The 72,089-nt window shown below is 36.7% G+C and overlaps 1 protein-coding gene across 1 annotated transcript; it reads left to right on the forward strand.

The window, feature by feature from the left end:
- Positions 1–22,232: 22,232 nt before the first annotated feature.
- On the forward strand, positions 22,233–40,191 carry LOC131052067 (uncharacterized). The gene is made up of 3 exons (XM_057986647.2): positions 22,233–22,392; positions 22,617–23,073; positions 39,455–40,191. The coding sequence occupies exons 2-3, from the start codon at positions 22,651–22,653 to the stop codon at positions 39,995–39,997; spliced, it is 966 nt and encodes a 321-aa protein (XP_057842630.1). The 5' UTR covers positions 22,233–22,392; positions 22,617–22,650; the 3' UTR covers positions 39,998–40,191.
- Positions 40,192–72,089: the final 31,898 nt, after the last annotated feature.

Here is a 72,089-nt window from a genome sequence, read left to right on the forward strand (position 1 = left end):
CAATCACACTTGGGGGCAGTTTTCCTCCTTCATATCCTATTGCCCTTCATTATCCTATCATACCATGTCATTACCCTTCCTTGTCCTATCATCCCTCATGTCCATTTTCCCTTTCCACCTTTGATCTGTTGGGAAAAATGGTGTCTCAACCTTGCATTTATGTGAGGTTACTATTTATAGTAAGTTTTCATTTGAGCACGAAATGGTGCGAAACTCTCCCTAAAGCTTCTGGTTGGCTAGATAAGCATTCCGGTAAAGTTGCGTCGCAAGGTCACAACTAGTTTTGAAGATATTAAAGTTTTCGTCTTGGAGGGGTGCAATAAAATGTTTAAACTTAATTTTGGGGACTTTAGAGGCTCCGAAACGCCCTGAAAAGTTGCCGTAACCGGCGAAGCGGGTTACGAGGTGATAGAGCACTTCGCGAGCTTTCCGGCGCTTCAAACGGTTCGTCAATCGGACACCCGGTTCTCAAGTTATGGCCTCCGGAAGTTTGTACTCCTGAAATAGGAAAAATAATTTGTATCGGATACATAAATGAGCTGTAAAAGGGAGCGACACGTGTTGATGTGTGCTTTAACATGTCATAGGGCATCTAGAAGGGAGATAAGGTCGGCTACACCTTATTGGGTGGTTTTAGCCCATGGTTTTGTAATACCGTTTGACGGTTTCCTGTATTGTATCTCCTATTTATGAGGTGTGTGAGATAGAGGTTGTGTGTAAGAGTCTTATGGCTATTGAGTTGCCTCTGAATCTCTGATTAGTGGTACTCCTGCGAAGAGCTTGCTCTGCAAGTATGTTGTAATCTGTTTTTGATTGCTGAATAAAATATTGAGCTGCTTTTGGAGGGTGGGGTTTTTCTCCCGAAAGGGTTTTCCCCACGTAAATCATTGTGTTGTGGTATGAATGTTATTATATCTATTTCTATTTTCTATAACTGTTGTAATGATCTGAAAAGTTTTGCATTACCCTCCTCTCAAGGTTAGTGTAGGAAGTTGTTTCCGCTACTTAACTTCCTTACAAGTGGTATCAGAGCCTGATCACCTTTGGTTTCAATTGTGGGCAGTTGGGTTTTTTGAACTAATCCATATTTGAGTGGGAGCTTGTGCAGAAGACACTTTGTGATCCTGTTGCAGGAATATTCAGATGGCGAGTTCGTCAGGGAGAATAGAGGTGGAGAAATTTAATGGAAGTAATTTTGAGATGTGGAAGCTGAAGATGGAAGATCTGCTAATAGATCGAGATCTTTGGGATGCTATTGATGCGAATGTCCAAAGGCCCTCAGATCCTACTGCGGCAGCTTAGTATGATGTTATGGACCGAAAAGCCAAGGGTCTAATCAGACTGTGCCTGGCAGACTCTGTTCTAATCAATGTCCATGAAGAAAACTCTGCAAAGAAGCTATGGACTAAGCTTGGTGAGATGTATCAAGTGAAATCTTTATTAAATCAAATTTTCTTAAGAAAGAAATTGTATTCCTTGAAGATGGAAGAGGGTGGACGAATTGCAGACCACCTGGAAGCATTCAATATGATTGTGGCTCAATTAGTATCCGTCGGTGTTAAGATGGACGAGGAGGAAAAATGTCAGATTTTGCTTTGCTCTTTGCCTGATTCGTGGGATTCTCTTGTTATGGCTATCGGTAGTACTTCTGTTGTTTTGAAATCTGAAGATGTGGTGGGTGCCCTACTCGGTGAAGAGATGCGAAGGAAGGTATCCATCAGTTCAAAGGAAGCCCTAACTGTTCGTGGAAGACCTAAGGAGAAAGGCAAGAAGAATGAGAAGCGTGGCAAGTCCAAATCCAAAGGGAGATCAAAATCTCCTGGAAAGTCCAAAGTCATTTGCTGGAATTGCGGTAAACCGGGTCACATCCGTAAGGACTGCAAAGAAGAAAAGAAGAAGAAAAAGAAAAAGTTCGATTCTGATTCTGAGTCCGACAAGGAAGATGGTGATGCCTTTATTGCGGCTTTGGCGACTCATGCAGGTAATGATGCCTGGCTAATTGACTCAGGTGCATCTTTTCATATGACTTCCAATAGAGATTGGTTTTCTGAATATGAAGGATTTAATGGAGGTAAGGTGTACTTGGGTGATGATTCACATCTAGACATTGTTGGTCGAGGTAAAGTTAGAATCAGGTTTTCTGATGGTAGAATAAAAAGGATTAATGGTGTGTTGCATATCCCTAGATTAAAATGAAACTTGTTATCTGTGAGCAAACTGATAGATGCAGGTGTGCAGGTAGTCTTTTCTGAAGCAGGATGTAAGATGATTAAGGGTGCTATGGTAGTTGCTAGAGGTGTCAGGTTTGGCACTTTGTATAAGCTTGAAGCATACACTGTTGAGTGTAATAGCACTTCTGTAAAAAGTAAATCTGCGGATACTTCACTGGAAGATTTGAAGGTTTCACCTTCAGCAGATGGAAATGGTTTTTGGGTACCTAAGGGTGCTTTTTCGTCTGAAGCAAAGTTACCTGCAGAGAAGACTATGTTATGGCACCAGAGACTTGGCCACATTGGAGAAAAGGGTCTAAGGACCTTGAAAAATAAAAACCTTGTTGAAGGTTTGAATGAATGTAACCTTGACTTTGATTTCTGTGAGCATTGCATTTATGGAAAACAAAACCGCGTTCAGTTTTACTCGAGTTCTCATAAAACTTGTGGTGTTTTGGATCTTATCCATTCTGATGTGTTTGGTCCAGTAGATGTCTCTTCGATTGGAAAATCCACATATTATGTTTCATTTATTGATGATTTTAGTAGAAGGACATGGGTTTATTTTCTAAAGAGTAAATCTGAAGTTTTTAGTCGTTTTAAAGAATTTAAAGCAATGGTTGAGTTGCAGACTGGAAAGAAAATAAAATGTTTGAGAACTGATAATGGCGGTGAGTTTTGCTCTAATGATTTTGATAGATTCTGTAAAGACTGTGGAATTAACAGGCAGAAGACAACTCCGTATTCTCCACAGTAGAATGGAGTTGCAGAAAGAATGAATAGGACACTGATGGAGAAGGCTAGGAGTATGTTGAGTGGTGCTGGTCTCGAACAAAAGTTTTGGGCTGAAGCTGTTGCCACTGCTTGCTACCTGATTAACAGGTCTCCTACATCAGCTCTTGTTGATAAAATGCCTATGGAAGCATGGTCAGGTCACAAGCCTTCATTGAGACATCTTAGAGTTTTTGGTTGCGAGGCATATGCACATGTGCCAAAGGAGAAGCGAACAAAGTTGGAGAACAAGGCTGTGAAATGTATCTTCATCAGGTATAGTTATGGTGTGAAAGGATACAAGCTTTGGGACCCTGTTGCACAAAAGGTAATTCACAGTAGAAGTGTTATTTTTAGAGAAATTAAGTCTCCTTCTGTTACATTGCAGCCAGAACAGACTAAAAAAGAAGATGTGATTCAACTTCCTTCTACACCTGAAAGAGTTGAATCGAGACCCCTAGATGTAATTTATGAACTTCTTGCACAATCACACTTGGGGGCAGTTTTCCTCCTTCATATCCTATTGCCCTTCATTATCCTATCATACCATGTCATTACCCTTCCTTGTCCTATCATCCCTCATGTCCATTTTCCCTTTCCACCTTTGATCTGTTGGGAAAAATGGTGTCTCAACCTTGCATTTATGTGAGGTTACTATTTATAGTAAGTTTTCATTTGAGCACGAAATGGTGCGAAACTCTCCCTAAAGCTTCTGGTTGGCTAGATAAGCATTCCGGTAAAGTTGCGTCGCAAGGTCACAGCTAGTTTTGAAGATATTAAAGTTTTCGTCTTGGAGGGGTGCAATAAAATGTTTAAACTTAATTTTGGGGACTTTAGAGGCTCTGAAACGCCCTGAAAAGTTGCCGCAACCGGTGAAGCGGGTTACGAGGTGATAGAGCACTTCGCGAGCTTTCCGGCGCTTCAAACGGTTCGTCAATCGGACACCCGGTTCTCAAGTTATGGCCTCCGAAAGTTTGTACTCCTGAAATAGGAAAAATAATTTGTATCGGATACATAAATGAGCTGTAAAAGGGAGCGACACATGTTGATGTGTGCTTTAACATGTCATAGGGCATCTAGAAGGGAGATAAGGTTGGCTACACCTTATTGGGTGGTTTTAGCCCATGGTTTTGTAATACCGTTTGACGGTTTCCTGTATTGTATCTCCTATTTATGAGGTGTGTGAGATAGAGGTTGTGTGTAAGAGTCTTATGGCTATTGAGTTGCCTCTGAATCTCTGATTAGTGGTACTCCTGCGAAGAGCTTGCTTTGCAAGTATGTTGTAATCTGTTTTTGATTGCTGAATAAAATATTGAGTTGCTTTTGGAGGGTGGGGTTTTTCTCCCGAAAGGGTTTTCCCCACGTAAATCATTGTGTTGTGGTATGAATGTTATTATATCTATTTCTATTTTCTATAACTGTTGTAATGATCTGAAAAGTTTTGCATTACCCTCCTCTCAAGGTTAGTGTAGGAAGTTGTTTCCGCTACTTAACTTCCTTACATGATCTTGACAAAGCTGACGATCTTCATGAGCATCATGCATCTTGTTTGCAGCTTTTAGTCTATCATAGCTTTTGGTCATTTGCCCATTTGCTTATTATAACCTTTCATCCATATTCCCTATCTTATTGCAACTTTCTGCCACTATCCCTTAGCCTATCCCAACCTTTAGTCCATTTCCATTCTTGGTCTTGCTTATCCTATCCATATCTTATCACTATCCATACACTCTTTCTGTCCCTTGATCTTGATCTAACATAAGGACACGAAATGCAAAACATAGTTTCAAAAACCTCTTGACATGTCCCTCATGCCATGTCACTGCTTTACATTGTTATATCCAGTCTCTTGTCCCATCACGCCATAGCCTTTGAAAATTGCATCTGCATTGTCTCCCTAATAAAAGGCCTTTGTCTTCCCTCTATCCACCAACATTTCAGCAAGCCTATTTATTCACCTGTCATATTCCTTGCCTTGCTAGACACTGGGGGCAAAAATCTAAAAAGATCATAAAAAAATCAAATAATGTCCTGAAAAAATCCAAAAAAATTTGAAAAATGTCCTTAAAAAAAATCCAAAAAAAAAATCGAATAATGTCCTGAAAAAAGTATCTAAAAATCAACAAATTGAAAATCTCATAAAAATCAAATAATGTCCTAAAAATTTCAAATAATGTCCTGGAAAAAAATCATAAAAATTGAAAAATGTCCTGAAATAATCCAAAAAAATTGAATAATGTCTTGAAAAAATCATAAAAATTGAAAAATGTCCTGAAATAATCCAAAAAAAATTGAAAAATGTCCTGAAAAAAGTCATAAAAATCAAATAAAGTCCTGAAAAAATGAAAAAATAATAATTGTAAAACTTCAAAAACAAAAACAAACATTTTGCAATAAATTATTCCTTTGTGAACAAGGCAAAACACTGAGCCTACATCTAGCAACTCGCAATCAAACATTGTGCTTTAATGAAATCACGCTTTAACAGATGAGCTTTTCCATCAACTCAGACATTCAAACTGATCCGAATTGTCTTATCAATCAAATATCAACATCAAAATCATTTGTCCTTGTTCCTATTATCATGGGTCTTATACAGGGTGTGGTATACTCGAAACCAGACTGTGTCCTGTCTTAGACGGGGTACCGCATTTCTTGAAACCAGACAGCATGATCGTCCTATCAGCACTTTCAACTTTGGACAATGAAGATCAAGATGTTTGTTTGATTTGCTTGAATTTGTGCGTCTTATCATTTATTGATTTATCTTCGATCATGTTCCTATGTTGCTCGATGATGTCACTGAGTGATTTAGAGTGATCGGGATGGCTCATGGTCCTTTTCTTTTTTTGATTGTGATTGTTGTTTGTCTGCGATGTGTCTGTCTTTCGCAAATAGGGTTGCATTTCAGCTTTGGCCTTCAATGCCATGATGCTACGCATCCATTTTGCTACATTAAATAAAGGTTCTCACCTACAAAGTGCAATACTGAAAGCAAGTTTTTCTTCGTCTCTAATTGTCCTTTGTCTAATTTCTTCTTACTAACATTTCTTCCGTCAGTCCTGGTAGTCCGTTTGATCTTATCATCTTCTATCATTCTTATCGATCAATTGGCCTATTTTCTGCATGTTTCCAGCCAATTCCTCGAGGGGGCATGCATATGTCATTGTTATTGTCTGGGGCATTTTCATATGTCATTGTCAGTTGTCTGGGGCATTTTCATTATTGTTCTTTGAAACAACGCTTAAAATTGCATTGTCTCAAAGAGGGGCAAAATGTAGACACCTAAAAATGGTCCACGCTTGCGGAATCATACTTTAACATTTGCGCATTGCCTCATTTTAGGTTTTTGCATCGCATTAACATTTCTCCTATGTCACGCACTTGGTCTTTATCATTTGCGAGCATCGAGTCTTTCTTCTGCATTCTTCAATCATCTCGCTCTCAAATTTGGTCTTGTTGATAACCAATTTTCAGTCATGATTTTGGTTGATCCTTATCAACTTGTCAATATTGTCATTTTGCGATCAATTTGTCATCGATCGTCGTCCTTCTCAATCATATCAATTTGGATCAATTAGTCATTGTTCCTCATCAATTGGCGCATTTTATCAATCAAATCATTTATCAACACTGGTCATTTATCAATCCAAAATCATGATCGAATCAATATCAATTATCCTTTGTCAAGACCTAATTGTCGTCTTTGCATTGCTAATTCATCTTCTAGGGTTTCGTGATTTAATCATTTAACCTGGTTTGTCATTTCCTCCTTTAGGATTAATAATTTATTTATTTATCCTAAGTCTTCTTATCATAATTAAATGTTTATTTAATTGGTTAATTAATTTCCTCCTATTTTTGTAAATTAATTAATGAATGAGAAATTATTAATTAATTTACCTAATTTGCATCAATTTCCTAATTTCCAAGTCATCATTTCTAACCTAATTTTCTAATTTCTCCTAAATTCCTAAATGTTTATTTCTATTTCAAAATCTTGTCATAAATCCTTGCATAGAAATTTGTCATAGAATTTGTCATAAATTGTCATAAATCCTTGCATAGCAATTTGTCATAAACATGTCATAATTTTTCTATTCTTGATTTGAATTTCCATTCGAATCACTATCATGCTAATTTGTTCATTTCTCCAATTTCTCTATAAATTGGATGATTTTCTTCAATCAAATCCCTTGATTCTTGAATCCGAATTCTTAATCAAACTATCGAACTTACGCTTCTAGTACTCTTGAGCTTTTCATCAATCTTGCTTTCAATTGTATGTGCACTTGTAGGTGAGATCCACAAATCCATTGAAGAGGAAAGAAGAACAATGGAGCCGCATGGAAGGAGCATTCAATTCTGCATTTGGTTTGCATAATCTTTCATTTTGAATGCTTTGTTTTCATATCTCTATTGAGTGTGCTTAGGATTAGATCATTGCAATATGTGTTTGTAATTGAGCTAATAATGATTAATATGTCTTTTTATATATTGCTTTGATGATTCCTAATTTCTACGCTACAATAAGTATTCTCAACATAGCTCCAGTGTTGAGAACCCATGCTTAGGACCTTCCCTCTTCATCATTAGAATAGGATCTTTTCCTCAAGCGGTTAAGCTTACAACACAGAGGACCTGGAGGAGGCTATGATACCAATTTATGAATAATGATGAATAGTAAGTACTCAACAGATACTGAGAAGGGGGGGGGGGGGTTGAATTAGTATAGACAAAAACTTCCTTAAACCACTTTAACTGCAAAGACTACACTAACTGGTAAACAATATCACCGATCTAAAATAGGGTACTACCGGTAAAACACAGTGAGACTGTGAAAAACATAAACCGGTAACACTTAGATCTTCACACAACCTAATATCTCATTTCCACTTCACCCATATGCTTAGACAAGTAATACATCATTAGAAATATAATGACCACTAGATCAGCATGCATTACCACTTGACAGAAAACACTAAGACATCACATGAAAAAGCATCACACATAACACACTGATTTTTCACGTGGAAACCCAACTGGGAAAAACCACGGTGGGGATGAATACCCACAAGTTGTTTCTCTGAACTCTTTTGAAGTCTGCTCTGTTAGGAGCCTAGTCCAGTTAAGGACTTTACAATAGGTTCTGCTAGGAACCAATCCTGCTAGGGATCACCCGGTTAAGGGATGGCTAAATACCCGGTTAAAGGCTAGAACCCTGTTAAAGGTTACTTCGTAAGAGGATTTGAAGAACTCAATGATTTTGAGTCACCCTGTTAAAGGATTTACACAAAGCCTATTAAAGCTACCTAGGTAAGGGATTTTCCAACTGCTGAAATGGTTAGAAGTCAACAGGTAAAACACTGATCTGATAACAACACTAAATGCCAAGGCAGAACCACTTTAGTTCCTTTACTTCTGCAATCACACTCTATAGATCTCTACTCACTGCACCGGTCTGGCAAGAATCAAGTATCTCTTCGCTTGGATACACACACAAACATTTGCCAACAACTTCATAATGCAAATCATCATCGATCTTATAGACAACAGATAGGTCGGTGGCATAAACCCTAAACCCTAAACATTTAGGTTATCAATACAATTGGTCCAATCCTGACCATTCAATCACATTGCATAATGTAAAACGTTCTTGAACAAATCTCAAGACGTTCTCCATCGTTCGTTCTTTGTTGCTTCAGTAAGCTGATAACCCATCACGTGCTCTCCACCATTTACTAAGACTTCGCACATTCCCGAGGTAGATAGGATCAATCTTCTTCATGCAAGATCCTCAAGGAAATCCTTCACGCGCACAAGGATGACATGGAAACACTATTTGATCTTCATTTCAATGTTGACCCATCACAAAATGTCGTCGGTCGAATCACACAGACTTGAAATGCATGAACCGGAAACCTTGAAGCTAAGACTACCAACCGATAGTCATATCAAATGAAACCCCAATACAAAATTTGCATATACCGGTTCACATTCCACCATATTGGTTCACCATTTCTCATATACCAGTTTACATCATCATACCGGTTCACTTCATACCATCATACCAGTTCTCTTGCCAGTTGCTTACTTCAATATACCAATTCATACTTTAGCATATTGACATCAATGACAATCATACAATATCATCATGTCATCACACTCTGCACATATGCCAACAGATGTAAGTGTGAGCATCTTATCTAATTGTTCCACAAGGTTATACTGCTTTGGGATGAAGGTTGTGCCTTATGGAGCTGCTTTAATGGTGATCTTGCTACAATGCGTAACAACATTGTAGGTAGGGTTTGGATCTTTGATGGTGATGGTTGCAATTTGTTCATTGGCATCATATAGGTGATTTACAGTGTAATTATAGGTGGCTCATGTATAATCAGTTGTATTTGTGTTTCACCTTGAACTAGAAGGACCCCTTTGATCTTGTGATGGAGGTGGATTCTTAAACATGAGATGATCATTATTTGAGGTTTTTGGGTCATGTCCTTCAATTTCAATATCTCCTCGATCAATAAGATCTTGAACAAGATCTTTCAATCTATGGTATTTACTTGTTTTATGCCCTTTCCCTTGGTGGAATTTGCAATGTTCATTATCTCTCCACCATGGAGGTTTGACCTAAGATTCGTAGTTAGATGTCTTTGGTAAGGGCACTAGATTTGAAGAGACCAATTGACACAACATTGTTTTGATAGGTTCCCCTAAGGGAGTGTATGTACATTTTGGTTTATAATTTTGTTGTCGTTGTCTTGGTTCCTCTTGCGGTGCATTGCGACCTTGATTTTGTGGAGGAGCAATCGTGTTGTTTTTAGGAGGGGGATTTTGCCCTGCAAATCGGACCATAGGTTGTGCACTCTTTATGGTTCTCGCATCCACAACCCCATCATTGACGATGTTTTTGTTTTTATTCTAGAAGTTGGGTTTATCACTGTTAAAATGCAGGCGAGGGCCATCTTTTGGTTCATTGTATATCTTGATAAGCCCCTTTTTGATAAAGGCTCATTCACATTTTAATCCCTGGGTGATCATGTCATTAAAGGAATCTATGCCCTTCATGTCTAGGTGGAATTCCATTTCATCATTCAAGTTGGAAATAAATACTTCCACCAGTTTTCGTTCAGGTAGATGAAGAGAATGTCTACTAGATAGTTGTCTCCATCGTTGCAGGAAAGCTGAAAATAGCTCCCCTGGTTTTTGCTTGGCATTACATAGATCTGCCATGGTAACATCGCATTCTATGTTGTGTGAATAATGTGCAATGAACTTTTGGATAAGTTCCTCAAATGTTCTAATGTCACCTATTAATCGAGAAAACCATTGTGTGGTTGTCCCTCCCAAACTCTGAGGAAAGAGGCACATTAGATATGTGTCTTCATATGCCACTTCTAGGCAAGCTGAGTGAAATTCCTTGACATGATCTCTAGGGTCTCCTTTTCCCCGATACTTTTCAAACTTAGGTGTTTCAAACCCTCGTGGAAAAGGTGACATATGCAGATTCCTATCAAAGGGATAGGGACAAATATCATTAAGTGAAAATTGGGTAGTTCTCACACCACTATGGAGTTGTTGGGCTAGATTCTCGACTTTTTGCCTCAACATGTCAATGTCATTAGGAGGAGGAGGAGGTGGGGGATTTCCTTGATTAAGGTCAAATATGAAGTTATCTTGACCTCTTCCACCCTCATTACGGCTATGGTGTTTTGATGTTTGCCATATTTGTGTGGTATCAAAATCAAAGGGTAGTTTGGCTCCCTCTTGAGCGAGTCTCAAAAAATGAGCATCTACGTTTTTTTGAGGATTTTGTCAAAAAGTTGATTAAAGAGGGGGTTGTGTTGTGCCCTTTCTATTGCTTCAGAATTGGGAGTACTAGGTTTTTCATCATTTGCATTTCCTCCAAGGGCTTCTTGAAATTCATTGAGATTTTCATCTTCCTCGTCTTCGACCATTAGTTGTCTAGTCCTTGATCTAGTTTGAGCCATTTTGTTTGAAAGCTATTTTTGAAGTTTGGTGAAAGTGATGATGAGTTGTTAATGGAATGAAAGATGTTTTTTTTGTGAAGTGTTTAGAATATGGATCTCTAACACTAAAGGTTTGATGTTACCAAAGTCCTTTTTATGAATTGCTTGTTGTGTTTGTTAACAAGGTTGATATGATAAGGTATAGCAAGGTCTGAGATGTGTTACAAACCAAGATACCTAGTAATGAGAGGATGCACTCATAGACTAGTTCTAACCTGCGTAGAAATGCCTCTTAGGATGTGTTTATCCTAGATGTAGAGACACTCTAAAGAGTGATGTGTTATTTTGATTCAAGCAATATCTAAAAAGAACTTAGGACAAGACCTTTTTATGTAATGAGTTTTGAAATGGATTGATGATGTATGAATGTGAGAGTGGATGGGAACTTCAATAAAAACTTTGTGTTATATATGGGACAAATTCTTCCTCTTCTCTCTCGAGGTTGGTGGTTCTTCTTGAGCTATGTTATATGTAATGCAAATGTCTAGAAATAAGGCAGGGTTGATTTTGCCTCCTTTGTTTTTATGATAACTCAAAGCTCTATATTGAGTAAAAGCTTTGTTGTTCAAAGACTCTTTATCGAACTCATTGGATTTTCCTTGAAGATATAGATGCATATGACACAAGAAGGCTCTGTGTGAGACAAAAAATTGTATATTAAGATAGAAACATTTCCTTCTTTTGATGAAAGCCTTTGAACTCAATGGTCTTTTCTTCAAATTGATATGTTGATGAAGATTCTTCTTTCTCAAAATGTGAAGGATGGTAATATAATTTGATATCTGGGTTTCACTTTGTTTTGATTTTTTGTTAAATGTTGGTTTTGAAAATTTGTGTTGGATGAATACTTATTTTTTTGAATTGGTTTTGATTTTCTTTGACAAGAAAATAGAGCAAGCACACAAACACAATAATGTTGCCTCAAAAGGCACAAATAACTATGGGTCTAAATCAACCCAATCTTTGAACTTTTTGACCCCTTTTCAAATGTTTTTGTATGTTTTTCCAAAATCCTGAAGTCGGCTCAATTTATCACTGGTCTGACACAAAACGAAGATACTTCAAACACACTTTATCCCTAAGGTCAAATGGCCAGTTGCGATAATTTCAGCCTATATCTTGATATTTCTTCAACTTTGGTACTACATACCTTATGAATCTCGCCGTAGAAGGTAAGGATGTGATATACTAAGTCTTGCATGAGCATAACAAATAGATGATCCCTATGATGGGGGAGTCAACACTTTTATCAAGATACAAGTAGCCTTTCAAAAAGCCCTGTTTCTACTCAAGGAAATATGTATGGTGAGTATCTTGGGAGCAAAACCATCTATGCTCTTGCACTGAATTTATCACAAATATCCTCAATCAATAGAACGGGTGGGTTTCTATATAAAAAGGTGTCTAGTAATGTTCGATGTTTTTGGACATAAGTTCATTCTGCAGTGACTCACTTAAGAGCCTTGTAATTTGTGGTGGGGCCCATATGTCCTTTCGTCAAGTTACATTGTAGGAACAACTATACCCAAGGCTACAACTTTTGCTCACACCTGATTTCTATAGCGGCTTGAAGGATTTACCGCGTGAGGTCATTCCCAAGAGTGATGTGTCTTTTGGAAAGCCTCTCTTAAAAAGAAAAAAATTTGAGTGTTATTAACATTTTTCTCTTGCACCTAGGACCACAAAAGACAAGGGAGAGGATAGTGTGTGTTAGAAGTAGGACCACTCGACAAAATTTGCACAAGTGTGCCAATCACCCAAAACACTTGTTCTTTTTAACCAAGTTCATAGCGATGCGATCTAACTATTTGGAGATGTTGCTCCAACAACAATGGTGTTCTTTTTAACTTTCAGTGCAAAATGTTTTGTAATCTAAGAACTTGAAATCCTGGTCAACTGAATTGAGAACATGTTTTGCTTGAAGTAAATCGATTGAACTTGAAGGGACAAAAATGGCTTGTTCTTTTTAATCTTGCCCCAAACAAGTGTTGATTGTGAATTTTTAGTTTGATACAAGAAATGAAAAATTGTCTTGTTGATTTTAAACACCAAATTCAAATTGTCCCTAACTTGCAATTTTTATTTATTTTTGTTGGGTTTGGAGTTTGTGGTTCTTTTTAACTGGACAAATGAGATTCTTTTTATAAACCCAAACAAAATATTTGATTTATTTTATCCCCAAAAAGAAGTGAAGTTGATTTTAACCAAGAAAAGAAAGTGAATTCATTTTATCCTAACTTTTAAAGACAAAGTTAGCAACATAAATAAATTTACTTCCTAAACTTGAATTTTTGAAATCCTACAAAAATGGGGTTAGTCCAAACCTGCACAAAAGATAACTAGTTAGTAAAATCCGAATGTTTGGTGGGCTTCTACAAGCCTAATATTTTTGCTTTTTCGGTTACAAGGAATTTTTTTACAACTCTCTGTTACAATAGTGCTACTTTGTGTGGAAATAGAAGCACTATTTAACACGAAAGCGCTAAATAACCAATGAAAGCGCGAAAAGAAGTTCAAACGTACTATAAAAAGAGACATTAGCGCTAAAAGAACTATGTCAAACAAAATTAATTTTGTCAAACAACGAGCTGAAAGAGCTAAAATTAGGAATGATAGTGCTATTTAATGGTCAATAGCGCTAAAAGAAAGACAATAACGCCAGTTGAGAGACAATAGCGCTATTATTAGGAACAATAGTGCTAAAGTACCAACTTTCAAAGGCTAGAGCGTGAACAAAGGCGTTAAAGCGTGACCTGTGTGTCAATTAAAACATGAAAAAAGTAGTTTTCAAAAAAAGATAATCAAAAGGTTGTGTGTTCGATTCATGTCGGGTTCACCAAATGATGCTCTGCAAAAAGGGATGGTTAGGATATTGTCAAGACAAACACAAAACAACAAGCAACAAACAAGTGTTAGTGTTAGAAATCACAAATCAAACACTATCCTAAGCAAGCATATCAAGAGAGACACAACACATAAAATAGAAAGCTTGATAAATCTAAGAAATGCAACAAGGCATCTCAAAATACCCTCCACCATGCTTGTAGCTACTCCTCCCTTGTTCCTCTCCTCTCCAAGTTCCCAAATGAGTGTAGCTCTCAGTAGCTTTTTGCACTCTCAGTAGCTTTTTGCACTATTTTGGATGTCTTATGGAGGTTCAAGATTGTAAAATGGACGATTATGAGAATGCAAATGTGAACAAGCTAAAACAAGATATTATCTACTTATCTAATGTTAATTTTAGCCCCAAAAAGACAAATGTAGATGATTATGCTAAATGCTCTCTAAAATTCACTATAAATTAGATGTATACAAGATTTTAGGATCTGGATTATGAAGAAATGAGCTCTATTTATAGGTAAAATGGAGCAATGGATGGTTGAGATTGAGTAATCTCAACAAGGGCCAGGATTGATGGGTTTATGATCCATGTGAGGAATTTTAATCCAATCCCAGGATGACAAATGTCAACAAGAGATGGGTTGAGAGGGGAGGGAATAAGCATTAAATGCTTGACATGACTTGAGGGTTAACTTGGGAGGTAAGGTTAATGTTGAGTTGAATGAATAAAGCCATTATCCAATAAATAATGTCTTTATCCAATGGATAAACTCTTGTGCAAGAGTTAGTGAGGATAACCATGGTCAAAGCAATAAATGCTTGAAGAGACCCATGAGTCAAATGGAGGGTTGAGTTAGAGGTAAAGTCTCTAACCATGGGGCAAGTGGATTTAACCATAAATGGTTATGTAAGAGCCATTAGTGGTTTGGAAGACTTTGGGGGTTAGCTTGTTGAACACATAAATCATTAAATGTTTTTCAAAGACTTTGAAGGCTTTGAGAAGTGACTCCATGTTGCTTAGGAATGTGACAATATTTAGGGGATGGATTAGGCTAATTAGGAATGGTTTAGAAGAGTCTAGAAGGGGATTTAGGATTGCAAGTGGATTTGGTGGGTGAGGGAAAATAGGATTTAAATTAAAATAAAATTAATTTATTTCAATTACGGTTGCAACTTGCATTTGTAGGAGGTTGCAAGTGGGGGGGAGTTTAATGATTTAAATAAATATTTTAATTATTTATTTAAAAGAGGAAAGGGAATTAAATTAAATAAATAGGATTTATTCATTTAATTGATTGTGAATTTGGTTTATTGAATTAATTGAAATAAATTGAATAATTTATTTAATTAATACGAAAATGATTGAGGATGAATTAATTAAATGTTAATTTAATTAACTGTTGGCTAGTGGGTTTATTAGTCAAATAAATAGTAAATATTCATTTAATTAAATGGACAGATTTATGTGACTACACTAGTCTACAAGGTTTTGTTGTCTCCCGAATCTCCTCAAGGGTGGAGTAAGAGGTTAGATATATGTTTCTTTACATGTTCATCCATATTAGAAATCTCAATTGAATCTCCTTCTTTCTCTCTATATTTAAATTCTATTTGTCATTCTTTGACATGTGTGTCTTCCTACTTCTCAATCAAAGTATATGTTATTTTCTTTCCTTTCTCCTTTGGCTATCTTAGATTAGACAATACTCTAAGTTCACTAAAAATAATAATCCTTAGAATAACATATTTTTAATTTTAGAGGATTAATTTTTTATAACCCTTAATGCTCTTGTCATATCCAATGAATACACACTTTTGAGATTTATGATTTAACTTAAATCAATTTTCTTTTAGCGCGTGAGTAAAATCCTTATAGCAAAAAAAATTAGATATGAAATAAAGGGTTTCTTGCATGTCCACACTTCATCTAGTTACATATCAACTATAAATAAAGGTGATCTATTACCAACTAAAAAGGTAGTACTTATAGCCTTACTTCTAAAACAATAATCCAAATGTGCACTATTCAACATACTTTCAAAATTTTCTACTAATATTTTTCTTGTATATTCTATAAGTTCATTCTATTGAGCCATATAAGTAATAGTTTCATATAACACAACCCTTGCCTATTTATATAAATAATTGGACTACCTAGAGAAATCTTCACCTCAATTATTAGATCTCAATACTTTATCTTCCCTTTCTCAACCAAAGATTTATATTCCTTAAGTTTTTAGAAATCTTTAGACTTATGCCATAAGATAAATCTATGTAGATATTGAATAATTATCATGAATGTAACATAATAACACGATTTCCCAATCAATTTAACATCCAATAAACCAATCTAAATGAAAAAGTTATAAACATCTCTTTTCTCTAGTGTTACTAGAAGGAAAATTTACTCAATTATTTTTTTCCAAATACATAGTGCTTAAGAAAACTGAATTTAGTAGGATAGTAAAAAAGCTATCAATCATATTATATTATTGCTAGTTCGAAGACCATCTTCACTAAGGAGGCTAAATCTCTAGTGACATAGCATACATAGATTTTTAAAAATATTTGCTATATTAGTATAGAAAAAAGTAACATCTTTAAGCTTGAATAAAATCCCATATTGAGATTCCTTTGCTGACACTAAATTCCCTTTCATCATCCTACAAAAATTCTTATAAAAAATCAGATTCTCTACAATTATTCATTCAAGGAATATAAATTAAATTTCTCACAATGTTTAGAATATGCAAAACATCAATGAGAGTTTTCACTCCTATGACTAAACACAATTTACCTTCCTTTTACCAATAATCTGATGTAAAAATATTATCATCAAGCAACTTATCATCAATATAATAAGATCTATTTATTATATAAGACACTTAAATCAATAAGTCAAAAGACATCACTATTAAAGTTAACAAAAGTACACAACACATCACTAGCATCATCATTAAAGGATTTCTATGTGGAGGAGCCATCAAAGTTATTATTGATTTCTTATTCATTTGTTAAACATACTCCCTTTTGTAGTTCTAACACTTCACTCTACACTTCCTAGGGTTTTTGGACTATCCTTTGATTTCTTTCATTTCCCTTTTGACCTACCTTTATCTCTAGGCCTTCCTTGAACTTGCAATGCACCTTTTGAGCCAACACTTATGGATTTTTCCTTATCTCTTACTATGTAAATTAGCAATACAAACATCCATCTGTAGATCTATTATCTTCAACAAGCTAAATAAAATAGTCCCCTACGAGATATTTAAGAGGATATAATTTAAAAGACATAAACAAATGGTCTTTCATGAATACTTTTTAAATTTTCTAAAATATTTATTAGAAATTTATAAAAAAATTCCTTTTGCAACAAATCTATACAAACCCCTTTCTTCCAAGAGATTCTCCATTTTTAGCTTCCACAACTTGTATGTAGAGCCATTGAATTTCTCAATATTTAATTTGATGTGCTATCCATGACTCCAACCACACATAGATCTACAAAAATCAACAAGTTAAGAGTTTCTATTGTACCAAAAAAATCTACAGGTGTCCCCATTTCTAATAAAAATAGAATCTTTGATACCAAATATTGAGAAAGATGATAAACTGGTATGATGAAAGTATACAAAAATAGCGAACAAATATGACATACAAATTAAAGTAGCATGCAATTAAACATTATATAAAGAGAAACATGAATTAGCAAATTAAAGTTAGCAAACTCATATGAAACAAATGTAACACTCAAATTTACATGTAGAAACCTTTTCAAGAAATAACTCCATAAAGAGATCCTCGAGCTTATATAATTAATCAAATAAAAATTGTTACATAATAATTCCACCCAACTCCTTAATCAAACAACATTCTGGCAACACAACATTACTTCACGTACAAGGCATCATGAAACCTCCATCTAATGCATATATTTTATAGAAAAATTGATAGAAAAAACCACAAGTAGTTTCCTAAAACCAACAACCAACAAAACAATGATCTTAGTAAACATCCAATGCCCCCCACGACTAAATTCATCAATGCACATAAGATAGACCCTAAGAATACAACATGTTTGACCCATGAAGAAGGTGGACACATATTTCAAAGTCTAGTAATCCATAATGAAGTAGTCAATTAATGTGGAACCCACACATATTAGTAGGATACTCTACTCCTTTATATGTAATCCCAAGTGCTCCATTAGAGATGGTCAACATTATTGGTGATGACAACTATGCAACTCCTATCAAATTTACTCTCCTTGTAAATTCTATTACATTAATATTCAAGATTATTGAGATAATAATACTAAAATATTATCCCATAACATCACATGGGCATCCAAGTACCCACTTGAATATTGTTGGAGATACACACAAAGTACATAGTATTTCAAGGTAAATATCTTATAATTATAATATCATTATCATGAGTTATATGAGTAATATTATTATTAGCCAAATCAACTTCATGAATAGTCATTAAATATGGGGTATCATCATCCCTAGATGCATCAATGGAACAAAGGGATGTTCTTAGAGAAAAACACTATCATATATCACAAAAGAAGAATAATCAATGGAACAAAGGGGTGTTCTTAGAGAAAAACACTATCATATATCACAAAAGAAGAATAATCATGAATCATATTAGGAAAGGTAGTGTGATTTTTTATAATGAGGATAAGGTATCTATGACTTTGATCTAGCAATTCAAAGCACACAAGAGGGAGGGTGAAGGAGGGTTGACAATATGTAAATCACTAATGGGATACAATCCTAGGTTAGACAAACAAATTTAAAAAGAAAATTTAGATTTGAAAAAAGGGAAAATCAAATGTTTAAATAAGATTTAAAATGTTAAATAATGAAAATTCTACTTGAAAGGATTGTTGTGGAAGTATCATGGAAGAATAGAGTTCACTAGAACACGAGCAAATAAAAGACAACTAAAAGAGAAAAGAAGCATTGCGAGCATTGAAAAAAATGTATCTAAACTAAATGTGGGAGGATTTTATTTTTTACAAGAAAACATAAATAGATATAAGGTCCAAAAATCCTCTGGTAAAGCCTTTAAGGGGTTTCAATTTTATGTCTCACCAAAATATAGGGAATAAAACACACCCTAGACATATATTATGGAGATAAATTAAATACAATTTAAATCATCACATTAAAGAGTTAAGAATAATAAATATAAGCACACATCTAAATTATACATTCAAATAGAATAAGATAGATTATAGCTTACCTTGAAAACAATGGAGGGTTGACTTTGATTGTTGTGACCCTCTATTTTAAAGATTGAAACATGGTTCTAATATTGTATCTAATATTAGAGGCCTGAGACCAATTTGTTGGCATTTGATGTTCCAGTGAAGATTGGTGTTTCTTGATGCTTGCAGATTCTTAGGAGTTGTCATTGATGGCAACTCAGCCTACTAATATGATCCGATACCAAGTTTTGGCTAACCAGATGTCTTGGATAAAGTATTCCTGGATTAAGATTGTCAATGCAATTTTGTGATTATTCTCATTTCCGGTGAAGTAGGTTTTGGTTTCGGTGACTAGTGATTAGTTGGTTGGGTATATGAAGTATATTATCATGACAATCCATCCTTCAGTGTTAATTCCTATGCCTGTTTGAAGATCTGGTATCTTGTAGAGCAGTAAAGCAGAGCATTCTTCATGTTTGGTGTATCATGTGTCCAAATTCTTTAAGTTGATTTTGGTGATTGGAAATGTGTTTGGGGTGATATGTGAGACCTATAGGAAGCATGTGATCTTGTATTTTGGGTCTGAAATATGGTTCGATAATAGATCTAAGCCGACTTGCAGCTACACATTTCACATTTTGATAATTGGTGAAGCGGACTTGTGGAACATTAATTTTTGTATGTGCGGATATATAAGAACGATTTGGATGATGCATTTGGTGTGATATGTGATGTGGTAGACTGTTTTGAAGAGATTAAGCGCAATTTCACATGTGTATCTTGATCTTGGTTGATCCAGTAAGCAGTTGTAGAGTAGAATAGAGCAGATAAGAAGACCAGTACAACAGATCATTTTGCACTTAACCGGAACTGATTTTTGGCATAATCAGATGCTATTTTCCAGGTCAATACTTATTGTAAGCAGTTTGTAATATCTTGTAAGGCAGTGAGCCTTCCTCCGGGGTTGTTTCCTTGCTTTTGTAACTTGAGTAGTGAGCTCTAGGCAGTGCGCCTGAATGCAAGTGCATTCCCCTTATGCAATATTGTTTTTCTAATATTGTGGGTTCAAATCCCATCGTGGTTTTTCCCATTTGGGTTTCCACGTAAAAATCTTGGTGTTATGGTTGCATGGTTACTTGTTTTATGTTTTTGCAATTTGCTTTCTTTGCAGTTCATTCGATGTTTGAAGAATAAACATAACAAGTTTGAAATTTGAAGAACACTGATTCACCCCCCCTCTCAGTGTTCATTGATTCCAACACAATTAGGTATGAGAGTTTGAATACCTCAAATAGGATTGCATCTATAATTTGGTCCACCTATGTAGCATGATTATATCAGGATGACCTACTTTTTTTTTTAGTAGCTTGACATCATAAGCATTTGTAAAAGTTTTTTCTTTATGCATATTTGCATAAGGAAACCTAGGTAGTGCTAAGAAGCACCATTTTAACTAACTATAATTGAAGGGATAATTGATAAGCTTCATTTTTAGAAATCAAAGCCCAAGATTGATTAATAAATATCATAATAGAGGAAAATAGATGTTGGATACTAGCATAGATATGGTAGTTAGTTGTTGAACCTACAAGTGATTGATATATGACTATGTTGTCCCAATTATTAATCTATTTGATCATGTGTTAGCTGTGTTATCATGTGCTAGAATGACCAAAGCCAATGCCTTAAATTACAACCCTTGGGGATATGTAAATTTGAAATCTTTGACATGTTGACCAATGTATATAACAATTATATTCTATAAGAGTTTGCATGGGGACACTTTACATTTGAATTTAAAAATAGAGAGAGGTGGTGATGACTAAGGTTTAGTTTGATGGATAAAATTATTGGCATGATCTAGTCCAAGATGGGTAATCCTTTGGTAAATGGATTACATATGTTCTAAATTAAGTGATATGGCATGATTAAGTGTTAGAAATGGGTTAAGGGTCAACAAGTATGCTAAAATCGACCAATTAAGTGTTATAATAATGCTTGAAAGACATCCACACAGTATGGTGTAAAATGAGAGAGGATAAATGTAAGAGTATGCACATTTCTCTTCCACAAAATTTAGTGAATAGAAACACACCCTACAAGTGTATCTTAGATATAAACTAAGTATAATTTAAACCTAAAATATATTAAAGAATTAAGAATGATAAATATAAACATATATCTAAAGTATGAATTCAAATAGTTTGAGGCAAATTAGAGCCTACCTTGGAATTAAAACAAGGTGGATTTTAATAGTTGTCATAGATAAAAATGCATACAAATTAGATTTTGAAAGGTTGAGATAAGGTGAGGAATTTAATGGTCTATATGATTGTTTTTTCAATTTTAGACCGTATATTCCAACCTTAAAATTTATTAGACCATATAGATTGATATGACAATTTAAATTATAAATAAATCATAAAAAATATTATAGGTAAATATGATATAAATAACATGCAAAATTGTATAAAAATTTATATTAGAAAATAGTATATTTTTTTTATTATTTATTAACAATTTTAAGAATTATGATTCTTATTCAAAAATATTTAGTTACTTTAAATTATACATAATAATTTATTCTAAAATAATAACTAGATTACTTACATTACTTTATTTAAAATAAAAAAATATATTTGTAGTCCCATTGATAATAGTTTCTCATAGACACACATAAATATATATAGATAACAGTTTGTCATATATATATAGAAAGAGGGGGTGCATATACATGTATATAAATAGAGAGGGGTATATATACATGTATACATATACTATTTCATATTTAATATATGATTGAAAAAAATTATTTTACTTTTATCAATTTTATCAAAAATAAAATATTTTTTTGATAATTTATATTTTCCTATAAACATCAATAAAAAACATTCAAATGACCAAACTCTTTAAAATTTTCATATGAATAAAGGTGACCATCAAATTATATTCCAATTGAGATGATTGAGATATAAGATTTGAAAAATGCAATTCAAAAATATTTGATAGACTAGTAAATGTATAACAATCAAATGATAAACATTTAAATTTATTGATCGACAAATATACTAAAAAAAATGATCATAAAAATGCAACGTCCGGAACTTTAAAAAATAAAAAAATAAAACGCAAAAGCTCTCGTGGTATTCGAAAGTTCGAAATTAATCTCTGCAGCCTTTTCTCTACATGTGTTGAATGCAGAGAGGCTTTGGTAGTTAGGTAATGCACAACGTGTGGGATGGAACTGACTAAATATAACAAGCACTCTAGGGTTGGAAACCATTATTTCTTGACAGAGAAGAAATCCAATGTGAGTGAAATGGAAACATTTTTAACAACTCAAACTAAATTAGAAATTCATGCATGCATTGCTGCTCAATTTCAAGAAAATTTGCTCAATTTTAGGATACTTAACTAGCTTGTAATGCGTCCAGGATTTGTGGTCGCTGTATTACAGAGTTTTCACATTGTTTTACTTCAATGGGTGTTGTAGTTGGTTTAGCTTGCGTTGACTGATCTTGAATTTGGTCTTAGTGTTTTAATCTATTTTCAGAAGTAGCAGCATCTGATGGGTGTTTTTAGGGATATAAAGATGAAGTTCATTAATGGTATGGAAGTCGAGGCATGCAGCAACGAACCTGGTTTTGCAGGGGCTTGGTTTGAGGGTGTTATAGTGTCTCAGGAGGGGGGTATGTATCGTGTCCAGTATGATAAATTTGAGACAGATGAGGGGTATCCCCTGATCGAGGAGTTACATTACTGCCAATTAAGGCCACGCCCTCCTGAGATGAACATTATTAATTGGGCAGCTGGTGATCAAATTGAGGTTCTTGACAAGGATTGTTGGTGGGAAGGTGTTATCTCAAAGGTTCTTCTTCGTAAACAGTATCGTGTGTACTTCCCATGCTATGGCAATTGCATGAGATGCCACTACTCCAATATTCGGCCCAAGCAGGAATGGAAGAATGGGAAATGGTCATTGTCGCTTCCGGTAAATTTTTCCTTCTACCCATTTTGGCAATTGTTTGTAACTCTCTCCTCTAACTTCCTCTGTAATTTTGTTTTCTGGAAAATTTGAAGAACTGATTCAATGTTTTGTTTCTTGAGTAGATTGGATTCTCTTATTTTGTATTTAACAAAAACACCTATCTCTTATTAGTCTACTTAATCTTGTGCAAGTATCACTTAGATGATACCTCGGCGTCTCTACTAAACAGTGGGGTTCCACATATATGACAACCAAACACAGTGATCCAATTCAACATAAGTAAGGCATTATGTAAAGAATGAAATATCATTCTACACACAACCTATCAATAGTAGGCAATGAACATGCCTCTATTACCTATGGTAAAGGCAATCAAATATTGTGTATCTTACCGTATCTCACATGTCACTATCAAGTGCAATGATCTTGTGCTTAATGAGATTGATAAATAGCATGTAAGGATGTCATACTTATATCCGATGCTATGTATTACATACTCTTAAGTATCATTGTTCACGATAAAATAACATATCATGTCCTACACCTTTAATACACGAGTTTAAGAAAATACCATGCATTCTTGCTATCATCTAGAGGCACTACTATCTTCAGTGATTACCTTTATCTCAAGATAATCTACAAGATTTTAAGTAGAATATCGAATATGGGTTTTACTATATAGCGACCAAGGGTATTGTTATCACAAAAGCTTGCACCCTTGTTGAGCTATCAACTCAGCGACTTTGTGAAACATAGAAACAACCCCGCAAGGGAGTTGAATCTCCGGAGAAGGCTGACTTCCTTCTCAATCCAGGTGTAGATGTTGAACCGACTCAACACTTCAAAACCTACTCCTAAGCCTATCCTAACAACTTGCAGAGGTAAAGGGAAGAGAGAATTGCTTGAAATAAAAAGAGGTGATGCACCAAGAAGAGATTGTTCCTCTCTCTACCTGAAATGACACAAAAAATCAATTGAAATACCCAGAAGATGCACAAACTTCAGTTATATGAGTGACCCCAATGCATGTATGGAGGTTAGAATTCGTTGAATGCCAAGAGGGGAGAAGGTTTCCCACAAGTCACACTTAGAAATAAGTTAACACAACATAAATGAGAGAAGAGCCACAAAACATACACCTATGATGAAGGTAAGGAAACATACACAACATACATAAGTTTGAAGGAAGGCGAGAATGGTGATTTCAATTCATTACAAGGCCAATGGCCAAACTTACAGTTGCAAAAATACAAGATAACTACAAGAGAAGTGAAAGAGCATAGAATAGCTCAAGCCAGTAGGGAGAGAACCCTCTACAATGAGGCTTAACAGCCTTTATATAGAAAAATGGTTACAAGAGTGATCATGACCCCTGTGTGTCAGTCTGGGAGTGTAGGGAAGTGCATGCACTTGACTTCTATGCATGCAAGCAACCCAGCCATACCCTGAAAAGGCAACCCTGAGAAGGGTGGATTGACTAACCTTCCAAAGTTAGAGCATGCAAACATGACTTAAGTCACCACAAAAAGCATGGCCCCGTACCTCTCCTGATGGAAATTCTGCCAAAAACATTTAATGCACCCTTGTAGCTCCACAAAGGAAGGTGCACACGTCACAAAAGTCGTCAGAGCATTTAAAGCTTTGAGTGTTGATCATGCCATCTAGAAGTGTCGCCAATCGGAAAGAAGTCCGAGGACTTTGGGAACTTGGGTTCCCGAAGTGGGGGAGACAAGGAAAGAACTTTGGAACCTCGGGGTTTCGGAGTTTCGGGAAAGAAGGGAAGCAAAGGAAGAGAACTTCAGAACCTCGGGGTTTCGAAGTTCTAGAGAAAGAAAGGAAGAAAGGCTAGGAGGGATCTTCGGAACCTCGGGTTCCGGAGAAGGCAAGGGAAAGGAACCTCGGAACCTCGGGGTTTTAGAGTTTCGGGGAACTGAGAAGGAGGCAAGGAAAAGGCGAGACTTAACAAAGGAACTTCGGAACCTCGGGTTCCGGAGTTTCGGTGAAGGGAAGATCAAGAGAAAGGAACTTCGGGGTTCTGGAGTTTCGGGGAACGGAAGAGGAGGGGAAAGAAAGAGAGGAACTTCGGAAACTCGGGTTTTCGGAGTTCCGGGAAAAGAAATGAGGCAGCAAAGAGAAGAAACTTCGGAACCTCGAGGTTTCAGAGTTCTGGGGAAGGGAAGAAAATGAAGAGGGAACTTCAGAACCTCGGGGTTCCAGAGTTCCGAAGAAGGAAAACAAGAGAAGGCAAAGAGAAGGAACCTCGGAGTTCCGGAGTTTCGGGGAAGGAAGAAAAGGCCAAGGGAGGAACATCCTTTGGACAAGGCAACACCTCACACTTCATGATTCCTCTGCTTTTTCCTTGATCAACTAGGGTGGCATTGGTCCATGGATCGTATCTCTGATCGGTTCTTACTGATGGACCAAGGGTGTCATAAAATGACAACAGGTATCTTTCTTACCTCCGTACAATGGAGACTAAATATCCACCTTATGTATAATTCCCTATGTTACCTCGAGTTTTTGGGACGGGGACGGCAGGGGACGAGTTTCTCGGACGGCAAATTTTTTTGCCAATTTTGGGGACAGTGGGGGACAACAAAGGGAACGTCTATATAACATATAGGAGAAAAATTAAAATATATAGGTAAATTTTAAATGTTCATATGAAAAATAGATAAAGCATGTATATGTACATTATATTCATATGAAAACATGGATAAAGCATGTATATGTACATTATTGAACCTTAACATACCACAATTGTGTTCTGAATTCATTGTCAATACTCAATATGTGTTCATAATTCAGAATTCATTGTCAATACTCAAAATGCATTCATAATTGAAAATTCATTGTCAATATGCCAGTACTTGTTTGCATATAGTTCATTGTTTCTTTCTGGTTGGAGGATATTTTGATAATATTCCATTACTATTATGACCTACAACCGCTTCTTTATGCACTGCCAAGTTTTGGGTGTTTGTAAATCTCATTACCAAGCTGTTATTCATATTTCTGAGTGCTTTTGGCTATGATTCAGACCTGTTTACCTTTCATATTAGTGAAAAGTTCAATATTGCAGACCTGCAACCACTTTTTTACGTACTACCGAGTTTTGAGTGTGTTTGAAATTTATTACCAGGCTTCTGCTCATTATTTCTAAGTGCTTTTGGAAGTGATTCAGACATGTTTACCAGTCATATTAGTGAAAATCCAGTTTTACAGACCTATAATAAAATTAAAAAATGTTTTTTAGAGCATTTGAGTCTTTTTTTCTTTTTTAATGTGTTGGGAAAATGGGGATGGCTGGCTGACTCTGAGATGGTTAGGGGACATCACAGACGTTCCCAACCATATTGGGGACGTTTCCCTGAATTTTTGCAATTTTGGGGACTGGGGGGACATTCCCTGGCCATGATGCATCCCCAGGTAACATAGATAATTCCTAATGCAAACAGTCTTCCAATGTACCAAAATATCTCTTATAACTTAAGAATTTGCGCTAAGTTTACGAGCCTTTGTTTTGACCAGTGTTACCGGTGTTAACATAGTAGCGTTGGTTGGTATCCTTCAGGGCCGACTAAATTTTCTAAATGGCCTAATCGGCCTTAGACAATTTAGTTATACAGATTCGCTTATATTCACTAATATGCCGACTTCGTATTGAACCGATCTTGTTAACAAATGATGATTAAGACGTGTTAATTAAGAAGTGTCTTTTGGGATTGAATCGGTCTGATAAAGACGTGTTAAATTAAATATAATCAAGCCTTAACAAAAGGACGTGTTGATTAATAAGAAGGCGACTTGTGATATAAGTCGTGTTGGTTGACAAAACGTGTTTGATATATAGATTCAATCACTCCATCACCTTCAGTGTGGTTATTATCCATTAAGCAGATCGTATATTATACAACAGATCGTATTCTTTGCTCAGAAAACAATCTATTATCTTCAGCATACAAATCGTGGTCTTCCCTGTGTTGCGATATCTCTATCTTCTGTAAATCTCCTAGACACACAACAGTGACATCATAGACAGCGAGTAGATTGTTCTTATTGCAGATTGAATTTACTTCTTACAAATTGTATGTTGAACTGAGTTGATACTAGCTTCAAGGGGTGAATCAAATTCATTGTAAAGATATCTTGTATATCAATAAAATAATAAGGAACTTCTTTGCTGGGTTGTTCACCTTCAAGAGGAAGGTTTTCCCAGGGTATACTCTGTGTATTTTGTGTGAATTTTCTATCTATATAATCTGATCATTAAATTTAACATGGTATCAGAGCCATGGTGAAAGAAGATCGTGATCAAATTCTCTACAACATCTAAGTATTCTCTCCTCTCTCTCTCCGTCGAGTAGTATCTCTAAGTCTCGAAAATGGTGAACGATCTTAAAGTCGAAGATAGGCTTGAAGGCGCATTTGCAACTTCACCTCATGGAAGTTTAGAGTGCTCATTGCACTTGAAGAAAATGATCTTCTTCAATTCGTAGAGGAAAAGGATTTATTTGAACCTGAAGATCATGAGGAGAAGCTTCAATTCAAGAAAAATGCCTTCAAAGCAAAAAAGATATAAATTGACTCCGTGAGGGATCACTTGGTGCCTCTCATCTCCAAGATGACAACTGCGAGAGAGATGTTCAAAACTTTGGAAGATTTATATGAGATTAACAATGTAAGTAGGGCTCTTGCCTTGAGGCAGCAACTCCACCAAGAGTGAAGATGGCAAAAGGAGATTCAATCATCACCTACTTCATGAAAATTTCAGAATTGAGAGATCACTAAGTGCAATTGGGGATCAAGTGATTGATAAAGACCTTGTCATGCTAGCCTTGAATGGTCTGCCTCATTCATGGGAGCCATTTATCCAAAGCATAAGTGGAAGATCCAAATTACCTAAGTTTGATCGACTCCGTGCAGATTGTATTCAAGAAGAATCAAGATTGACCACTAGAGGAATTATCAAGAGTTCTCAAAATGAAGATACACATGTTCTTGCCACTCAATCTACCAAGAAACGTAACTATTGGAAGAAGGGCAACTTCAAAAAGAATAGAGATTTCAAATCAAATTCTGCCCCTGATTCTAGGAAGAGGAAGAAAGATCTCTCTCGCATCCAGTGTTTTAGGTGTGACAAGTTTGGTCACTTTGCAAAGGATTGTTTGACAAGACCTAATCATCAAGGAGCAAACATCAATGAAGTCTCATCTCAGAAGGAAGTTGAAGATAACTCCAATGGTTTTCTTTTCATATCAGCATTATCAAGCAATGTTCCTACGGATAGTGATACCTGGTTAATTGATAGTGGAGCCTCTCGACATATCACCGGTTATCGAGAGCACCTTTCTGATCTAGTGGAGAAAGAGTCACATCTCCAAGTTATTATTGGGGATGATGCACGCTATGCTGTAAGAGGAGTTGGTGCTACATCTCTAAACCTTGAATCTGGAGTTTCTCTACACCTAAGTGATGTATTGTTCATGCCAGGGATCAAGAGAAACCTTGTGTCTATTTCAGCCTCGGAGGATTAAGGGCTATCAAATTGCATTTTTTGAAGGAAGAGTTCTTGCCTGGCCTAAGAACTCCAGCATCAAGACTGCTTGTGTGATCGGAAATCGACATGATAGTTTATACAAATTCTCCACTCTCCCTGTTCAGGCTTTTATTCATGATTCTTCCAATTCCAGTGAGCTCTGGCACGTAAGACTTGGACATCTTCACTTCAGGGCTCTTCCATCATTGGAGAAGATGGTAAAAGGTATTCCTAAACTTATTCATGTACATTATGGTACTTGTAAAGGTTGTGCTATGGGCAAAAATATTAAAAGTCCTTTTTATAGCAATGAAAGTAGGTCTAAAGAAATACTAGATCTTGTACATTCAGATTTATGTGGTCCAATGCCAATTCCATCCCTAAGTGGATGTTTGTATCATGTAACTTTTATAGATGACTACTCTAGGAAGACTTGGATTTATTTCTTAAGGTTGAAAGAGCCTGATGAAGTCCTAGGTAGGTTTAAAGAGTTTAAAGCTCTTGTAGAATATTTATCTGGAAAAAAAATTAAAATTTTAAGGTTTGATAATGGAGCTGAGTACATCTCAGGTAGCTTTCGTGATTTCTGTATTGAGGCAGGGATCAAGAGGGAGTTCTGTGTTCCTTACAACCCTCAACAAAATTGGGTTGCTGAAAGGAAGAACAAATCTATTGTTGAAGCTGCAAAAGCTATGATTCATGATCAAGACCTTCAGATTTTTCTATGGGCAGAGGTCTCTAGAATAGCAGTGTATGTTTAGAATAGATGTCCTCATCGGATATTACAAAATATGACTTTTGAAGAAGCCTTTTCAGGTATCAAGCCTGATATTAACCACTTGAGAATATTTGGTTGTCCTATGTATGTTCATATTCCGAAGGACAAGAGAACCAAGTTGGAACCTTCTGGCAAGAGAGGAATATTTGTGGGCTACAGTGAAACCTCCAAAGCCTACCGTATTTACATTCCTGGTCATAAGCAAATAGAAGTTAGCAGGGATGTCACATTTGAGGAAGATGTTGCATTCAGGAAATCAAAGGGCTCATGCATGGAGATAGATGATGAGACTCCTCAAGACATGGATGTTGATCATGCTCCTGAGATTCAGAGGGAGACTACAAAACTTGATATGAGTAATGACCCAATTGAACCTTTGGATCCCATTGATGGGCCTAGAGATATTGTTGTGTCTCGAAAGAGACCTCTTTGGGCGCAGAACACTATGCAGGAAGCAGAACAGTTTGCCGCTCCTAGAGGCACATTCAGAGAGAGCAAAAGACCATAAGGATTTTCTAGTTATGTTGCATTAATGTGTAATCTTGTTGAGTCTGAACTTTCCAGCGTAGAGGAAGCCTCAAAACAAGAAGTTTGGAAAGTTGCAATGGATGAGGAGTATCAATCCATTCTCAAGAATAATGTGTGGGATATTGTGCCTAGACCAAAAGGGAAGTCTGTTGTTTCTTCCAAGTGGTTGTACAAGATAAAGCATGCAGTTGATGGTAGCATTGAAAAGTACAAGGCTAGATTTGTGGCTCATGGCTTCTCTCAACAAGAGGGAATAGGCTACGAAGAAACATTTGCTCCTGTTGCTCACTATACTTCCATTAGAACTATCATTGCCATTGCAGCAGCTAAGGGATGGAAGTTGCATCAGATGGATGTGAAGACTGCCTTTCTCAATGGTGTGATTGAAGAAGAAGTCTACATCGAGCAACCTGAGGGGTTCGTGATTCATGGGAAAGAGTCTCATGTGTGTAGATTGAAGAAAGTCCTATATGGTCTTAAATAGGCTCCTCGAGCTTGGTATGAAAGAATTGACAGATACTTAGTGGGTTTGGGTTTCCGCAAGAATGATGCTGATCCAAACCTTTACTTCAAGATATTCAATGGTGATATGTTGATCTTGGTACTTTATGTGGATGACCTATTTGTTACCGGAGAAGATCATCTCATTGATAGATGTAAGAAGGAGTTGACTTCCGAATTCGAGATGAAGGACTTAGGACTCATGCACTTCTTTCTAGGGTTGGAAGTTTGGCAGAGGCCCAATGAGATAATCCTAAGTCAAGGAAAATACACCATCGATATCTTAAAGAGATTTGGAATGACAGGTTGTAAATCTATGTCCACACGAATGGAAACTAACTTGAAGAAATTGAGGGAAGCTGCAGCTAGTTTAGATCTTGTGGACCCTACTATGTACAGGCAATTGATTGGGTCCTTGATGTATCTAGTTAACACTAGACCAGATATTTGCTATGCAGTGAGTGCACTTAGCTAGTTCATGAGTGAACCTAGACATATACATCTAGTTGCAACCAAACATATCTTGAGATACTTGCATGGCACAGTTGGATATGGTTTGAAATACTCTTCCAGTGTGGACCTGATTTTTGAAGGATATTCTGATTCTGATTGGGCAGGGAGTGTTACTGATCGGAAGAGCACCTCTGGTTGTTGTTTTAGCTTGGGATTTGCTATGATTTCCTGGTGTAGCAGGAAGCAGTCTTCAGTAGCTCTGAGCATTGTAGAGACAGAATACATTGCAGCATGTGTGGCAACTCGCGAAGCAGTGTAGCTTCGTAAGCTCCTTGCAGGATTGTTTGGACAATCATTGGAGCCTACTACCATTCATTGTGATAACCAAAGCTGTGTGAAGCTTCAGTCAATCCAGTATTCCATGACAGAACAAAGCATGTTGAGATTTAGTACCACTATATCAGAGATATGGTACAGAGGAATGCTGTTTAGTTGAGATACATTTGTACTGAGGAACAGACAACTGACATTTTCACCAACCCTCTTGCGAAAGTGAAATTTGTGCATTTTTGAGACAAGATTGGAATTGTGGAGAATGAAGCCCTTGCTAAGAGGGAGTCTCAACATCAGTGATTACTTGATATGTATTGTTATGCATTCTTCTCTGTGAGAGAAGTTTGAGGTTTCAGCCCTTGTTATGCATTCTTCTTCGTGAGAGAAGTTTGAGGTATCAGCCCTTGTTGTGCATTCTTCTCCATTCTTCTCTGTGAGAGAAGCTTGAGGTATCAACCCTTGTTGTGCATTCTTCTCTGTGAGAGAAGCTTGAGGTATCAGCCCTTGTTTGCATTCTTCTCTGTGAGAGATGTTTGAGGTTCCAGCCCTTGTTTCACCCTCTGCGAGTAGGTATGGTGGATGTCACTAGGTGACTCAGATATTGAGAAGGATTCCTCCCTAGCTAAGAGGGAGTGTTAATGTAATTGTTGTGAAAAATGGATCGAAGAATAATGACAGCGATTCTGGAAGATTGATTGCCGTGAGTTATTGATCGTCTCCATCATTGAATCCAGTTTAAATACAAGAGGAAAGGTTGCCTACGTAGGGACATGTTCATACGTGGCAGTTGCCACGTATGGACATGCCCCTACGGAGGCAACAGTTCATAACAATTAGTTTGTTTATGTTTAATTTCCGAACTGCATGCTCCATTAATATAATGCGATCGAGAATCAGTTATCGTGCCCACTGTGATTACATTACAGTGCGTATTGTAATGTAATCACAGTGGCACGATAAATATCTTGCTCACTGTGATAATCATCGCAGTGTATACAAAGTTTATGTCCATCTGCATATTGGGACTATGTGTTAATAGCACTCTCCAGAATGACTTTTAGGCAGCGATCATATATATATATAATAACCAATTTATCATCAGTTAGATTCACGAGGGCTATATCTTAACACTCCCTCTTAGCAGGAGTGGATCTAAGTAATTTTCTTGGGAGCATATTCTGTCATGACTTCCGACACAATTCGGGACAACATTTAATATAGTCTTGTCATGACAATAGACTCACTATCATGATATCCGGCTCAGTCCGGGACAATCACTTAAGAAGTCAATCATGAGATGATCACATATTTTAGGATCAAGATATCCAGCACAGTCCGGGACAACAACTTAATGTAGTCAATCTTGACACTTGGTCAACTATTGTCAAGATCGTCACCTTGAAATAGTAACCTTAAGCATAAGAAGATCATCATCTTCTTGAACACAGTTAGAATATTGCAATATACATTTTATTTATTTATTCATGAACAAATTACACATGGTAGGAATTTCATCCTAATAATCTCAATTATAATCTAGTCATACCAAGTTTACTTTGAAGTATTCTATCTTCAATCTTGCAAGTGGCTTGGTGAAGATATCAGCATTTTGTTCTTCAGTACTGATGTACACTAGTTTTATGACGTTTCGATCTACCATATCTCTTATGTAGTGATACGGGATCTCAATATGTTTGGATCGATTGTGAAAAACTGGATTTACTGAGAGCTTGATACAGCTCTGATTATCACAGTGAATTATTGTTGAATTCAGAGTTTTTCCAAATAATCCAAATAATAACTTTCTCAGCCATACTGCTTCACGAGCTCCCATGGAGGCTGCCATATATTCTGCTTCGGTGGAGCTTTGTGCAACTGCTGACTGTTTTCTGTTGAACCAAGATATCATAGCAGAACCAAGATTGAAGCAACACCTTGTAGTACTTTTACGGTCAGTGGTACTTCCGGCCCAGTCAGAATTAGAATATCCTTCAAGTTTAATCTCAACATTTTCATACTTTAAGCCAAGTCCGATTGTGCCTCGTAAATATCTTAGAATGTGTTTAGCAGCCATTAGATGTATCTTCTTAGGTTCACACATGAAGTTAATACATTTGTAGCATAGTAGATATCAGGACAAGTATTTACCAAATACATGAGTGAACCGACGATTTGTCTGTAGAGTGTGGGATCTTCTGCCTCAATTTTTAGCTTGTGCAAATTAGTTTCCATTGGTGTAGCTAATGGCTTACGCTCCATCATCCCAAATCTAGTTAGAATATCTGTGGTGTACTTTCCTTGATTTAGGAAGATGTAGTTTTTCTTTTGCCATACTTCTAATCCCAGAAAATAATGTAGAAGCCCTAGATCCTTCATATCGAATTCTGCTGCCAGATCTTGCTTACATTTCACAATGAGATTATCCTTTCATGTTATCAAAAGATCATCCACATAAAGGACCAATATAATCATATTGCCATTTGAAGCCTTGAAGTAGATGTTGGGATCTGTTAGGTTCTTGGAGTACCCTAGTTTGGAGAGATAGTTGTCTATCCTTGCATACCAGGCCCTAGGTGCTTGTTTTAGCCCATAGAGAGCTTTCTTTAGTTTACAAACATAGCAATTTCTATCACGTATTGTGAATCCTTCTGGTTGTTCTATATATACTTCTTCTTCAATTGAACCATTTAGGAAGGCAGTCTTTATGTCCATTTGGTGAATTTTCCATCCTTTGGATGCTGCAATTGCAATGATTGTTCTTACTGACGTATACCGGGCAACTGTGGCAAATGTCTCTTCATAATCAATTCCTGCTTTTTGAGAGAATCCCCTCGCCACAAAGCGAGCTTTATGTTTTTCAATGCTGCCATCAGATGCATATTTGATCTTGAATAACCACTTGGATGAGACAACTGATTTGTCTTTTGGTCTAGGCACTATATCCCAAACATCATTCTTTAGTATAGATTGATATTCTTCAACCATAGCATCTTTCCAAGCCTGTTTTGATAAAGCTTCTCTGACATTTGTTGGTTCAGAATTTGTGAGTTCGGTTAGAAGTGCAGCATAACATTTTAGAGTTCTTGTTCTCTTATTTTCTTTGGAAATTTCATTTGGTTCTACATTATTCTCTTCAATCATTTTCCTTGCCCACAGAGGTCTTTTCTTGTTATTGAGTGTTTCAATATTTTCATCAACAAGAGGTTCAGAAGCTCTTATGATGTCCTCCCTCTCAGTGTCTGAAGGTTTGGAATTTTCTATGATATTCTCCCTCTCAATCTCAGTTATGTGATCTTCTTCTTCTTTAGTAATGTTATCATCCTCAGGTTCTTTGAGTGTAGTGTTTTCTTCAAACTTTACATCTCTACTTATCTCAACAGATTTTTTCCCTGGAATGTAAATGCAATAGCCTTTAGTATTTTCACTATAGCCAATGAAGATACCTCTTTTTCCGGATGGTTCTAGTTTTGTCCTCTTTTCTTTAGGAACATGTATATATACGGGACAGCCAAATATCCTTAAATGACTTAAGTCTGGTTTGTTCCCTGTAAAAGCTTCTTCAGGAGTTATGTTTTCTAGAACTGAGTGCAGACATCTGTTTTGAATGTAGACTGCTGTATTTGAAGCTTCTGCCCAGAATGAAGTGTGTAAGTTTTGGTCATGCATCATGGCTTTTGCTGCTTCAATTATGGTTCTGTTCTTTCTTTCTGCTACTCCATTCTGTTGTGGATTATATGGTACAGTATACTCCCTCTTAATCCCAACAGAATTACAAAAGTCTTTGAAGTTGTTAGATGTATATTCTCCCCCATTGTCGGATCTTAACACCTTAATTTTCTTCCCTGACTGGTTTTCTACTAGTGCCTTGAATTCTTTGAACTTAGATAGTACTTCATTTGAGTCTTTGCACTTTAGAAAATATATCCATGTTTTTCGAGAGTAGTCGTCAACAAAGATTATGTAGTATAAGCATCCAGTTAGGGATGGTGTTGACATGGGACCGCATAGGTCTGAGTGAATTAGTTCTAAAATAGATTTTGATTTGTGCTCGCTTGAGGGAAAAGAAACTTTCACATTCTTTCCCAAGGCACATCCTTTGCAAATGCTTGTGTGTTCAGATTTTAGTTGGGGCAGTCCTGAAGTAATCTTCTTTATGTTGGATAGAGCACTATATCTTAGGTGTCCTAATCTTTTGTGCCATAATTCATTATTTGAAACTTCAAGATTTAGTGCTTCCTTTTGATCACTGCGTAGTTTGTATAGGCTACCATCTCTTGAACCTATTGTTATGGCATTTTTGATATTTGTATTTTTAGGCCAGGGTAGAACTTTATCTTCATTGAAGGTAATCCGATATCTTTGATCAGCTAGGCCTGAGATTGAGACTAGATTTCTTTTTATTCCAGGTACAAACAGAACATCCTTTAATTGTAGAGATACTCCATTTCTTAGTTTGATAGTATAGGTCCCAATTCCTTTCACAGGATATGTGGAGTTATCTCCAATAGCAACCTCTTCACTTGAGTGCCCGTTAAGTGTTTCAAACTGATTTCTGAATCCAGTTATATGCCTTGATGCTCCACTGTCTACGATCCAAGTGTTTTTATTTGTATTTATTTCGCTTGATAGGGCTAAGAAGAAAAGTGAGTTTTCTCCCTTGACTTCGGCTAGAGTCTCTTGTGTTTTCTTCCATTCTGGACAATTCCTGTGAGTGTGCCCATATTTGTCGCATTTGTAACACTGAATTTTAGACATATCTCTTTTCTGATGGTTTTTATTTCCTCTCTTCCGTTTGGAGAACTTTTTCTTTTTGTTGAAGGTATTTGTATTAAGTCCTTGGATTTCTCCTTCTTTATTTGGCCCTAATCCTCTTGAGATTAGTCGAGATTCCTCTTGAATGCACTCATTCTTAAGTTGTTCAAATTTGGGTAAGGGGGGTGTTCTGCTAATACATTGAATGTAGGATTCCCATGAAATTGGTAATCCTCTTAGGGCCATGAGAGAGATTTCTTGATCATCTACCTCATTTCCAATAGTTTGTAATTGGTCTTTTACTTCAGATATCCTTGAAAAGTATGTAGATATTGTATCATCTTTATTCATCTTTATGTTTAAAAGTTGTTGTTTCAAGGTTAACATTCTGCTCGCATTGTTAACTTCATATGTATTTTTAATGGTTTTAAATACTTCATATGCTTTAGGCAGTCTGGCTATAGATGGAAGAATATGATCTTTGACTGAGTCAATAATTATTTTCTTTGCTTTATTATTATGCCTTTTCCAGGTAGATTTCTCTAGATCATCATTTGGCTTGTCTAGATTTTCTTCTATGTAAGACTCTAATTCTAGTTCTTCAAGAATGGCAATGATTCGTATCTTCCAGGAAACGAAGTTGGAGGCTCCTTCGAGTCTATCTTCCACTCTCATATTACTTGACATTTTGAATATTTTCTTAGTCGGATATATCCTCTGCGTATATAGCCTCTGCGTCGATTTGTTATTTACTTCCGATAAATGCTTATGAGTAATATGGCTGTCTAATTTATTCTCTTAATAACTTGGCTCTGATACCATGCTGTGAAATATGGATCGAAGAATAATGACAGCAATTCTGGAAGACTGATTGCCGTGAGTTATTGATCGTCTCCATCATTGAATCCGGTTTAAATACAAGAGGAAAGGTTGCCTACGTAGGGGCATGTTCATACGTGGCAGTTGCCACGTATGGACATGCCCCTACGGAGGCAACTGTTCATAACAATTAGTTTGTTTATGTTTAATTTCCGAACTGCATGCTCCGTTAATATAATGCGATCGAGAATCACATTATCGTGCCCACTGTGATTACATTACAGTGCGTATTGTAATGTAATCACAGTGGCACAATAAATATTGTGCTCACTGTGATAATCATCGCAGTGTATACAAAGTTTATGTCCATCTGCATGTCGGGACTGTGTGTTAATAGCACTCTCCAGAATGACTTTCAGGCATCGATCATATATATATAATAACCGATTTACCATCAGTTAGATTCACGAGGCCTATATCTTAACAGTAATAGCATTGGTCGGTATCCTTCAGGGCCGACTAAATTGTCTAATTGGCCTAATCGGCCTTAGACAATTTAGTTATACCGATTTGCTTATATTTACTAATATGCCAACTTCGTATTGAACTGATCTTGTTAACAAATGATGATTAAGACGTGTTAATTAAGAAGTGTCTTTTGGGATTGAATCGGTTTGATAAAGATGTGTTAAATTAAATATAATCAAGCCTTAACAAAAGGACGTGTTGATTAATAAGAAGGTGACTTGTGATATGACAAAACGTGTTTGATATATAGATCCATTCACTCCATCACCTTCAGTGTGGTTATTATCTATTAAGCAGATCGTATATTATACCGCAGATCGTATTCTTTGCTCAGAAAATAATCTATTATCTTCAGCATACAAATTGTGGTCTTCCCTGTGTTGCGATATCTCGATCTTCTGCAGATCTCCTAGACACACAGCAGTGACATCATAGACAGCGAGTAGATTGTTCTTATTGCAGATCGAATTTACTTCTTACAGATTGTATGTTGAACTGAGTTGATACTAGCTTTAAGGGGTGAATCAAATTCATTGTAAAGACATCTTGTATATCAATAAAATAATAAGGAACTTCTTTGCTGGGTTTTTCACCTTTAAGAGGAAGGTTTTCCCAGGGTATACTCTGTGTATTTTGTGTGAATTTTCTATCTATATAATCTGATCATTAAATTTAACAACCGGGAGACCTGTCTCCCCCCATGAGATGTGTCTTGGAGACGGAGACTTGTCTTTGATTCTTTTAGTGTCCCCAGAGTCTTCATTTTGGCCTGGAGACTTTCGGCCTGCATCTCCCGCCATCTCCTAGTCTCCTGCCAGGAAATTTGGCGTCTCCGCGATAAAAATGCAAGGTATTAGGCAGAAAACAAAACAAAAAGAATTGTTTTGCGTTTTCATCAGCCCTTGGAAGCATTTCTTTGGCCCTAGAATAGTGAAACGCACCGAGATGATTGCAACTAGGTTTGAAAATCATGTTTTTTTTAATTTACATTTGTTTTTTATTCATTTAAACCCTACAATCATGGCATTCGATGAGACCATGTTTTGCATACAGTTCACATGCCGTGTGAATGCTCATAGCTTTTTGTATATAGGTTTTTTTCAGGCACCTGGTCTATTTATTTAAACTCAGAATTGTAATGTAAATAGTTTTCACAAGATGTGTGAACGCTTCCACATTTTGCATACATGTCTATCAGCACAGTTGCTATTTTCTATAAATTATTAAATTTTATTTAAAAAAATTGCCGTCTCCAAGTACCCGTCTCCTATTTTTGAAAATTTGCCATACCAGTATAGGTACCAGTCTCCGAAGTCTCCAAGTACCCCTATCTCCTGGTAATCTTGGTTTTGACTTGATATCTTTTTTTTAATATACTATTGGAATCAAGCATTTTGATCTTGTAGTTTATGGAAGATAACATATTCTTGATTGTTTTTTGTTTGTAGTTTCAGTCATTGAATTGTCTAATATCTGTATGCCTGGAGGAATAGATGTCCTTTATTTAGCAGTTTTACTGCATGTACCTAGTATGGCACACCAAGCTATCGGGCCATGAGCAATTAGAATGATTAATGTATCTTTGCTACAAGTGTTTCAGTTTTCAGTTTGTAATTCAAATAATTGGTCTAGAATAATAAGAGTATTAACATTGAGATTTAGTAATATAAATGATTATATAATATATTTATAGTTGGAAGGGTTTTCATGGATACATTTTTGAAACTACAATGTCAGATCTTAAGAAGGCAGCTATCTGATATAACACTTGGAAGTTTGGAACAGATTTTTAATCACTCTTTTATAATGGAAGATATTCATTTCATTTAGTCTTATCATTGTGCACATGTTAACATTTCAAACTCATAGATTTGTATTGGGATCTTATCTTTCCTTTATCTTTTCGTAAGTGAAAATGAGAAATTTGGATCTACATATTGACTCTTTTATATTGATCCTACTTTGTAAGCTCAATTTGTGATGGTTCTTATCTGATTGTCAGAGAGTTGCATCACTTATTGTATTATTGGATCCGTTTAAATTTTGGGATACAATCCTATGCTGAGAATGTTATTATAAACTTGACTTGTTTATTAAGATGTCAAGTCCTTTACACTAGTGTAACTTACACATGCTTAAAATTATTTTTGTAGGTAAGAAAACGGAATACATCAAAACAAGGGAATGCATTTGCAGAAAGTACATATGAGGTAGATGAGTGCTTTCATCGCGAAGAATGTGTCAAAATAAAGCAATTTAGGTGTTCAAAATTAGCACAACATATAGACAGAGGGACACTTCATGCCAAGGGCATTTTTGTTGATGCGTCTCTAATGAATACTGATTATAAAGATTATTTTGTTTCAACTACTGAGAGCCATACTGCTTTTGCTCTTGCATGTCAAGACGAAAGAGATAAAGTGGTAAACAAGAGAAAGAGTACTTACTATCACACCACAGAACTGCCTACCCATAGGGAGAATCAAAACAAAAATGGAATTCACTTAGCAGATGACCACAATGTATCCTTACATAAGCTGGAATTATTTGCATATCACTCTGTGTTACAGGCTTTTCATGCTCAAGGTTCATTAAGCTGGGAAAGAGAAATTTTACTGACCAATCTCCGATTTGAATTGCATATTTCTTGTCAAGAGCACACATATATGCTGGAACAACTTGCATGTGGTTTTTGATGTAAAATTGTACAGTTCTCAATTGCATATATTGTAACAAAATGTCCTCTCAAGGATTGTAACTAACAATCTTTGGAATTTGATTAAACATAGTTTTGATGAAGAAATAGTGAGTAGCCTTCTTTGTGTAATGTCCAAGATCATTATCAATGTGAAGAACATTGGCAACATAGTGAAATTCAGATTTTTGTGTTTACGTTATGAAATTCTTGAATTTTTTGTGTATTTCATTCTATTTTTTAAATTTCTTGTTGGAATGAATTATGCTTGCAAATACATTTGAAATTTTAAAGGCTTGAAGTTCCTCTAAAAGATTGTGAGATATAAACCAGTAGTCAAAAAATGAGTACAAGCACTTATTAAATTCCATAAACGGTATATCAGTCAAGTCAAATTTATGCAATTGTTAGTCTTCATGTTCAATAGTAGTTTTCTGGATTATTCCAATTAAATTATGTATATATTTTTCTTATCAACGTTTTGGATCATACTGCATGATCCATCATCAGGATGAAATGAACAGAGAACAGAACAGTAGAATACTGCATGATCCATCATCAAAATGAAATGAATGGAGAGCAGAATATTCATCAACGTTTTGGATCATACTGCACGATCCATCATTTCATCCTGATGATGGATCATGCAGTATGATCCAAGACGTTGATGAGAAAAATCTACTCACAGTTTAATCAGAAAACTACTATTGATCATCATGGACTGTGGAAACTAATGACTTTGATTGAGTCTCTATGTTGTCATCTTGACAATATATTAAGACAAAAATATGCTTATTACTGCACATATAATGTTGCACTAACCTATTGAGCGTATTCAACCTTCAACCTTAAATTTACTCATTGCTTTCTTTTTCCCCATAGAATCGAGATTTTGCCGACATAATGGATTTTTCTGTAAGCCTCTTGTTTGTTCCATTGTCATCACCTTTAGTTTGGTCTTTCCAGTCAAGAACAATCTTAATTAAGCACCGTGTACTTCTTTCCTTCCATATAAACATTATATGGGAAACCTTTGTTGCAAACTACATTTCAGTCCATGTAATAAATGATCAGCCAAGAAAGTTACTAAATACCCTTTGTTGCACTTCCAGCAACTTTAACCTGTTGCTTCCAGTCAAGAACAGTTTTTCATTACATTTGCATTTTTCTTGCTAGTAATTGCTAATTTCCAAGCTGCTACAGTTCAACCATTACTTTAAGTTGCATAAATAAACCCTTCTGGATGATTGTTTTCCAATTAAAAACCTTGGATTGTAATGTATTCTTTTTAAGCCTTTTCTTCAACTCTCCAACTCTGATTTGGAGAACCATTTTTTATTAAGGTTTCTTAAACCTAGCGTCCCTATATTGTACCAAATGCTGGATTTGTGCATCAGCCAGGACAAAACTTTTTTCTTTTGATCTCGTGAAAGAACCAAACAACATTTAACCTGGTAAACAGAATAGCACTTTGAGGACTGCATGAAAGACAGAAGAAATTAGTGATTAGCAGATTTCCATTGGAAACTCAAAAAATGTTGACTGTCACCACATTTAACCTGTTTGCATATATGTTCTTTGAGACTTAATAATGCATCTTGATGCTGAATGAAGTTTTGGAAAAAATCGAAAAAGGTAGTATTCTAAGTTCATTGAACTTCACATCATATAACTTATAAATTTAATTATAGGAAGGAAAACACTCCTGCTTGGCTCCTAGTGATTAGTGTTTGGAGCAATCCCACACATCTGAACACAGGAAGTCATTAATAGACAACTCTCACCTGCACACTTCATATAAAATCAGCACTAGGTCAAAATAATCAAAGGTGCCCAAGCTTAACAACCCAATCCTAACTTGTGTATTATGTTGGGAGTTATCTGTCCTTGACTGTGTCAGAACAGTGAGATTGGTATCTACTTTTCTCTCTGATAGGCCAATGTCCATGTCATAATATATATTCTTTTGGCAGTGAACTCTGGCCACCAAACCCATTTACACAAACACTTGTTGACAAGTTGATCCACCGGACCACATCTATCTTAATGAACCGGAGCAGTTCTCGATGAGATAAGCAGGTGCTTTGGTTCCTTAAGGAAAAAGGACTTATATGTAGGTTTACGAGTGTCTATTGTGGACCAAGAATCTCAAAGCCTGATATGACAACTGGAAAGATTTCTGGCATGTTTGACATGCTAATAATGCCCAAGAGTTATACCATATTTAATGGTTATTTTTGGTTAAAGGATTGACAAGGATTTATTTCCCAAGGTTGGGTCTTGAAAATGGGATTTTCATGCAGTCTTGGTCATAGAAGCAATTATTGTTATATCTCAGAAAATATCAGACCAATATTTTCATAAAAGTTGTGATATTTTCTAAAAAGGCATTTACTTCTATTTTGATTGAAGTTTTCCTGAATATTGGTAATATTTTCTGATTTTGCTGGTATTATCTTTATTTTTTTCGTTTAAAAAGAGGCCAGTTTTCAGGCTAAATGATTTTGATATCTTTAGGATGGCTGGGGTATTTAATGAAGAGCAACCAAATCAAATTAAGTGAGTAGAATCTTGGAGCTTCAACATCAGGAACTATTCCTTTATGAGATTGTTTTGTGCCCTTTGTAAACTTTGTCTCTTGTGTTATGGTGATATTAAGGGCATCTCTGTTTATTCATTGCTTTGTTAGAATTCATGATCGAGATCAGATTGATATATCTATTTGGGAGGATGCGTGGCCATAGTTCCTTTGGCTCCCTTGAACTTTAAGAGTGTTGACTCTGTTGTACTCAGTGGAAGTAAAAATATGTGAGCTACGTCAGTAACCCTACACAGCTCTTGGGAAAGGTGTAATGATGGCAATAATAGAATACTTTGGGCACCATAGAAACTAGATCTCCATTGTAAGCAATGGTTTAGGAAATGGAGATGGTGGTGCTTTTGGAAATGGAGCAGTTCTGGATGAGATAAGCAGATGCTTTGGTTCCTTAAGGAAAAAGGACTTATATGTAGGTTTATGAGTGTCTATTGTGGACCAAGAATCTCAAAGCCTGATATGACAACTGGAAAGATTTCTGGCATGTTTGACATGCTAATAATGCCCAAGAGCGATACCATATTTAATGGTTATTTTTGGTTAAAGGATTGACAAGGATTTATTTCCCAAGGTTGGGTCTTGAAAATGGGATTTTCATGCAGTCTTGGTCACAGAAGCAATTATTGTTATAACTCAGAAAATATCAGACCAATATTTTCATAAAAGTTATGATATTTTCTAAAAAGGCATTGACTTCTATTTTGATTGAAGTTTTCCTGAATATTGGTAATATTTTCTGATTTTGCTGGTATTATCTTTATTTTTCCCCTTTAAAAAGAGGCTAGTTTTCAGGCTAAATGATTTTGATATCTTTAGGATGGCTGGGGTATTTGATGAAGAGCAACCGAATCAAATTAAGTGAGTAGAATCTTGGAGCTTCAACATCAGGAACTATTCCTTTACGAGATTGTTTTGTGCCCTTTGTAAACTTTGTCTCTTGTGTTATGGTGATATTAAGGGCATCCCTGTTTATTCATTGCTTTGTTAGAATTCATGATCGAGAGCAGATTGATATCTCTATTTGGGAGGATGCGTGGCCATAGTTCCTTTGGCTCCCTTGAAGTTTTGAGTGTTGACTCTGTTGTACTCAGTGGAAGTAAAAATATGTGAGCTACGTCAGTAACCGTACACAGCTCTTGGGAAAGGTGTAATGATGGCAATAATAGAATACTTTGGGCACCATAGAAACTAGATCTCCATTGTAAGCAATGGTTTAGGAAATGGAGATGGTGGTGCTTTTGGTCTTCATGAGAAACATGGTGCCTTGCTATCTTTCCTTTCTACCAATATACAATGTTTAACCATAGCATGAAGATTAAATACCAACGGATCCCTTTGTAAAGGCCCTTGTATTTTATTATTTAGCAGTTAGTAGTGGTGTAACTCAGTGCATTACTGAACTAAGTGATTGCGAGCAATCTGGTTTATATTACGCATGATCACATCCAGCTAGTATAAGACAATCTAATCTGTTTACCTTCATGTAAAATACTTATGATCTAGCATCAATTCAGTATACATAACCCATGACAAAAACATTAGGAACTGCAGCCCCATAGTTGATCGTCCTTCATAGCAGCTAGCCTCATTGGGCTCCTCTTGCTTTGTGTGACTTTGTAGCTTGACATGTGTCGTTTGTACTTTGTAGTTTGCAACTGATTTTTAGGGTTAAAACTTTGAAGTCAAACTATATAGTGATGCATTATGCAATGTGCCATTATAATCAACAATCACAAAATTACTGAGGAAAATCCATATTTCAATATTCATATTTCATGGTGTACATTTTTGTTTGCTTTCCCTCATCACTTTCTTTGCAATTAGGATGACTTCAAATGTAAAAGCATCAATTATTTCCATCGATACATGAGGATGCATCCTCAGGGGTTTTCTAGTTGTTCCTGTGCTTGAAACATTTGAGGGATGTGGAGATGCTTGAGGAATGTTCCCTGGCGTTCCCTATCCTCGCTGCCTACTTGGAAATGCCCCAAAAACAGTTGTCTACCATTCAGGTATGGTCGGCTGTTCCCAGATAGAAATTTTAAAGAAAAAAATAAAAAATGAAGAGGAGTGGGATGGCCCACAAGACTATTGCATCTCTATCAATCCCTGAAACATAATAAAGCTGTAACCCTGTCTTTAGAAGCAAGAAAAACACAACAGCCATAACAAATTGCGTTTTTTTGGCTGATATTCATGAGCAGTAAGCATTGAGGAGTGATGAAGAACAGGGAGGAGAAGAGGAGAACACCATTTTAATACTGTTTGCCTTTTATTTTCAAGATTCTTTTTCTAATCTTTCATAGTTTTGAAAATTTAAAGAAAAAGAGTTAAGGCTATTTTTTTCAATTTTGTCTTCTTTTTTCAGTTTGCACTCTGTTTTTTTCTCAAACATGGGCAGAAATAAGGGTAGTGAAAATGTTGGCATGGAACAAAGAGTTGTTGGGGGATCAATGCGATTGTTGTAATTGAAGTGGAACAGCCACATGTCTTGTTTGAAATTTTGAATGCCTTTCTGTTTTTCTAAAAACTTATGCAAAAAGCCCATTCGAACCCAATAAACCTCATTTGCTCTTTTTAACAGCTTTAGACAAAGATAAAAAGAAAAAATTAGGGGAAGCAGAGTATTGTTGTGTCATTGTGCAATAAATATTTAAGATGAGCTATCCCAAGGTATCTAGTCATCTTTTGTGCATTACAAGACATGGTGTTAGGGTTTTGGAGTAGTCATAGTTGAGAAGGCCAAGGTAAATTGATTGTACATGGATTTTGAAGCAAGATCTAAGGGTGTGCCAATAGAGTCTATACAATCTACTATGTCATCCATGGTTGATAGCATTGATGTTTATACAAAAGGAATGAGGAAGAATTCAAATGCTAGGGATAGTTGCAAGGATGTTGAATGTGCAATTACGAAAGAGGTAGCTAATTTAGTTGCCCAATCTTTTTATGCCCATGCCATCTCATTTTATGTGGCACATTTTTCTTATTTCAAAAATATGTTGACAAAAACAAGTCGCATTGGTTCCTCATGTCTGCCTTGGAGAACATAGTTTATACATCATCCTTCTTGAGAGACAATGTTTAATAGTGAGTTTGTTGATGGATGATATGAGGCAAATTTGGCTAAGGATGGGCTGCTCAATTATGAATCATGATGGATTGGTGTTCTCATATTAGACATTGATCACTCATCAATATCATATTTACATGTGTTCTTGGCTTTTATTTTTTTAGAGTTATTCATTGTTTAGGGAAGTGCAAGGATGTGAACTTCCAATTTCAGATTTTGATGGAGGCAATAGAGGAGTTTGGGGCCTCAAATGTTGTATTGGTGGTCACCAATTCAACATGTGTTTGTAAGTTAGTTGACATTATGGTGGAGGGTGCATATAGGCACAATTTTTGGATCCCATGTTTTCATATGTTGAATAATTCATTGAAAGGCATAAGAAATATTGGCTGAAGAGAGCGGTGGCCGAAGCAAGATTGCAAGATGTTCTTATTTGCAACCAACACCCTCTGATTGTTCTTTTTAGGAATTTTTTGAGGAAGAAACTCCCCAAACCTATTGATACTAAATATTCTTGTTGCTTTGTTTTGTTAGAGAGGGTGCTTGAGGTGCAAGAGCCTCTATAATTGATGATAGTTACTCCAGAGTTGGGTAGATGGATAGAGGCAAACACAATTGAAAGAAATCGTGTAAGGTGAGACATCCTTAATGATGAATGGTAATCCACTGAGGTAAGATATTTTATTATTAATGTTTGTGACTTGTAAATAATTTTCATTCTTGTATTTGCATTCGTTCTTTGTTGCTTGAGTCTTTTTTTTTTGAGATTTTTGCTTGTAAATATATTTGTTCCATCTCTTATGTTGTATGGGTTATTATATATGTTGATACATACTCTCCTATTATTGGAGATATTAATGAGACATTTGACAACATGCTTGGCTAGATGAAGCAAGCAATGTAGAGTAGGATTTTTTATTTAAGATCATATTGAGGAGCATATCAAACCCATTGTAAAGTGGCATTGGAACACTATACACCATGCTTTATAATGCAACCCATGTTCTAAATCCCTAGTGGTATGCATCAAGGGTTAGGATGGTGTTTCATTTTGAAGAGGAAGAAGTGAAAGAAGTGTTTATGAATGCCCTTTGAAGGATGTATGGTATTGAGGGGGCAACTTTACTTTAACAACAATGGATTTCCTTTGTCGATTTTTGGGCCCAACATTTAACAAACCAAAGTCTAGGACATATAGGGCTGAATGAATTGACTATAGTAGATGGTAGACATGGCATGACAGAGAAGCAATAGAGTTGAGGATGTTTGTCACTCACCTCCTTTTACAAGTTGCTACTTCATTTGTTGTAGAGAAGAAATGGTTCACATTTCATTCATTTACTAAGCAGGAGTATGTTTACCTTTCGACAAGCAAAGAAGTTGGTATTTATGCATAGTGCCTTGCAACTTAAGGTTCAATGGACTCGTAAGTATCAATACACTCCAATTGCTTGGTGGGATGTTGATCCCAAAGATGACATATAGATTGATGAGTAGACACAAGAAGGATTGGTTGGGCTTACACTAGATGAGGTAGTCCCTCATTGGCAGTGACTTAGATTTAGATTTTAATTTTGATTCAGGTGAAGATGAGGCAAAGGTACAATAGCAATAGATTTAGTTATGTACATTTTCTCATTTTGAAATTGTAGCCTTTAAGCCTTTCATTTTGTTTTCTATGTGCACTGGTAGTGAAAACTCAAATGATAAGAGATTGAAATTTGGTTAATTTTTATGTCTACTTCTGAGTTCTGAATTCAACTATATTGTTTCATAACATGGTTACATAAAAAATATGGTGAATGCCTTATCATATGAATGTTTGAGATTCAGTATATTTTTACGGTTGTCTTGGAAACAATGTGGAACATAGGTTATTTATTTTTATGGGGGCATTTTTCCATTTTTGAGTTACCAATCTTGATAATATCTTGAGAAATTGAAAATAGATTTATGTATTGTTTTTTCAAGATATTCCTAATAAAGATATTTTCTATGGTCTTGGTCTCTGACATTTAATCTCATTGATAATCTTCCAAGTATTGTTTTGGTATGTGTCAGATTCCCTCAAAATAGGGTGGATATACAACACTTTGTCCTTAGCAAAAGAAAAACACACCTATTGCAATGAACTTGCACTTGAATCCCTCATACAACGAATAATATTATAGCAATGATTATAGTTCATTCAAACCCTTAACATGCATTAAAGAGAAAAACAAAGCAAAAAGGTGTAAGGAAGCACTACACAACTAAAACAACAAACTACAGTTGGAGAAACTCTTAAATGAGATTAAAACTCTAGGAAGAGCGAATAAAACTCATCATGCCAAAAAAGGCATATGTAGAGCCCAAGAATAGTTTAGATGAGCTCCCAACACTTGCAGTCAGTCTCTACAACTTCAAAACCTTGCCCTTGTATAGTGCAATTTGGAAATGTGAACCAAGAAGGTTTTTAAAATGTTTTTTTTTCAACTCCTCTATGCTCTAACAAGCATCAACCAACCTTGTAATGAAGCTTATGGCTTCCTGATAAATTCCCAAACATGCAATAAGGAAAGAACTATCTTGTGCTCAAACCCTTCAAATTCTTATTGCCAACATATTGACATGTTCTTTGGGGTGAACATGTAAGCCTGTTTGGGGAAATAATTGGAGAGCACACTAAAATTGGCTTTTCGGGTAGATTTAAGGTCTGCAATTTCGTCTTAGTGGCTCTTGAAGATCTTTCATTCCATCCCACATGCTTTCTTGACTCTTATCACATCCTTTCACATCACATAATCCATGATTCCATTGTAAATGATGAATTTGATGAAGATGGTGCATATTCTAATCCAAAGACTCAAAATGGAAATCACAATCTTGATGATCTTTCAATCTGACCCAAGCTTTCAGATCACACCTCCCCAACCAGGAGCTTTTGGTCCCCCGAAGTTCACCAAACTGAGAACCAACCGAAGAACACCCAAATTATCATATATTCTTAAGCATCCTTCTTCTTATGACTTTGAACTCCCAAGCCCACTCCAACTTCAAAAAACATATACAAACCAATCATGGTCTCTAATCTGGATCTTGACTAATCCACTTAGAACATCAGCAAAATTGAAAGGAAAAAGTTTGCCCACCCTTGTAGATGCCACTTGAACCTCACGCTCCTTGTTTTTCAACTTGTACATGCTTGCCACTTTTTGACAGCCCTATACTTTTCTATTGTTTATCATTCTGAAGCTCTCCACAGCAGTCCTTATAGCTTCATCTTCATGAACACACTGTTTCTCATTTGTTGGGGAGCCCAACTTTCCAAAAGCACTAACTAGTCTTCTTGATTTCAAGGTACTAGCAATGGCAATTCTTGATCTATCAATATGAATTTATAAAGAAATTCTTGCCTTTCAAGTTTCAACGAAAGCCTATATTGATTCTTGTACCTGAAATGAATAGCATGCCTCATATGCAAGTAGGGACGACCAAAAATTAGATAATATGCCCCTAAAGGAACATTATCAAACAAAACTTTATCCTTGAACTTTGGACGTCGAATAAATACCAAATTACATTGCTTTCTTACCTTCATATTCACTCCATGTTGCAATGATGCCAAGGCACATGGATTTGGGTGATGTACAACCTTAACTCACAAACTAGCTTGGAAGAAATGAGATTGGATTGAGACACGAGTCAAATAAAGCATGAATGTCTTATCCTTCACTTGTATCCTTAGTTGAAACAACTGAGTAAGCTCCTCTTCACCATGAGAGCGTCCACTATTCTTTGAAATCCCCTTCTTTACTGCGGCACAAGCCATATGCCCATCTTCATCCTAGGATTCTCCATTGACCTCTACAACTTTTCCCACATACACAATATCTTTACACTTCTCACATAAGGAGCCAATCCAACGTGTAGCTTTCAACACCCTTCTTCCATGTGACCATCTTTGTTACAATGGTTGTAATAGAATTTTCTCTTGCGTTTACACTTCTCATGGCTATAGAATTCTTCTTGCTATTGTCATTATAGTTCTTCTTGCTACAATGCTACTGCTCGCTACCCATATGCTTTCCAGAAGTAACCCTCTCTTGTCCAACTCAAGGTAGTGTGCTTGGGCACATGCCTCATCTATGTTTTTGGGGTTTGACCATGAGTACTACCCTTTTTAGGTGATCCTAAAAACCCATTACATTCTTAATTATCACCTCACATTCCATGATATCCTTTCTAAGATGAACTTTTCTCTTTCTAAACTTTCTTGTACCCTTTGCCCATGCTCTTGTTTCAATTGATGCCATTGCATTACCCTTTCTTCTTCACGGAAAATCAGATAGAATTTCTTACAAAGCAGCCCTTTAGAATGTAAAGTCCCCTTTTGGGATTACCCTATTTTTTTGCCCTAGAATCACAAGTTCAATTGAAACAGGAGTTGTGATATAGTTAGAATTTAACTTTACCAATAAACATGTCTTTAGCAAGCTAAACTCTGAAATAGGTCCTGCAAGCATGTTAGACAACATATAATTCTACCAATATTTCAATAAGAGTTAGTTATCATATAATGCATATATATTATCAATTATTTCAATTCATTTGAATAAACCATTTAAGAAATCAAGAATCAATAGTTCTATTCCCATAGTCTACCATAATAGGGTTGGAGACGAAGCATGTTCGGGTGCCCTAACATCATCACATCTAAGCCCGAGAGCGTGGAGTAACCATACTTGACCCCTTGGCCCCAAGTGGCAGGAACTCTTGTCCATCCAGCATGAGGTGGTCTACTTAGAAGGGTAAGATGCACCTGCTCCCCTAATCATTACTCCTCAATAAGATGCCCTAACTTCACCACGACTAAGCCCAAGAGGGTGGAGTATCCATGCTTGACCTCTTGGCCCCAAGTGGCAGGAACTCTTGTCCATCCATCATGAGGTGGGCTACTTAGAAGCGGAAGACACACCTGCTGACCTTATCGAGGTTCCTCCCTAATCCTTTTGTGATAGCTTATAGGAGACTTAAATGATTACATAGATGAACTACTATCATAACAAAGAATTAATAAACTATTTATTCAATTACAAAAAAATATAGATAGACTATATATATATATATATACTCAAATCTTCTTATTATCTTGCATACCACAATTTGAATAATGCTGTTGCAGTTTTATGATATTTGATATTTCTGATCTGTTTCAAATATCAGATTTGCAGATTGCTTGATCTTTTAATAGTTGCAGATAGATTTCCTTGCTTGTTTGATGCCTTTCTCCAATGCAGTCTTTTATGTTTTATATCTGTACATCTCTTTGAAGGAAAGTGTCCTTTGGAAGTTGCTGTCCCTTGGAATAGTCATAGCCTTTCTTAACCATGCCTCTTCAAGTACAATCCTAAATGATAACTCTTCAAAACCAAGCGCTGCCTGTTTTATATCTTAATCGCTGCTTAAGGATCTTTGCATATTTTAATTGCTGGATGTATTAAGTGCTGCATTATAATATGTGCGCTATTTGTATATATAATAATCATTACTGTTGTTAATAGAATCGCTGCTGATAATCATTGATTGCTGCCCTTAATAGATTTGAAAATTGTGCACAACTCTCATACCATGTGAGAGCATGCCTTCACAATTTCAACCTAGCAAAAGAAATCTGCTGATTTGGAGACATTTGTGAGGCCTGAAGTAAACCTCCATTTGTGAGATCCAATTGTGCTTTTCTACATTAATTTCATTGCTGTTGGGTTGAATATCTATTTTTTCTTCAGTTTTAAAGAACCTCATGTCCTAGGACTCTATTTGCTCATGATTGGTTTTCTTAGGTTCACCATCTTCTAAACTCTCTTTTGGAATTCTCATTTCCCCTGTCAGAGCTAGAATCTTGCTCTCAAGACTATCAAGCTTCTCTTCAACAATGGTAATCCTTGCAATATTTGCTTCTAACCTTTGGAAATGTGCCTCTCCATCATCCTTCATGTCTCTTTCCATTCAAAATGTCCTTAACCACTCTGCTATTTTGATTTCAGGCTCAAAAGGCAAAAAATCACAAACCCCACTCTAGTTGAGGGCATAGACCAAAGAATCAACAAACAATTAACAAATTCTGCACACACAGGCTATAGAACTTGCTTTAGAACCACTTGATCTATAAACAAGATGGTTATAGTGTACTTTGCCCTTGGCAAACAAACACACCTAAAAAGAAAAACAGAGCTAAAAGATGTAAAGAATCATCATTCAACTGAGGCAACCAACTATAGCCAGAGAAACCCTTAAACAGGAATAGAACACCAATAGTGAGCAAAACTCCTTATGTCACTAATTTTCAGTCACTTACTAGTGATACAATGCCACTAAAGGCATACACAGAGCCCAAAGATAGTCTACACTAGCTCCCAAGTCTTGCAACCAGCTTCAGCAACTTCAAAATCCCACCCTTGTACAATGTAATCTAGAAACATGAACTAAGAAGGTTTTACAAATGAGTTTTTTCAACTCTATGCTCTAACAAGCATCAAACAACCTTGTCATGAAGCCTGTAGCTTCTCAATAACCTCCCTAACACATGAGAAATGAAGAACAGCAGTCAAAACTTTCAAATTCTATTTACTGCTCACACAGTGACATGTTCACCACTTCTGTCAAGTAGAAGAACATGCATTCTCCACCTATGTAACTGGTGAACGCACCAAAATTGACTTTCTAGGTGGATTTAAGGTCTGCATTTTTGTCTGAGTGGATCCTGAAGATTTCCCTTTCCATTCCAAATGCTTTCTTGACTCTTATCACATCCATTCACATCACAAAATCCATTGAAAACAATGAATTCCGTGAACTTAATGCATAAGAGCAATCTGATGACTGAAAATGGCAACCGCAATCTTGATGATTTTCAGCTTGGCCCAAATTTTCGGATCATCTCTCATGCAAATTATGTGGTGAAACTTATTTGAAAATGACTGGGAACATTATTGATAAATACATGGTTACTTTTGATTTAAATATACAGTTTTATGCCTGAATTTGTGTGAACGTAGGCTACAAAGACCTTAGATCAATTGGATCTGCACCAAACTCAAGGGGAATGACAATTGTCTATGGAAATATTTCCTTTTGATGTAGGTTATTCCATGAAATTGGCCACCTGTCAAGTATCTACTCAACATAAGGATAGTGTTTCAGCTCTAGAGTATTGTAGAGAACCCAAAGGAGGCCTGTAAAGACAATGCAGACATATCCACAAAGAATCTGAACATCCCTTACAATACAGTCCTAATGGGAATTAGACTAGTGATGTCAACAAAGGTGGCCATCAAGGAAAATGCATACAAGGAGAAGCCTCAACACGAAATTAAGGCTAGCCTTTCACCAAGGAAACTCCTTTGATGTCCAGTATTCGGAAGTTAGTATTGTAGATAAGACAAGATGAAGGTGATATGAACCTGTCATGTATGGAACAAACTCTTAACAAGGTTCAGAAGCCCGTGTCTATATCCAGGTATGAGTAGAATATTAATTCAGCATCTTCCCATCAGACGATTTCTCAAATGTGGTTGTTCTTATGAGCATATCTATTCTGCCAACCTAGGATTCATGTTAGGGTTCAAAAACTTAATTCCTAAGCTTCTAGGAAACCAGATTTATTGCTTGCAATGGTCAACAAACCTGAGATTAAAAACAAAATTATGTTTGAATTTTTTTTAAAATCTATAGTTCAGTAGCTGATGAAAATTTTCAGGTGGCAATCTAGCCTTTGCGTTACTACAGATGGAAAACCAATGATGCAGCAGTTTGTGGACCGGTCAAAGCAATCTCTCTTTGCGTGAAAGCTAGACTTAGAATGCTGGCATCCTGGAGGCTGCTAGTAAATACATAGATTTTAGGGTCAAGATTGATTCTTTCACTGGCCATCTCCTCTTGGGTTCCCAAAGCTTGTATTGGTGCTTCAAATGAGCAAATCTGGGAAGTTGGAGGGGAGGGTGAATAGTGAGGATGGCGAACATTTACTGCAACCCTAAAAGATTTCCTACCTTTTTTTTTGTAAAAAGCAAAATATCTCAAATGTTAAACAAAGAAAACTGCATAGGGAATGCCTTAAGCAAAATGGGTGATCCGAAATAGTGAGAAAGATGTAAAAAATACACTACCAAAGAGCACCATAAAGGGTTCTTGTTGGAGAGTATAATAGATGCATCTTCTAGTTATTATCAGAAGTGAAAAATCAAATTTGTTTGCAGCACAATGTTGTAAACTAAGTAGTTGTATCAAGGTAATCATTATATATTTTTACAAAATATAACATGTTGGTTTATATTGCTGGATTCTACAAAAAGCCTCCCCATGCTAGTAGGGATCCAGTTTGGGTCTAGGTATGTGTTGGAATGTCTTTGGGTTCATTCATGGTTCCTTGGGTGGACCTTGGGCCAAACTCAGGTGGACCTGTAGGTTGCTTGGCCAAAATAATTGAAAACTTTTTTTTTAACATTTTCAAAAGCAAAAAACTCATAAATGCCTAATTTCACCCTAAAGTGAAGACATTTAACCTCTTTTGCCTCATTTCGTAAACACAAGTGAGTAAAATGACATTTTTGAGTCCAATTTGCCATTGTTTTTTTTTTAAGGTTCTTGCATTATTTTTTGAGGTTAAGACTACTTGAGAGAGATCTACACCAATGGGATAGAGAGCTGCATGGTGAAGATTTATCTATTGTATGTGAGTGAATAACGTTTTTTGAGTTTTTCAAGATTTAAATATTTTTTGAACTTTTTATACACAATATATGGGTTATAATGCCGACTTTTTAAAAAAAAAAGTTTACAGTTGTGAATTTGTATTTTGTTTTGTTTTGTCACATTCATATAGAATGACTAATATTTCTAGTTTAGTTGCCCTACATGTAGGGAGCTCATTTAAATTGGATGCAGTGTCACCTCTTTGGCGATATACAACCATGATTGAACAACTTCCTAGTGTTAAGGATTAATGTGAGAATGAGTATAAGATCTTGTATAGTCAAGTTAAAGTTAACTTGTGCACTATTATTGGCTTAAGAATAAGAATTCATCTAGGGTTAAATAAAAAAGGGTTCCCAAAGCAATAAATAATGGAATATATTAAAGCACAAGACAACACCAACATGAAAGTAATAGATCAAAAGGAAACACACATCCCCTTTCTAAGAAAGGATTGCAAACCTTCCTACTAACTTAGCATAGTCAAATGACCCCCAACCTTTCATGCCACCATCTTCCTAGGAAGAGAATGTCTCCTTCCTTTCTTATAAAAGGGGCCCATTGGAAAAGGCCTTCAAGAATGGGATGAGGGAGGTTGCAAATCAGCGTATTGCTTGTTGCATTTATGGCAATGGGATTTCTTTCAAATTTGTTAGATACTCATATTGGTGGGATATGGTGACGTCAATTGCCAATGCATTGCTGATTACATTAATCCTGGCTATGAGACGTTGTGCATCAACTTATTGGCCAAAGAGATAGCTTCCATAGAGGCATTTTTGAGATAAATTAATGATACATGGCCTGAAATAGGTGTTTCTATCATTATTAATGTATGGAAAGATTGCAAAAATAGAGCACTAATCAATGTCACTGCAGTTTCATCAAAAGGGGCGATGTTTATAAAGGTAGTAGATTATGAGGGGCAAGTGAAGGATGCAACTTTTATCGCTAATATCCTCATACAATCTATTGATATGGTGGGCCTGAAAAATGTTATAGAAGTCAAAATAGACAACGCTAAAAATTGTAGGGTAGTTAGTTCAATAGTGTAGGGTACATATTGGCATATTTTTTAGATACCGTGTCTTTTGCATTCACTCAACTTAATATTGCAAAAGATTGGCATAGAGATTGAGTGGGTCAAAGAAATCTACATGGAGATCAAAGAGATTCAAATGCTTGTGACAAAACATCGTACATCACAAGCCATCTTAAGATACTTCTCCAATATGGAGTTGTTGAAGATTAATTTAATTTTTTTAAATATATTTTAACTTTCAATATGTGATATGTCATCTACCTTTTAATATATATATATTTAACATGTTAAGTTGTCAGACTTGATTTACATCACACAACCATCTTGAGATGATTTTTGAAGGCACAAGAGGCATTGAATGATATGGTCATCGATATTTTTTTGGAGTGTATGGAGGTGATCAAATACAGAGAGAGACCAAAAAGTCAAAGCATTGGTCCTAGGTGATGAATGATAGGTTCGCGTGGAATATGTTTTGAGTTTCATTGAGCTCATATTAGCATGATTAGGTATTTTGATATAGATTACCCATGTTTGGGTGAAATTTATGATGTAACAGACTCCATTGTTGAAAAATAAGGACCATAGTAGAAGCCAAGAAGCATAACTTCTTAAAAAGCAGTTTTCAAAAGAGTGTAAAAGATCATTGTTGATCATTGGAATAAGATGACCACACTCTAGCATCTCCTAGCATTTTTTTTGTCTCTGAAATATTATAGTTTAGAGGTTGTTGCTAGCATTTAGAAGAATATTCCCAAATGTAGATATATATCTTGTTTTCTTGAGTGAGTTTGACCACTTCATATATTCAAAGGATCATGATGTTTGTGCTCTTCAAGACAAGTACATAAAAGATGCTCATGAATGGTGGTAAATACATGGCCAAAACTCGTAGCCTCTTGTGATAAAAATTCTCCCTCAATTATGTATCTCTTTATTTTTTTGACTTTCTCATTTTGCTTTGTTGTTGTATATTATAATTTATGTTTTTGTAATTGTAAATGTTGTATTCAAATCCAATAAGTTTCTAGTTCTTCAACTAAAAAGAATTGAAGTACATACTCCTTTATCCATTTGGCTAAGCACAATTGATTGGGTGCAAAAAAGTTGAGGATTTGGTTTTTGTGCACTCCAACTTGCATCTCATCACATAGGAGACTTGATCACAATGAGTGGTGACGAGGAATCATGATCTAATTCTTGAGTGTACCGACTTACACACTACAATTGCACAACTTGCCAAAGCCTCTATAGATGAGGCATCTTTGCATATGACATGACTAGTGAGAGTGGTCCTACAATTGATTTTGGTCAAAACGGAATTGAATTAATTGCTGAATTCGGTGCTCTCAATGAAGAACATACAAAAATGATTGAATATTGATTGTAATTTCATTTTGTATTGACATTCAACAAATCTCTATAGAAGAGGTAACTTCTACATATGGCATGGATAATGAGTGTGGCATTGCAACTAATGGTTATTAAAATGAAATTGAACTAAATGTTGACTTTGATGCTCTCAATAAAGAGAAATATGAAATTTGAATATTGATTATAATTTCATTTTGTATTGACATTTAAAAAATCATGGACTTATCATATTCTTGATTTATGAGTATTTTCTTTTTACATATTGTGAGTTATTTAAATAATTTATTTATTTGAATTTATGTGTATTACTATTTTTAATGTATTATAAATTTTAAATTTATATACATATATATGAACTTGTATCCATACCCAATGAAAAAAATGCCATACCAACATACTTGAACCTTGAAACTATACTTGTCCTTGTACCAGGATTGACAACTAAGATCCTTGTGCAACACATTGTAAGCAAGATAAAAAGGGAGGGTAAAGGCTAGTTTCCATAAGAAATTTTTGACTTGCCAAGCTGCAAAAGAAGAAGCTTGAGTCTTGAAAAGAGCCTTTTACCTAGCCCCTTTGATGTTGGCTTCACTGGAGCCTTCAACTTGCATAACAAGTATCACTTACTTGGGGGAGCTAGTTCAGAATGGTCCTTTATAACTTGTGCAATATTTTTGGATGATTCATGGAGAAGTATCTTGTTGATATCCTCTAGTGACTTTTCATGCTAGGCCACTGTTGGTTCCCCAAAGGGTTTACACTGCAACAAGCAGAAATCAAGTTGATTCTTCGGATTATCTATGGAGAAGCCAACTCCAACTGTCAATATCTTCGAAAACTTGGACCAACTATGACAAGAGTTTTGCAAATCCTTCAACAATTTGGGCTTTGCAAGACCCAAGAGGGTCATCCCTTGGTGAATCTATAATCTCTGCGCCATACTCACAAATTTCACCAAAACTAAGCAGATAATCTCATATAAAGGCTCAACAAAGAAGGAGAATGCTCAAGAATGGCAAATTCTTCAGTGATCCTCAACCTATAGGAGAATGAGATGGATAAAACATGAAATAACATACATAAAATGAAATGTATTTTGATAATCAACAATTTGTAACAAATACAGATGAATAGAGCATAAAACTGATTGTCAAAGACTTAAAACGAGCTAGGATCAGTGCCTTATTCCATTGGGTGCTTGAATTTAAAAGACATAAAATGAATTATAACAAAATTTTATTTAATACCATTCAAATCTAAGATAATATTGCCTTACAATATTTCTTATCTACAATCTCAACCCAGACTACTTATCAAATCCTTGAACAAGCCCTATCACTCTGCAATTTTGTTTTAGCATTTAATTGATCCCTTAGATCAAAGCATAAACAAAAGCTACATACATCACAATAATACACCGAAAGAAATAAATCCTTGATTACATTTCATTCAAAAGATGATAGAATTGTACAATCCGAAGTTCAATTTACCTAAAACCTGCATTGATCTAACTTTGCACCCTTTTTTAACAACTTAGAAATAGGTCTACTGATTTCAACAAAGTTAGTGACAGACCTTCTGAGGAAATTAATCTGCCCAAAGAAAGATTGGTTACCTTTCACTGTGTCCATGTGAATGTGTCCTACTAACATGTGTCCATCATGTGCATGACTCATTGCTTATGTGTTTCTTTGATGAGTTTTCTTCAATTTCCTTTATGAATGCTTAATGCTTAGGATGCATGGTTTCGATGATGTTAACTTAAGTTTGTTAAATTTATTTTAATCATATGCACAGTAACTATGGGTTTGCAGATCATCAAAAATTCATGTTATTTCTTAGTTTCTACATGCACATTGACATCTAGTTTATCTTTACTTCATTATTATCTTTCTTACGCATGCATGTTAATCATCTTATGTTAAAATCTCGTGCTTGTATTAATGGTAATTTATATTCATTTGTATAAATGTATGTTAGATTTAATTAGAATTTAATTGTGATAGTTTTTAATTAAGGTTAGGACTAGTGGGTCCTTATACTAGTGGTCACAATTTACCAAGAGAAACAACACATTGAAATCACAACACAATATGAGGTATGCATATACACATCCACATAAAAATATAATATCAAACAAGTGAATATACTTCAGAATCCATTTCCAAACTCTATAAATCCATATGAAATAAAGAAGAGACCATTACAAAAATTGGAATGAATTAGAATGTTGTGATATTCATCAAATTCTTATTACAATCATACAAACAATTGTGGCAAGAGGAAATCCTATGCTAGAATGCTGTCACAATTCATTACATAGAAGTTCCCTAGAAGATCTACAAATGACCATGTAGATATTTGGTTACATACATTACTTACAAATTTATGACCTCATGATTTACAAAAATATGTTTGTAGGTTATTGAAGTTGTAGGAGTTGAAGCCCTAGACAATTCTCGACACTTGCAATCACATGGAAATGTAGAAATGACCAACCCTTTGTTTGGAGGACAAACCTATATATATCATTTTTATTGGTCACTCAATTGCTTGTGACAATATGACATAAAAAAGGTCATAAATGTGGTGTGCAAGAGAATTGAAAATCCCATGGAATTAGTGGAACACACAGTTTGGAGCTTGGATGAAGTTCATGGAATTCGAAACTCAACCATCACATTCATTGCAAACTGGAATTTGCATGCAGATCTACATTGTTAGGATGAACAACTATTTTTTAGTTGGGAAAAACCTCTTGAAGTAGTTGTAACTTGTAGTTTTCAATCTATTGTGTTTTGGAAAGATATGACGAGTGTCCAACTGAAGTTCTTTGAAAAAATATGGGAAAAAGATGAGAAACTTGAGGTTAGGACAAGATGTCTAGATGGAATATTGGAAGTTAGCTAGAACTTTGCATAGGAAAAACCAATTGGCAAAAGAATTAGAACACTTTGTTAGAACTTGATGTAGAATTGGAAGTTGGAAGTAGAGATCAAGATGAGACAATGAAATGATAGTCTAGAAGTCCATGAAAGTATGTTGGAAAAGAATCAGAGGGCATTTGGGAAAATATGGAAGGAGGGGAAGTTAGGAGATCAAGAGGTGAATGGAAGATGGAAATTTTTTGTTGGAATTCCACACAAGGGATTGGAAAGGATGTGGGCAAAAGATGTGAAACCATTAAAAGGAAGTAGAGGGAGAACTAGAGGACGTTTGGAGGTTTGGAAGTGAAATAAAATTCCATGAAGTAAAAATTGGAAAGGCAGGAAACAATGGGGAACTAGAGGTCTAGATGTATGGAGGTGGAGTGAAAACTAAATAAGTCTATTAGAATCTTGCGAGTCCACAAAAAATGAAAATGGGAAAGGGAGTGAAAAATAATTAGAGGTTGGGAGATTAGGGGGTGGAAATAGAAGATAGAAGGGTCTATTGGAACCCTTCATGTTCACAAAGGGAAACCAAATCACTAGGATGAAAGGCAATAATTAATTGGAGGTCAAGGGATTTGGAGATGGAAAAAGGATCAAAAGAAGTTTGTATGAACTTCACAAGTTCACAAAAAGAAAAAAGGGAAGGGATCAGAAGTAGAGAAAGATATGAGGTTGGGAGGAAGAAGGAAATATGAAGAAATCTGCACAAACCTTGCAAGTTTTCATAGGACATGAAACTTTGTTAGGGGCAAATAATATATGTTAGTAAGAATAATATTTATAAGTGTGTTTATGATTATGATTGTCGTTGAGAGGTTCCTGTCGAGTACTTGGGAGTTGGTGACGGTTGGCAACTTGACCAACCGTCGGGTCTATATATTGTTTGGTTGGAACCTCGGTAGGGGAGATTATGTATGGACATTCTGGACACTAGAATAAAGGTATAATTCTTCTGGTCTAACTGGTATCATTGTTATTTATGTTGTGATGTATGACTGTTCTGTTACATGAATATTTGGTACGTGTGGAAAACACTGTGTTATCTGTTCATTCAACACCTGTACATTAAGGACTAAACATTTTGGCGCCGTTGCCTAAACAAACCTAGAGATAACTATGGCGGCACGTGGAAATAATTAATGGGCCGGCCATTTAACCAACAATTAATTGTCGTGGACAGTGACACACACGAAGAGAGTACCACGGAAGAGGAACGAGAGGATTAGTTGACGATAGACTTGGTGGAGTTGTAGGACGTGTCGATCACGCAGTACGTGCAGAGAGAGGCTCAGGAGAGATTCATCTCGGAAGGCACGATATGTGGTGAACTCAATGCCAGCACCCCCATCTTTGACCTGCTCGGAAGTATTCCAAGGTTACTCGCCAGAAATGTGATTGCACTCCAAGATCGAAGGGAGGAGATGACAAAGGAACTTCGGTGGCAACAATTACTCCAATGGTACGAGGAGTAGGAAAGGGAGGCTAGTCGGCGTTGTACCTTTGGCACTTGATGCCCCTATGGCCAAACAAAGACAAACGTACCACTACCACCGAAGGAGTAAACGAGGGAACTATATGGAGATCTCTCCGCATAAAAGAACAGGTCGAAAGGAGATGACGACTAAGGGAGGTTGCCGACTCGAAGAGTCTGGAGAAACACAATAGGAGTCGAAGTGTGAGTTGAAGTCGTAGTCGGGAGAGGCAAAAACCGTGTACATGGAAGGAGTTGGTTGAGGTCGCCAGGAACCTGCCACTTCCAGACGTAGCGGAGGAAGATCTCGCCGACCAGGCCCCACACTCGACGTCAAGTGAAGAGGACTCCGGACCCGAGTCACAAAGCACCCCGTCAAAATATTTTGAACAAGGAGAGGAGGTGGTACGAGCCCTGCACGAGGAAATCGCCACTATTTTTGAAGCAACGTTATCTGGCATTATAAATTTGTCCTTGTTAGAGGGCATCAAAATAGGAGGGTCAGAACCAAAAACCCCGGGAAGGAGGGACTATAGGAGCAAGGGTGACCAAAGCCCTGCGGACAGGGGCCCAGCTAGACCAAGAGCATACGGTACCCCCAGATACACAGTACCTTTTCGGCATATAGTCACTTCCAAGCGCTACATAAAACCCTCTAGGCAAGAACAATGGCAAACACCTCGGAGAAACAAAAGCTTCCAAAATTCATGGGCGACGGGTTAGAGGATCCCATACGACAATGTAAGACATGCGTGACCATTTGGGAGGCAAATGGCTAGGAAGATCGAGATTATTGGTCGAAGGCATTTCCAGCCACTCTGCGAGGAATAGCCATTGACTGGTATACGGACCTGGATGCTCAATATAAAATGTCTTGGAACAGTTTGAAGAAGGCTTTCGAATAGGAGTTCAAACTCCTATGGGATGACAATGAAATTGTGGCGGAGATTTAAAATACCTAGCAGGGAAAAAATGAAAGTGTGTGCGCATATAACAAAAGGCTCAGGGAACTACTTAACAAAATGGAGAACCAACCGACAGATGGCCTCAAGAAGCGGTGGTTTTTAGAGGGATTGGTACCATCCCTTAGAAGGACGATGAAAGTGGTCCCTCCAGCATCGTACAATGAAGCATACAACCACACGATGGATATTGAAAGTGAAAACAAGACATCTCGAGGGAAGTGACGGTGATAGCACGAATGAAGACAACGATGGGGGGTCCAAAACTGTGCAAGCACTCTGGAAGGATATGATGAGGATGATGAAGGAATTAAAAGGTGACAAGGAAAGTGGCAGGGAAGGAAAAGAACTATGGTGCACTGACTGCAAGATTGAAGGACACACTAAGGGGAGTTGTCCCCACAAAGCCTTCTGTGACATCTGCCAAGTAATGGGACATTCCATTAAGGAATTCCCATACAACTTGAAAACACGGAGCACACAAGTGCTCTATGCCCAACCTGACCAAGTCACACCGCCAACGACACCTTCGAAGTTGACAACAAACTCTGATGCCTCTCTTGGAGGGTACAGGAACAATTGGCGGGGTAACAACAGGCTCAATAATAACATGCCAAGGAGTAGAATTCAATACGATGCGAAGGGACAACCCATGATTCAATGCAGAAAGTGCAACGAATGGGGTCACTTTGCGTGGGAATGTCAAAATGGGGGTGATGCAGGAAGTTTGCTATGCAAATGGTGAGGTCCAGGGAATCATGAGGACATAGACTATCCAAGGTAAAAAGGGGTGAATATGCTAGAGGTGGAAGGACCAAGGGAAGGCGTATTGGCAATCACAGGATTGCAAAACAAAAAAAGCCATGTACCCTGATCCTCGCACAGAGAAGGAAAGACTACAGGAAGCCAAAGTGGATATCAAGCGGGCGATGGCAGAAGAGCGGAGGGCCTCGCACCCGGCTACCAGTACACCACTTTGGTCAGGACTAGAGAAAACTATCATTAAGCAGATGTTACAAACCACAATACTCATACCGGTATCCGACCTTCTATAGACCATGCCACAGTTGATGATGGCCCCGACGAATGCAGTCAGTGACACCACCGTCGGCCAGGAACATCGGACGATGACAAAACCACATAGTATGACTCTGGTGAAGGAACATGGTATGAATGCCATGGACCCTATGCTACTCACGATAGGCATTGGATGGAAACCGATAGTAGTAGAGATGGATATAATGAGACAAAAGCTCACAAACACCATTGTGGATGGTGGGTCCGGAGTCAACGTACTATCGAAGGAAACTTGGTGAAGCCTCGACAAGCCTACACTTTGGCCACCAACCTTCCACCTGGTCTGTGTGGATCAACACGGTATCAAACCCCTCGGTACCCTCATGGCACAAAAGGTGGTAATCGGGATGCATCAATTCCTTCTGGATTTCGTAGTCATCCCATTGGAAAGAAAAGCGTACGACGCCCTCCTGGGAAGGGGGTGGTCAATCATGGCCAAAGCTAATCATAACTGGAAAAAGAATATGCTCTCAATCGAGAGTAACGGTCGTAAGTATGTAATCGATCTAAGGAACCAGTCCATTAGTGAAGAGCTCGCTTCATCCGACTCCAACTCAGAAGATTCAAATAGACGGGAGTGGGGTTTTGAAGGAGATAAAGAAGGGAAAGAGCCCAACGAGGAAGGAGTGCTGGAACTGGATGGATGCTCTGAAGATGGAACTAGTTTGTTGGCTAGACTCTTCCATTGGTAGATAGAGGACTACGAGGTCTTCCACCTAGAGTACCACATGCTACAAATATGCGAAATTGGGGAATCAAGTGGCAGTATGGAAGAGAAGTCATTTCCCTCAGAGTACGGTAGGTACCAGGAGGAATGACATGGGTGGATGACACACCAACCCACCAGTTTGAACAAGGCAAACCCATCAAGTATGAGGAAAGGGATGTGAAAAAAATCAATCTAAGCAAGGACGAGGACCCACAGATGATACTCATAGGGGATGACTGGAACCCCGTACTGGATCACTCATACAATATATGCCAGTCGAGGGAGTGTTTGAATTATCTGTATGGTGTACGGTCGACAAAGAAGGGAGACTGGCAGTGTTTGAGTTATCTATACAGCGTATGGTCGACAAAGAAGGGAGACTGACATAGGTCGTAGGTGTACGACCTACAAGGGGCGAATATCGTACGGTGGAACATTGCACCCACAGGAAACTAAGTTGTACGATCTTGTACGACTACCAGCGGATAAAGGAGAAAGACTGTACGGTCAGGAAATAGACATACCATACATGCATGATCCATACAATCCCCTCATTCGCAGCGTTCATACACGCAGAGAGAAGTTGTATAAAAAGTTTGAGGGTATCTGTGTAGAGATTTGTGTCATCCATGTGAAGCTGAGTGAAGAGTTGGCATAGGTTGAAGAGGCTGTACGACCAGGGAGCGGAAGTGCACGAGTTAATCCGTATGGTGTAGAGGCAGCAGTTGGTCCAATGGTCCGTACCAGTATGGCAAACCAAACAATGGCAGAGGAGGCCGCACTAGGGAAAAACGAGGTTGCTATACAAGGAATTGGTACTAGTATGACATGTTCAGGTACTGGTACAATGAGCACTAGTACAGTACCAACAGGTATTGGTACAGTTCCAACAGGAACTGGTACGATTCCAGCAAGAACTAGTATTGTACTAGCAGGTACTAGTACACTAGGTGCTAGTACGACAGTTTCAGGTACTGGTACAACGATCACTGGTACCAGGCTGGAAGGACAACTTCTGGCAGAACGACATTCTACATGTGCCATCATGCTATCAGCCTATTCCTGGATGCCATACGCCTACAAGTACCACCAGAAATGTGGGGAACCTTTGAACCATGCGGACGGGTGGAACCGAATAAACCTACCGTGTACTACTATACTCACTTGGACACACTAGGTGACACCGCACAACCAACTAAAGGGAGAAGAAAGTTGGACACGTCCGTAGAGGTCGAAGATGCCAGTGGCATAGAGGATTCTGAAGAGGCAGAAGAGACTGAGGAGAAGGAAAGTGGTGATGAGGGGTTTCATATGGCACCTCACACAATTGTGAAGGATGAAGGGGAAGCAGAGTCACAACAACAGGAAGAGGAGGAAGAGGAGGATCAACATGGAAGGTTACGAGCACAATGGAAGAGTACGAGGGTAAAGTTCACACCTTCCAAATTATCTTCAGCTCACTTGGTACCACAGGAAGCACTTACGGTGGCCATCCCTGTGGGGGACGTACGACCAGTAGGGGTGTTGTCCCAAAAAATCAATGAAGAGGAACCACCAGCACAGTGGTGAGTATCATTACCACATAAACTAGTACTTGCATCAGAAACCACGGAGGGTATCAGTACAGTAGACCAGACAGTGGCAGGGGAGGCCGTACCAGGAAAAGACACAATGGCCAAGCAAGGAATTGGTACGACATATCCAGGTTCTGGTACAGACAACATTGGTACGGTATTAGTAGGTACTGATACAACATCAACAGGTATTGGTACAGTGTCAGTAGGTACTGGTACAACTTTAACATGTGCTGGTATGGCTCCAACAGGTACTGGTATGACTCCAACATGTACTGGTACTGGTACGTCTCCAATAGGTACTTGTACGGTTCCAACTGGTGCTTGTACGACTCCAACATGTACTGGTACGGTACCAATAGAAATTGGTACAACAAGAACTGGTACGGTACTAGCAGGTACTGGTGTGGTTCCAACAGGTACTGGTATGACTCCAAAAAAGTACTAGTACAATACCAATAGGAACTGGTACGATAAGAACTGGTACGGTACCGATGGGTACTGGTATGGTGCCAACATAAACTGGCATTGTGCCAACCGGAATTGGTACGGTACCAGCAGGAACTAGTACGGTGCCAACAGGAACTGGTATGGTACCAGCAAAGAACTGGTACAGTACCAACATGTACTAGTACGCCAGGTGCGAGTACGGTACCAACGGAGAAAGATAAGGCAGGGATGTGAGGTGCCAGGACGGTACCTCATAGATGGAGCAAAAAGATAAGAAACTGTTGGAAGCTGCCCACATGATAAAGAAGGCACGGGAACGACAATTGCTGGCAGAAAAGAACCTAAGACTTCACACCGGACAACAACCTTCTTTTCTGGCCACTACAGGGATGCCTCATCCCTCTTCTTGGTCCTAGTTTATCTTTTATATTTCAGCTCTTATTGTCTTAGTCGTTTGGAAGACGACTACGTTTTTTTGGGGGGGGCTAATGTTAGGGGCAAATAATGTATGTTAGTAAGAATAATATTTATAAGTGTGTTTAATATTATGTTTGTCGCCGAGAGGTTCTCGTCGGGTACTTGGGAGTTGGTGACGATTGGCAACTTGACCAATTGTCGGGTCTATATATTGTTTGGTTGGAACCTCGGCAGGGGAGATTATGTATGGACATTCTGGACACTGGAATAAAGATATAACTCTTCTGGTCTAACTAATATCATTTTTATTTATGTTGTGATGTATGACTGTTCTGTTACATGAATATTTGGTACGTGTAGAAAACACTGTGTTATCTGTTCATTCAACAACTGTACATTAAGGACTAAACAAACTTGACTAGAATTTGGGAATGGAATAATTTGAAGACATGGAAGATTCCCTATGGAGACTAGGACTTAAATTATTTCACCAAAAAAATTAGGGGATTTTTCCATTTAGGCTAGGCCCAAGAGTTGGGTTAGAAGTAGAACCTATGACCTAAGTTATCAAGTAGACAAGTTTCAATTCATGAGATGAACAAGAAGCTTGAAACTTCATTCTAGGTTCCTATCGGGTCTCAAGATCTAGTGGGAAAAATATAGAACACAAAGACCAATCAAAAAGTGAGAGGTGGGAGAGAGTGGGAACTAGCTTCTAAGCGCCAAGTCAAGACCAAGACCCAAGATTTGGTCAAAAGCTAAAAAGAGGAAAAAATATAAGAAAAACTAATGAGAAAAAAATTCGATGAGGGTAAAAACTTGTAACTTGGCTCCAAGCTTATATTGGGACCCATGACCTAAAGTAAGAAAGGGGAGGTTGTAGGTTCAAAACCCCACAAGTGAAAATAGAGGAAAAGAAGGAGAAGGGACCACCCAAATCCATAATTAATTAGGTATACAATCAAATTCAAACAAAACATAAGGAAACAAAAAATGACTAAGCCAAACACAAAAAACCCCAAAATCTAAATTGATAGAGGAAGAACAAAGGAATAGGTGGAAACTTAGGGTTTGAAAAAACTAAACCAATTGCACAACGACATGGAGAGAAAAATTAACATTAAAGTGAATGATATAACCAAATTTTAAAAAATACAAGATATTAAGGAAACAAACAACTCGTCTCATAATCAAATCCCAAAGTAGAAGAGAGAAGACATAAGAGAGGGGAGCTGCAAACTAGTGCACACTCCACAAAATCCAAATGAGTAGGAGAATAATTACAATAAAAGGCACCCAATACACTTGAAATGATAGCTCACAAATATCACAGGAGTATAAGAGTTAAAAATAAGCCTAAAAAATTAGAAGACCAAAGGATAAAATGGGGAAAAAAGAAATATAAACCCTTGGGAGCCTATACGGGCATGACACACATATGCTAAGAGGTACATGGTAGAGTATTGAGTGATGGTTCATGAGTTGTAGATTAGAGGAGGGAGTTAGATATAGGTCGCAAGTCTCTATTGAGGCTTGCCACCTACCATGAACCTTGAAGGAAATTAGGATAATAAGGCACTAGGTCATGAGGTGGAATTGGAACCTAGAACCTACTAAGACATGCCATTTGATAGGAACCAAATAAGTCTCAAGGACTTTAAAAGTCTTGAAAATTTCAAAAGGAGAGATAAAAAATGTTCTTATTCGGACATGCCACCTAATAGGAACCAAAGGATTTTTGAGGACTTTAAGTTTCTCGGAACTTTCAAAAGGAGAGACAAAAAATGAAAAGAAAAAATGATCTTCAAAGGTAACAAGAAACTGAAATAAAATTTAAGACAATACACATAAAAGAGAGAAAATGACAATAAAGGGTCCCTAAGATTTTCGAGCAACAATAATGGGGTATGTATGCAAGCATAATAGGTTTTTGACCTACTCTATGTATGTAGACCCCTAATTACATAGCTCAAATTTTCTTTCTCAATGAGAAATAAATCTAACTCTTGTAGCACAAAAGTCTTATCTAGTAGTGCTTGAATCTTAGGATGATCTAGATTAGTGGGTGTTGATGCCCTCTAAAGCCATGGTCAACTTTGATCTAGTTGGCTCTAAAGGGAATCATGTGCAACCTTTAGATTCTATTTTCTCATTATTGTTAGGTCTCACTCTGTTATGACTTTTATTACCTAGGTGATAATGTGATCCTAGTATTTATTTAGGGACACAAAATCCATAAAATTATGATCCCTTCATACTCTATCACCATTTTGTGAAAATCACAACTATGTTAGACTTAAAAATATTTGTGTGTGCCTACTTTGGCTGGTAATGAATCTACTCATCATGCTTAACATACACATTGGGCACCATCTGTATAATGAGTTGATTAGTAAGTTTGATCCACTCCAATGTTCACAATATAGAATATAAATAAAAAATTGAAGTAATGAGTCTCTAATAATATAATAGAATAAAATATACATCTAGCATTCTAATAAAATTAAAATGCATAGTAAAATCCATATTTACATCTAGTTCCATAATCTATAAGTCAATATCTAGAGGAGTATAAGATCTTGCACATATTTTTAGTAATCATATTATCACTTTAGTCATCATCAGCATAATGGAGATAATAATAGTGGCTATATTTCTTGACTATCCCTTTATAGTCTAATTGGGGGCACCACTAGCAGATGGTAGTGGTTGTGCCACTGGAGGCCAATTTTTGTGCCTCTCCTTTATTATTGCTACACCCTCATCTTATAGCCACCATCCCCTAATTTTAGTATAAGTGTGACCTTTTCCTCTTCCTCTCCACTCTCCTCTTCACTGATCTTCTCCTCTTGTCCTAGGCATAGTGGCTTAGGGTCTTCTACAAGGGCATTTCCTAGACAAATTGGAGCTAATTATGATGCCTACCACCATGCAAAAAATACTATTGTCACCTTAATATCAACCACATGGGATATGCATCCTCACTATCACTTTTTGAGTCAATAATAGAAACATATTAAATTTTGGGTCAATATTGATATCCTTCTTTGATTTTGGTATATTGAGAGTACACATAGGTAGGTATAACTATTAATTTTTTTTATACATAATTGAATTACCTCATGGGTCGATCATGGTAGAAGGGGATGATGAGGTGGTCAATGGAAATGATGGATAATGAATCCTATTACATCATCATGATTGGTAATCCCTCCTAGGTCAATCTATCATTTACTTGTTAGTATCAAGATAACATCTATAAATTGAGAAACTTGTCTAAGGCCTATTGCCATAAAAGAGCAAATTTTAAACTACCATTGCCTCATAAATGGATATATACAAGCCTGAGGCACATCCCACATGGTCATTTATGGATAAGTAACTAGTTGCATATGTAATGTGCTCAAATTCTAATACCTAAAGGAGAGTGCAACTCACAAGACTAGGGACCACATGATGCATGTATTAGCATAGGTAATGGTATAAGTGGGAAATCATTCTTCATCCCCATGTGTACAATACTAGTTTTATCCATTACTTGAATGGTATGGAAGAAGACACCATGAATGTGTATATCCCATCCATCTTATGAAATACACATGGTGATTGTGGTGATCAACACAATTTTGACTGGTGACATGTATAACTCCCTACTATAACCATCTCTTATAGATATTCCCAATAGTGTCCTTGTCTAGAATCCAACTAATTGTGTATATATCCCCTACATGAACATAGGGTGCTATTTATTTGCTAAAAATTAACAACTGATGATCTTAAATAGTTTGTCTAGGAATTTTGTATACATCCTTAAGTGTCACTATCATCTCTCTAGTGAGAGAATAAAAAATCAAGGCATTTGCATCTTATCTCTCTATTAGTGCAATGATTATGTGATCATGGAATTGCATATATGACAATGGCATACCTAAAACATACCCACTTGATGTAATAGTACAACCTCTTGATGGGATAGAGTTATAAGGTAGCTTCATAGCAATGTGATAACACACCATTTGGTATGCTCTTGCATTGTTGATGGGTGCTAAAATCATAGAAAACTTCATATTGAATTTCCTTTTCATTTCAATAAACAATCTTTTGTTAGTTCCTAAATGATGTTGTTAATGCATGATAGCCTTGGTAAGATAAATGATTGAATGAGAGATAAATGAAGTCTCTCATTCAAACATTTATTATCGTGAGGAGGCACGATCAAGTGATGTCTTGATCGGCCATGTCCAAAAGACATGGCCGGTTAAGGCATCGCTTGACCGTACCCAGCCCACTACATATACCAAATGAAATGTGTGAGAATGGATATTGAAAAAAAAATGCTCCTCCTCTCCTGCAACATAAAAGAAGACAATCAGATTTATACAACAATGCAGTGATAGATAATACATAGAACAAGATAAATTTTAATTTTGATCCACAAAATTAACATGGTATCAGAGCCAGGTTTCCTTCTATAAAGCCTAACCGCCTGAAGGAAGATCCGATTAAGATCAGTTTGATATCTCCTTGAAAGTCTCAAATATGGCCACATTGCAAGAACTTGTCCTCTCAAACTTAAACTACAAGCATCCCTTGCTGAAGTCAGAAATTCAGGCGTATGTTCAGAAAAATATGTTCTCTAGAAGAAACTCAAGATATGTTGTGATTGAGAGGGAGCTTACTAATCAAGATTGAGAACTTTTGAGGTAAAAATTGTTAATATTGATTATTATTATTAATACTATTAATTATTTTATGGGCCTTGTGTAAATCATAAGGAAGTGACGACTTCCAAATGATTTCCGCTTGTATTTTTGAGGTTATTGGAAGGTGACGATCTTACAATAACTCAAGATTGTGGATAGAATCACTGACTGAGGTAATCCACATAAAAGCTTGTGGATAGAATCGCCGACTGAGGCAATCCACACAAGAGCTCATGGATAGAATCGTCGACTGAGGCAATCCACGTAAGAGCTTGTTGATAGAATTGCCGACTGAGGCAATCCATGTAAGAGCTTGTGGATAGAATCACCGACTGAGGCAATCCACATAAGAGCTCATGGATAGAATCGCCGATTGAGGCAATCCACGTAAGAGCTCATGGATAGAATCACCGACTGAGGCAATCCATGTGAGAGCTCATGGATAGAATCGCCGACTGAGGCAATCCACACAAGAGCTTGTGGATAGAATCGCCGACTGAGGCAATCCACACAAGAGCTTATGGATAGAGTCGCCGATAGAGGCAATCCACTCAAGAGTTTGTGAATAGAATCACCGACAGAGGCAATCCACTCAAGAGTTTGTGAATAGAATCGCCGACAGAGGCAATTCACATCTTGAAACTATGGTCCCAAGATAAGCATCATACGATTTATGAATATTGCTCCCAATACCTTTTACATTTATCTTACCTAGCTAAGAGGGAGTGTTAATGCATGATAGCCTCGGTAAGATAAATGATTGAATGAGAGATAAATGAAGTCTCTCATTCAAACATTTATTATCGTGAGGGGGCATGATCAAGTGATGTCTTGATCGACCATGTCCAAAAGACATGGCCGATCAAGGCATCGCTTGATCTTACCTAGCCCACTACATATACCAGATGAAATGTGTGAGAATGGATATTGAAAAAAAAAATGCTCCTCCTCTCCTGCAACATAAAAGTAGACAATCAGA

The sequence above is a fragment of the Cryptomeria japonica genome, chromosome 3 (genome assembly GCF_030272615.1).
Source record: "Cryptomeria japonica chromosome 3, Sugi_1.0, whole genome shotgun sequence".
NCBI lineage: Eukaryota > Viridiplantae > Streptophyta > Pinopsida > Cupressales > Cupressaceae > Cryptomeria > Cryptomeria japonica.

Excerpts from the sequence above, each read along its gene's own strand:
- LOC131052067 (XM_057986647.2), top strand. The coding sequence starts at position 22,651 with ATGGGTGTTTTTAGGGATATAAAGATGAAGTTCATTAATGGTATGGAA. Across the intron at positions 23,074-39,454 it reads AATGGTCATTGTCGCTTCCG|GTAAGAAAACGGAATACATC; the intron begins GTAAATTTTTCC and ends TTATTTTTGTAG.